Source organism: Idiotropiscis lumnitzeri, chromosome 9 (assembly GCF_059441095.1).
Source record: "Idiotropiscis lumnitzeri isolate Australia: NSW breed Sydney's pygmy pipehorse chromosome 9, RoL_Ilum_1.0, whole genome shotgun sequence".
Taxonomy (NCBI): domain Eukaryota; kingdom Metazoa; phylum Chordata; class Actinopteri; order Syngnathiformes; family Syngnathidae; genus Idiotropiscis; species Idiotropiscis lumnitzeri.
In genome coordinates, this window is record NC_142399.1 from 20,765,350 (window position 1) to 20,818,367 (window position 53,018).

Below are 53,018 nucleotides of genomic sequence, written 5' to 3' on the forward strand. Positions count from 1 at the left end.
TCTGCTGGCTTGCTCACTCTTCCACACCAGCTTTTAGAGTCTCTGCTTCGGCAACAGCAGAAGCTGCTTCTTTCTCCAGTGCCAGCTTCTCCATTTTTGCCTCTAGTTGCGGCTTTTCCATTTTAAGGACGATTTCGTCTTCAGCTAAAGCAAGGCATGCTTTGGCTGCTCAGCCTTGGCACGTGCCCCGACTGCGACAATCCCAGTAGATGCTATTGATGAACATGGGCCGAGGGATTTACTTTTTAATGACTCTTCTTTGTGGTCCATTTTCTGTGTCCAACGTATAACTGATACTATCTTTTGCGATGAGGTCGTCGTTTCACTATCCTGCCTTCCTAAAGTTCCCTGAACACGAACGCAGTAAGCTCAACACCTTCCGCTCATCAAAACTCTGGACACCAGCTTGACCAGTTGACTCCAGGTTTATTGACAATTGAAAGGGTGAAACAGACAACCACAAAAATACATTGTGTAATCAGCAATATGAAACAAATGGATAACTTAATTACCAGACAATTACAGAATTTGTTAACAAATGTGAAAATAAACTGATTATAACAGTCTAAATTACTGCGTTTCAAATTAGTGTATATTTATTGTAAACAATAAACATCATTGAACTTGACACACCGTTATATTTTACACGGCAAGAATCATGACACAAAATGGCCACTAAAGGGCAACAAATGAACGGCAAGCAAGAAACCTAACTGTTAGACAGTATGACGCCAATCACACACTTAAAGTAGATCGACTCACGTCTTATAGCACACACGTTTCTCTACCAAAATAAGATAATGAAACTGCTAAACTTAAAAGAAAAGAAGACATACCGACGATGCTACAGCTGCTCAGGATGTAGCAAGTTGTTTATAATGATCCACAGAAAGGCGTAAAGAAACGAGTCAATGTTCGCACGACGGCACCTACTTCCGGGGTTTTAATCACGTGACTGACTACGTCGCTCTAAAAGGCATCAGCATACTTTTACAGAACCAAATGAGTAAAGTTTGAGATAACAACAGACTATAACCAGGAAGTCTGAATAAGAGTAGATTATCTGCCTAGCGGAGGCAGGACACAGACTGGCCGTGAGAGTAGAGGCGGGGGGGGGGGGCGTTGACTAATTAGCAGGGGGCGTGAGCAAGACAGTCTGTGTAGTCTCAACAATGTAGAGCAAAGTGTAGCGTGCTGCTGTTATGAAACAAACCAAAAGTTTCCGTGTTCTAAAAAAAATAAACATCGCATGTTGTACAATGTGACTATTGCGCATGCGCACATCGCAATCGCGATGTTCAAACCGCATATCGTGCAGGCCTAGTCAAGACAATACTTTTTACTGATGTTGCTTTTTTGGGTAAGGGTCACAAAAAGAAAGCCTTGTCTGTCCGATATTTTTTTCAATTCTTATAATGTATTATAACTCCCACTCTTTATTCCTACAAAATATTTCAACAGGCATAATTTTGACCATTGGTCATCAGATACAATGGATAACTTTTAAAAATACATTTAGACTAAACATAAAGCACATAATGAGGCAACGTGAGTCTTTTACGGCTCTAAAATTTAAACAGTAGAGAGGGGAAGTGGATACAGGCAGGCTCTTCCTTGACTGATTAAAATGATGTTGTTTGTTATACATAAGAAAAGAAATATCCCACAGTATAAATTTTTCTTTTTTTTCTCAAATGTTATCTTCCAGCATACATTATGTTGACATGATAATCCATCAAATCACTCTCTTGACACAATCTTTGGACTTCAACATGCACTGTACTTACGAAACATCACATTTGTCCCTATCATACCGTACATATTGTTTACTATACATATACCACCACCCAAGTAGAGTTAAATAATGTACATTGCACATTAGATGGACTGTAAATAAATGAAGTCTTGCTGAAAATATTAATACAATAGTTATGGGTAATATAATACTGTATTTTGTTCTAAGGGTTGATGTGTTAACCTTCTTTCACTAAATTTGTCATACATAAGGCCCTAACCCTAACCCTAACCCTAACCCTAACCCAGCACCACTCATTCTGGAATTTCCCCTTTAATTCCCTGATTACTGTATCTCTTGTCATCTTCGTTCCTTTTCGTCTCAGTCTTGGATCGTCTGCGATGCTCGCCTCGTAATCCTGTGTGAAGACATCTAGATGTGAGTTGAGGACAGGACAAAGATGGGTAGTGTTAGTCACTTAGTTTTTTTTTCGTTTACATACAATATAGAAACTATGTGCATCCAAAAAGGTGTCTTGTTTTGCTTTTAGAGTTTTAAAGTGTTTGTTTTTACTTAAAGACATATACCCGAGACATCACTTAAGGGTCTGCAAAATAATCAACAATAAATGATGCATAATTTTAAAAAGCACATACATGTGCAGACTATTAGACCATTAAATCAAACATGTATTTCTGCATCCCTACCTTATTCTATGAATGCAACAAAACTTGACAGTACATGAGCCCGATTTATTAAACTCTGAAATAATAAGCAGTAGATAGTGTTCCCTCTGACAGATTGCGCACGCTGATAGTGGGTGTGTTGCAGACGATCTTCTCAAACTTAAATGCACATACAAAAAATGCTGAAGCAGATACCGGGTGCGCTCAGTAATCTGCCCAACAGCCGAGAAGTTCCTTTTATGCTTTGTGAGAGGAGCAAAGTCGAATTCAGCACATGCAATGTGATTATCAAACCTGAGAGGAATTGGCAAATTTAGCATCTTTAAATAGTGCTTCTGTCAGGCTGGTGCCAATATTATTGCAACCTAACTTGTATTTACAAGCAGTTTTGAAGCTTCTGAGTGATCTAAGGGCTGACCTGCAGCCAGTCACAAGGAGCAGGCAAGCCAATTGAGAAAAGGACTTTGAACTCTGCATTTCCCAATCTCCAAACATCTGTGTCATTTCAGCACACTGTGACAATTGGTGCTCATGTCTTCCAGAATAGGTTCTCCGATGTGCTGTCACAAGTTTTAATAGTGTTACACACGATGGGCCCATACCTGTATACTTAATACTGCAAGGTACACATACAGAACTTGTTGTCCACTACGGGTCGCCATCCTCAATTGACACTGCATTACTTTTCAGTTTCCTTTCGTGTTGATAAATGTATCATGTGTTTATTCCTCAGTCAGTATGTTAATATAGATGCCGTTTGTGGATACAGAAGTGCAAGATCATACTGCTGTGTTGAATCTGTCACGTGAGGAGCGGGATTTGGACCCAGAAGACCCAGGAGACGAAAGTGGCGACGTAAAAGTCTTTATATACCAAAATTACAAGAAAAAAACAAGCAGAGCTGTATTCAGAAGACTTGAAATAAAGCTGACATCCTCACTCAAACGTACTGACAATGTGTCACTGAGTAACTCGATCTTAAATACACTAAAGCAGGTGTGGGCAAACTACGGCCCGGGGGCCACATTCGGCCCGTTAAACGTTTTAATCCGGAGTGCCGAATCAATAAAGGATTTTATATAAATTTCTCTTTAGGATTATTGTATATCCATTTCTATAATTTCTGGTTAACCATCATCAAGGGATTGATTGTGTTTGACCTTCCACTGTCCATTATGTAGCATGATGATGCTTCTACAGACCTTTCAACTCTGACACAGGTGAGTTAAATTGACAGCAATTTGCACTACCTCATTATTGTAGCCAAGGGATGTGCAATTTGTTGGAGTGTCCCAAGAAAATCATGGAGTTTCTTTTTCTGTCTTCAGGCTCCCTTCGTCCCACATCAGGCCTGTAAAAATCCAAGCAATCATACATTAATTTCTCAATTCAAACAGAAATGATCATCCATAACCTAACCAAGCGTAGTCCGCGACAAAATTAAATGAGTTTGATACTCCAGCTATATGGCATCAGTATGCAATATGCTAACAACTATTTTCAAAAATATGTCAAGCAACTTTAATTGTCACTAAGGAACAGACAACAGGAGCGGAATCATTTTCACTTTATACATCCATGAAAAGAAAGGTGCTCGGTCGAAGGCGACTTTCAGAAAGCCATCAAATGTGCGTAGAGAAACTGCACAAAAACAATGTACTGCACAAAAATAATTTACTGAATTGATAAAAGAGGCGTTGTGTTACTGGGTTTAAGCCGTTTTAATTACTGGCAAAGTATAATGCCATCAGCTGACTTTTTCACCTGCAACAGCCTTTGGAGCTTTGGGAAAGTGATGGGAATAACTACATTGATCATAATGGTGTCATGATGAGTTGATGATATGTCTGAAAGGGGCAAAGTGACCGGCGTAAATCCTGCATTGCGTAACTGTACGGAGGTGGATATCCCGATGCGCAAGCAGGTGTATTAGAAAGATGGCAGCCCCATTGTTGTAAGGGGCTGCTTTTCCACCCGTGGCTGGAAAAGCAGTGTGGAAGGGACCCTTTAACCGCGGACACAGGAGATGCAGTGCTTAACAGAATGTTTATTAGCACAATGGTACTTACAATACAAACGGGCGCGGAGCCGACAAAGTCCAACATAAAGCGCTGGAGGGAAAGTCCACTCCAGGAGGAAAACATTAACGATAACGAAAAACGCTTGCAACGCAAGGGAAAAGAACAAGAACGGAAATCGCTTGCCGCAGAAGAGCAAGGGGAGTCAATTGGGAACGCGCAAAGGAATCCGACAAGTACAGGGCACGAGACGTAGTCAGTTGGCGTAACAAAGGTCATAACACGAGAATCAAGGAAACAAGGAATCAACACAGACGTGGCACGTAGCGAGAGCAATGAGGAAGGAATAATCCGACGCTGACCCCTCAGCGTCGGAGGCTTAAATACACTGAATAATCATGGCTAACGTGACACAGCTGTGTGGCCGGTGGGCGTGTCTCTCCGGCCGTGAAAACATGGCATGACGAAAATGCCGGGAGGCACGCCCACGGGCCAGCTGAGAACATAAACAAACAAAACACAAAGACACGTGGCATGACAAAACACGGATCATGACAATTGTGAGACTCATCACAGCCGACTTAAATAATGGACAATCAAAGCGGCATCTGTCCTTTACTTTAAAAACAGAACGCTAGTAGTCAGTCATAAGCACTGAACACTAATCGCTAGTATCACCACTAAGGTAAGACAAATGGTATTTCAAGCATTGTGATTTACAGCCAGGCTCAGAATCAATTAATTATCAATTCTTGGTGTTTGTGTGCTCAGTAGCAGTCAGTGTGTTTTAAATAACATTCAATTCTTTTTGTCGACTTCAACTAAAATTATTACTGACTGAGTGGTCATTACTTATCTTACCATTCACAGCCATGGATGGTCCGGTTCCGGTGTCGTGCCAAAGTACTTACCCCCTGCCAAAATCTGTATCCCCTGTCGCGGGAGCGCGCACGCATTGACTGAAGGCGGCGCGATGTTACTACGTTTGTTTTCATTGAAAGGCACGAAGAATGTATGATTTTGTGTTTTTGATTTGCTGTAATTGAAACTAGGGTTTCCATAAAAGTGGTAGTCTTCGTCGGTGTGGTTTTCAGCACACCATTCGCTACAATTTAACACGTAAAGTAAGCGTTTGACTGCGCCGAAATCGGGGGGGAAATTCCCTGCATTTGCATTAGTTAGACCAAAGAAATTTTGCAATCAATGAAGCTACCATAAGGGAATTTCAGTGATCAAAACACGATGGAAAGGGAAGAGGATGAGTGATTCCAGCGAGATCAAATTAAGTGGCAAAATACAGATAGGTGGTATCCTGTTCGAGAACACGTAATTGTATTCCAATTGACTGATTTGTTTATTTTTTTTTATAACCACTGATAGCCGCGTCAAGAGTAGCAAAAGAATAAAAAAATAAATAAAGTCACTCGCGTTCTGCGTCGGACTCGAGGTGCATTCACTGACCACTTACGCAGTAGGAAAGTTACCAGGGGGGACTGATTCTGGCAGCACCTGCCAGAATAGGTACCCCCCTCTAATCACAAAAGTATTAACCCCAACCATCGAGTGGCTTATTCTGTGTACTTATTGGATCATTTTGAGTATGTGTGGCAAGTTTGAGCAGGATTCCTTCTTCCTAGGCAACGTTACCAGGGGGGACTGATTCTGGCAGCCCCTGCGTTTGCAGCTTAGCAAGCAAAGCTTCCGATGTCTGCGCTCTTTCAGCATCAGTTAGGTTTTTATATTTCTCTGCATGTTTCGTCTGGTAATGCCGACTCAAATTGTAGTCCTTCAACACGGCGATCTGCTCCCCGCAAACTAAACACACAGCTTTACCTCTAACTTCAGTAAATAAATACTTCGCTGTCCAATTTTTGTTGAAAATTCTACATTCGGCATCTACCTTTCTTTTTTTAGCCTGAGCGGACATTTTTGAGGGCGAACGTCGACTCGTTGTGATTCAATCGCGCGCATGTCTTGATATACGCATTACGTCATTATGTGCGACGCACATTGTGCGGGAATAAAAAAAAACAATTTCAGAATAAAAGCAGTGCAGCTTTAGCCCATGAATGAGGTGAAATTAAAAAGTATGTTTATTTTGAAATTTCCAATTAACCTTACACTCGCGGTCAGAGTCAACCAAAGGTATGTGGCTCGGGCCATACAATGCCCAGGTCTGTCATACGGGCCAGTCAGTGCCACCCGGCGGGCCGGATGTGGCCCGCGGGCCGTGCAATGCCCAGGTCTGGGTTAGACGGCCGGCGTGCGCCGAAGAAGAGCGTGGGCGAAGAGGAGAGTGGACGAAGAAGAGCATGTTCCCCCGGGCACGATTGGGGGGCGACGTTTCGCGCGGTTCGGACCGTACCAGAGCTCCGGCCGGCGTGCATGGCAGTTAAGCCGAAGAGGAGCACCTTCACCGGGCACGGGCGGGGCAACATTTCGCTCCATGATGTGACCTGACATAGTGTCAGTGACTGTGTTCTGTTTATGCTATGAAACTTATGGAGGCAGCACCACAGGCACTGGTTTTAAGGGAATACACAAATTTCCCACACTCATAATTTACTCATGTGATTACTCAATTAATAGGCTCTCCTGGATTTAAAATTGCTAATCTGGATTGCTGTAATATCATTTTCCCAATTTAACATGCAGCTTTGTTCATTATTAAAACTACAATTAACATTTTCAATAACTGCCAAGTCGGGCAAGTAATTTGGCCAACTCGGGCAAGGCAAATTTTAGTGGCACTTGCCCGATGGGCAAGCAGTTTTTAAAGTTAACTTCGAACCCTGGGAGGGCTGGCTGTGTTTGTTAATGATAGATGGTGTAACCTTGGGCACATAACTGTTAAGGATCAACTTTGCAGTCGGGACATTGAGCTGATAGCTGTTAGCATGCGTCCGTTCTATTTACCGCGAGAGTTCAGTCATGTGATCGCGGTGGCGGTGTACGTGCCACCCTCTGCTTACAGTGAGACAGCCTGTGATGTACTGACTGCAGCTGTGAGCAGGCTACAAACACAGCACCCAAATGCCCTGCTCCTTATCTCTGGTGACTTCAATCATGCTTCTCCTTCCTCCTCTCTGCCTTCATTCACACAATATGTAACCTGCCACACCAGAAACAATAAAATATTGGACCTTTTCTATGCCAACACCAAGGAGGCGTACACATCACTGCCCCTCCCCCCGCTGGGCAAAGCAGACCACAACTTGGTTGCTCTCCTGCCTGTGTACAAACCTCTGGTCCGCAGGCAGCCAGCTGTGACACGCACAGTTCAGCGATGGTCTGGAGAAGCCGAGGAGGCCTTAAAGGACTGTTTCAACACAACTGTGTGGGAGGTATTCAGTGAAGCTCACGGTGAGGACATGGAGTGACAAAATGGCGGCGCCCTGTTCGGCGGCGGCTACATCGGCTCGCTACAGTTTTGGACATCTTGGTCAAAATGCTCAGTCTTCGACTCAGTTTTTGATGGCGGACACAGTCAACTCAAACCGCAGATTAGCATATGATCGCAGGTTTTTGCAGGATATGCGATCATCCAGAAATCAAGTGCCCATTGCTACGACCACTCTGGAGTGTTTACATAGCCTCGGAGTGCTACGCCGACAAGACCCAGCGGCCTACGGAGCAGCGGAGCAGAGAGGCAAGCGTAGGCGATGTGACCGGAGGAGGAAGCGGGGTTGTTGGGCTGGCCTAACAGCTAGGCTAAAGGCTAAACCCTTCAAAACGCCTCTCCCATCCATTTTTCTCTCCAACGTTCGCTCTCTGGACAATAAACTGGACCATCTACAACTGGAGCTAACATCGAACCGCGAGATGACGAACTGCTGCGCTATAATTCTGACGGAGACATGGTTAAACTCATCAATCCCGGCTGACGCTGTTAGCATTGGGGGGCTAACTGCATTCCGTGCTGACAGGAGCGGCGAACTCACCGGTAAGAACAGAGGAGGCGGACTATGCATTTATACCAATAACAACTGGTGTAAAAATGCTAGGATAATCTCGAATCACTGCTCACGGGACATTGAGCTTTTGACTGTGATCTGCAGACCCTTCTACCTCCCCAGGGAGGTTACCGCTACTATCGTTACTGCTGTGTACGTGCCCCCCAGCGCTAATACAAAGGAGGCAATGGACGTTCTCTACCGAACTGTGAGTGAACTGCAGCATGCTTACACTGGAGGCATTTTCATTGTTGCTGGAGACTTTAACCAGGCCAACATGAAAACAGTTCTCCCGCATTTCTACCAGCATGTGGACTTTGCTACAAGAGGAAGGAACACATTGGACTTGGCCTACACAAATATCAAAGGAGCATACAGAGCAGCCCCCCGCCCCCACCTTGGCTCATCAGACCACCTTTCTGTTATGCTAATTCCTGCATACAAGCCCCTGCTGACCAGAGAAAAACCTACAGTGAAGCAGGTGAGGGTGTGGACTGAGGGGGCAATGGAGGCACTACAGGACTGCTTTGAATGCACAGACTGGGACATGTTTAAATCGGCTGCCACCTACAACAACAAAATAAACATAGATGAGTATGCCATGTCTGTGTCAGCCTACATCAGTAAATGCGCAGAGGACGTCAGCAACACCAAAACCATCTGCAGCCGTGCCAATCAGAAGCCCTGGATGACTGCTGAGATACGCAAATTGCTAAAGGCACGGAACCTTGCCTTTAAATCTGGTGATGAGGAGGCACTGAGATCAGCGAGGGCCAACCTGAACCGTGCTATCAGACTAGCAAAGCGATCTCACAGTAAAAAAATCCAGGACTTTTTCCTCAGCACAACCAACACCAGGGATATGTGGAAAGGCATTCAGGCCATCACCAGCTACAAGCCAACCACCCCCCCAGTGGGGGACACTGGCATGGACTTCCTGAATGACCTCAACAACTTCTTTGGGAGGTTTGAGGCACAAAATGGCACCCCTGCAGTGAAAGCGGTTCCACATCAGGACGAAAGAGCACTCCTCCTGGACTCAACTGACGTGAGGAAGACCCTGAAAAGGGTCAACACACGGAAGGCTCCAGGCCCTGACAACATTCCAGGGCGGGTCCTTAGGGAGTGCGCCGATCAGCTGGCTTGTGTCCTAACAGACATTTTCAACACCTCGCTAGACCAAGCCACGGTACCATCATGCTTCAAGATTGCCACCATCATCCCAGTTCCAAAGAAACCCCAGATCTCATCATTGAACGACTACCGGCCCGTTGCACTGACTCCTGCCATAATGAAGTGCTTTGAGAGGCTGGTTAAGGAGCACATCACCTCCAGTCTCCCCTCCTCACTTGACCCCTTTCAGTTTGCCTACCGGACAAACCGCTCCACCGGGGATGCCATCTCCTCTGCTCTTCACCTGAGCCTGACACACCGAGAGGAGAAGAACACCCATGTGCGGATGCTGTTCCTGGACTTCAGCTCAGCATTCAACACCATCATCCCACAACACCTGGTAGACAAACTGAGACTTCTGGGCTTCAACACCCCCCTGCGGAACTGGCTGCTGGACTTCCTCACTGACAGACCCCAGTCAGTGCGGCTTGGTCAGAACACCTCCAATGTCATCACCCTCAGCACGGGCTCCCCCCAAGGTTGTGTCCTGAGCCCCCTGCTGTTCACCCTGATGACACACGACTGCGTCCCTAGGTCAGCCACAAACCACATTGTGAAGTTTGCGGACGACACAACAGTGGTGGGCCTCATCAGGGACGACAACGACCTGGCCTACAGAGAGGAGGTGGAGCAGTTGGTGGGCTGGTGCAGAGTCAACAGCCTGGTCCTGAATGTTGACAAAACTAAAGAGATCATTGTCGACTTCAGGAAAAACCAGCCCAACCATGCCCCACTTCTCATCAACAACAAGGCTGTGGAGGTGGTCAGCAGCACCAAGTTCCTAGGGGTGCACATCACAGACAAACTCACCTGGTCTGTGAACACTGCATCACTGGTGAAGAGGGCACAGCAGCGCCTGTACTTCCTGCGGAGGATGAGGAGAGCCCACCTGCCCCCACCCACCCTCATCACATTCTACAGAAGCACCATAGAGAGCATCCTGACTAATTGTATCTCTGTGTGGTGTGGAGGCTGCAGTGCCTCCGACTGGAGTAGTGTGAGGAGGGTGGTGAGGACAGCAGAGAAAATCATCGGGACTTCTCTCCCCTCCATTCAGGACATTGGCCAGAAGCGCTGCCTATCCCGAGCCAAAAACATCATTAGGGACCCCTCTCACCCCCATCATGGACTGTTCACTCTGCTAGCCTCTGGGAAGAGGTACTGCAGTGTGCGGTGCAGGACCACCAGGTTCTGCAACAGCTTTGTCCCCCTAGCCATTAGACTGTTAAACGGTCAATCACACACATAGCAAGCCTACCCAGCTGTTACCCCCCCACTTGCGTGTTTCTCTCTACAAACTTTCTATTTTTTTGCACTGTTGTACATAAAATCCCTTTTCTATATTCCAACTCAATACTACATATTTATATCTGTATATTTATGGAACCTGTGCGGGTCAGATGTATCGACATTTCGTTCTGTATACATGTGTACAAGAATGACAATAAAGTATATCTGAATCTGAATCTGAATCTGAATTAATGGTCTAACAGACACAATTACAGACTATATTAACTTCTGCATGGAGAACACCATTCCCACCAGGACTGTAAGATGTTTCTCCAACAACAAACCCTGGATCACACCGGACATTAAAGCTCTCCTGAAGGAGAAAAAGAGGGTTTAGGTGTCATGCAACAAGGACGAGCTGAAGAGAGTGCAGCGTCAGCTGAGAAGGAGGATCCGAGAGGGGAAAAAGTGCTACAGGATGCGGATGGAGGAACAACTGCAGAGGAACAATGCCAGGGATGTCTGGAGGGGCCTGAAGACCATCTCAGGCCACGGACAACCAGGTAAGACCCAGAAGGGGGGGGGCTTCAGTGAGCAAATGAGTTGAACCTATTTTTCAATAGGTTTGACCAAATGCCTGACCCCGCTCAGGCTCCCCTGCTGCAGCCCCCTCCAACCCCTCCTGCCACTGGGAACGAGACCCTCACTCCCCCTCTCTCTCCCCTCTCTCTCTCCACAGGCTCCAGTTCCCAGCCTCATCAGACAACCACCACTTCCTCCTGCCCAGCCTTGTTCCTCACAACATCTCAGGTGAAGAACCAGCTGAGGAAGATGAAGGCGAGGAAGGCAGCTGGCCCAGATGGGATTAACTCCCAGCTCCTCAAATCCTGCGCAGACCAGCTATGTGGAATCGTCCAGCACATGTTCAACCTGAGCCTGAAGCTGGGCAGAGTCCCCCAGCTGTGGAAAACATCCTGCCTGGTTCCGGTTCCAAAGACACCCCATCCGAAGGAGCTCAACAACTTCAGACCAGTGGCGCTGACATCTCATCTGATGAAGACCCTAGAGAGACTGGTCCTCGTCCATCTGCGCCCCCTGATCAGCTCCTCAATGGACCCACTCCAGTTCGCATACCAGCCTGGCATCAGTGTGGATGATGCCATCATCTACCTGCTCCACACTTCACTCTCCCACCTGGAGAAGGCGGGGGGAACGGTGAGGGTCATGTTCTTTGATTTCTCAAGTGCTTTCAACACCATCCAGCCCGCCTTATTGGGAGACAAGCTGGAGCAGGCGGGAGTGGCCCACCACCTCATCACATGGATCCACGACTACCTCACAAACCGGCCACAGTACGTGAGGACACAGGACTGTGTGTCTGACGTGCTCTTCTGCAGCACGGGAGCGCCGCAGGGAACTGTTCTGGCTCCCTTCCTGTTCACCCTCTACACCTCGGACTACAAATACAATTCCACAACCTGTCACCTGCAGAAGTTCTCTGATGACTCTGTGATTGTCGGCCTCATCACGGACGGTGACGATCGGGAGTACAGAGGGGTTACGCAGGGGTTCGTGGACTGGTGTCAGCAGAACCGCCTCCAAATCAACGCTGGGAAATCCAAAGAGCTGGTGGTGGATTTTCGCAAGCGTCGGCACTCTCCACCTGCACCAGTGAATATCCAGGGAACAGACGTTGAGAGGGTCTTAACTTACAAGTACCTGGGTGTTCATCTGAACAATAAACTGGACTGGAGCGACAACACAGACGCTATTTATAGGAAGGGTCAGAGCAGACTCTTCCTACTCAGGAGGCTGAGGTCCTTTGGCGTTCGGGGAACACTCCTCAGGAACTTCTATGACTCGGTGGTTTCATCAGTCATCTTCTATGGAGTGGTCTCCTGGGCAGGAGGCATCTCGGGCCGGGACAAAAAGAGACTGGACAAACTAGTGAGGAGGGCCAGCTCTGTCCTGGGCTGCTCCCTGGACTCTGTGGACTTAGTGGGGGGCAGGAGGATGACGGCAAAACTGTCATCAATGCTGGACAACCCAGCCCACCCACTCAATGACACTCTGAGAACACTCCACAGCTCCTTCAGTGATAGACTGTTACACCCTCGCTGTACCAAAGAGAGATTTCGCCGCGCCTTCCTGCCGACTGCTGTTAGACTTTTTAACAAGAACATTGGGTCAGGCCTACAAACGGGAGGGCATTAGTGCAATTGTGCAGTCCTAGGATGCAATATACACTACTACTGTACTTTCAGCCAATGGTGTACTTAAATATTGACCAATGATGTATTTGTTTACCATTACAGTATTCTTATTACAGTACTTCTATCACTGCAGTATTTCTACCATTGCAGGACGTTCACTATTACAGTACTTTTATCATTGCAGTACTTTTATCGTTGCAGTATTTCCTATCATTGCGGTACTTTTACTATTACAGTACTTTTACCATTGCAGTATATTTTATCGTTGCATTACTTTTTACCATTACAGTAGTTTTATCATTGCAGTATTTTCTATCATTGCAGTACTTTTCTATCATTTCATTACTCTTACCATTACAGTACTTTTATCATTGCAATATTTTTATCATTGCAGTATTTTCAATCATTCAGTAGTTTTTATCATTACGGCGTTTCCCCCTCTGTATAATGGACAGGCATTAGGAGTGTTTCCTTACACTACATACGTTTATACTGTGTATATTTGCATGCTTTTTATGAATGTCTGCTGCTAATGTTATACGTTAACGGCTACATTACGCCGCCGACTCTGTGTGATCTATATCTTTGCTGCTGTAACACCTCAAATTTCCCCATTGTGGGACTAATAAAGGACATCTTATCTTATCTTATGTCTTCATGAAATAAAATGCACTTGTACCAATCTTTCACACACTCTCATAATGCAAGCAGGAACAAGCCGAATATATAAAAAAGCAACATTTCGCCTTGTGAAGAATTAAGATACTCTCGTTTCATTGTGCTTTTCAGATATAATTTCAATGAATGACCTGTGCACTATGATAAAAATGACTACATAGAAATAGTTGCACCCACTACAATTTTATTTTCGTTTGTCTGAAGGTCATTTTCTACTGATAACACGAGGGTTTAGTGGGGTTTCTCTCAGAGTGCAATATTAGTTTCTCCAGCAGAGGGTGCAAGAAACCTTGCTTGTCAGAGTTGAGGTTGCTGTGGGCTGATATTTGTGCCACTAGAAACTGAATCTGAATATTGTTGATTTGAATGTGAATTGCTTAACTTGAATATTTGAATTGAAAACCTAATCAATGAATTGAAAAACAAAATTTTAATTACATAAATTGCATATTTGTTGAATTTGCAAATTCTTTCTAGTCTGAAAGACGAGTAATGGATTTTTCTCTATGACCTGATGTATTTTCTGTACTGTGCTGATGAAAGTGGTGCCATTGAGCACCCAGTCTTTAAATCAGTAAAGTGATGTTGTGTGATAAGAATGACAGAAGCACACATGGCCACCCCTCAACGAGGTGTTGTCACCCTGCCCACCAATGTTCTGTTCTGTCTAATTTTCCATGCATTTGAGCCTTCCTTGGACTATGGTGAGCAATACCAAACATTCACCAGGTAGCAAAGCCAGCAGCACACCAGTCCAAAAGAGATTATAATGAAATTTTAAGAAAAGAACATTACTTAAAATAGGTGTGTTTGGCAGAGTTATGCCTCAATTGTGCAGAGATATTCTCAATCAAGCATCGGGGTTCTTTTCCTCTGTCAGTTATTTGGGGATTGGCAAGCTCACGAGTGGACAGCACGAATGCTGAAAAAGGTTGCATCTCCAATTGACAACAAAACAAAACATCACAACTATTTGTGTTCGTTTTCAACCTGTTTGAGCAATTTCACCCATGTTTATTCATTTATTATTTTTTTAATATCCAGGGCAAAAAGTGTTATACGTGTAAAGGTTAGCGTATTGTGCACTTGTCACCATGGTAATAAACAAGCCACAACTTGACGGCCGTCATATAATTAACAGAGGCCAAGCCACAAATTCACCAAGTGGGTGTCTTCGAACATGGTCTGTGTGACCATGATTCCATGACACTCTCATGCATTTCAGCCTGAAATGCTCCCACAGTTTCAGCGTTTTATTTTTTGACGCATTTATCTTTCCCGCTCCATCAACCACATGTGCCAAATCAAATTTTCAACTTCTTGGTATGCGGTGAATATGAAAAATCAAAATGCCATGACAGCTCAGGCTTGATTTTTTAATTTTTTTATTTTCTTTAATGGGCTGTGTACATTGGCTGTGCGCTCAGGGGTTGCTGGCCACCCTACTGATAGATTTGGACTACACCCCTGGTAGCATTATTATATGGATGTACACTATAAAACACCTTGCCCACCAAACCATGCTGATGACTCTTTGGGGATCCTTTATGGACCAAAACGAAAGTGACATCATTTTGTATTTCGTCGCTGTCCAGTGGAAATTTCGTATGTCCAAATATGGTCAAATAATTTTTTTTCAGCAATCTGTACTAAAAATCCATCCCCCTTCATCTATCATTTTTACACAATTTTAGCAAATGTTAAGCGGTAAAAATAGCTTGAAAACAAATACACCTAACATACATGAATATGTAATACTAAATATGTATTTGTGGATTCTATATTTTCTCATAGTAGTTTTAGTATAGCAGTGTGTGAGTGTGTGCGTATTATATTAGGGCAGTGTTCTCCAACCTTATTTCCGCCTCGGACTGGGTCAAAGTCCGAGTGATATTCCGTGGACCGGCAACCATCCGTTATATCCATGCGATTGTAATAATATCTCTGCAACCTGATAATTAAGTGGGCCGCAGACCGGTGGTTGCGAGACAATTTATTAGGGTGCCTGTTCCTCAGTAGAGCTTTATGCCTCGCAACGTTCATGCTTGGTGTTAACCACCATCATCATCATCATCATCCATATCGCTTATCCTGTACAGGGTCTCGGGGTGATGGAGCCTATTCCAGCTGACTGTGGGCGAAAGACGCATTTCACCCTGAAATGGTCGCAAGACAGTTGCAGGGCACATACCGACGCCATCACTGAGCGGGAACCAATCCCACCCTGCCCGCACACAATCAGGCGAGTGTACCACTACACTATCAGTCACGAACAGTACAAGGGTGTGGATCACCTGTAGAGTTGTGGACAGGACATCTTCAGTGAGCTGGAGGTTAATCCCAGTTTGTTCTTGTTTCTGATATCAGTTTTCTTCACCAGGTCCTTGACTCTTCCCCATGTGTCGTAATCTCCCTAATGCATAGGAGCAAGACATTACAAAAGCAAAATTATAATCTAAAACAGCATCAAATTTGAGGGCCAATTTTCCAGAGCCTGTAACTAGTTTAGATTATTTTTATTACAATGTATACGGAGAGCTTGATTTAAAAAATGCAATCCACAATTATTTTCTTTTTATTGCCTTATTTAGTCTCATCTTTCAATTAATAACAAAATCATTATCATCACCATCATTTTATTATTATTGTTATTATGATCATCATTATTATCATTCACACACATATTACATACTCTTCTGAACCACATGTGTTAACTTAAACAGTCAAAATGAAGGGCATGAACTTCATTTCAAAGAAGTAGAACTCATTGCCTCAAAATAAGCATGCAGTATATGATTAAACATGAAAGAAAAATATTAAAATAAATATCACCCTGTGACACTGGTACAGAATAATGTCTGAATTCCAATTCTTCCCTTAAAACATGTTTTTAAACGTGCTTTTTTAAACACACATTTAATTTTCAACACAAAAATAATGTACAGTACTCTTTCCATTTAAAACCTTTCAATTCTGTAGGAAACCACGCATTGTAGTTAAACAAGCACAGACATTTCCATCTCTCCACAATCCCTCCAAATTATAAAAACAAATCTGACATTGCTGCTGGAGCCTTCAACATACACACAACTCACCAGCCGATGAGAGATGGAAAGCCCTTCAGTGCCTTCACGAAGGAAGACATCTCTCTCGTTATAACTCATTCGGTGGAGACTTCTTTTCCACACAGGGATTGGTGTCAAACTGTCACAACTCATGTCTGCAAGCAGAGCAAAATTACAATGGTTTCTGTTTTGATCACTTCACACACAAGAAGTTTGAAATAACCAATTTTATCGAACTATAAATGCGAACGCAATTGCTTTCATGAAGCTTAAATCACCATCATGAACAATGGACCCCTGCATACTTTCATCTATTTACTGAAATTTTCAATATTTACGAAAAAAAAAAAATTATAATACAAATTTTTTATGGGAAAACATTTATTAGTGCTATTGTATATAGCCCGGCGGCACGGTGGACGACTGGTTAGCACGATGGCCTCACAGTGAGAGACAGCATCGGTCGTGGGTTCAATCCCGGCTCCGGCCATCCTGTGTGGAGTTTGCATGTTCTCCCCGTGCTTGCGTGGGTTTCCTCCGGGTACTCCGGTTTCCTCCCACATTCCAAAAACATGCACGGCAGGTTCATTGGACACACTAAATTGCCCCTAGGTATGAGTGTGAGCGTCGATGGTTGTTCGTCTTTGTGTGCCCTGCGATTGGCTGGCAACCAGTTCAGGGTGACCTCCGCCTACTGCCCGAAGATAGCTGGGATAGGCTCCAGTGCCCCCCGCAACCCTAGTGAGGAGAAGCGGTACAGAAGATGGATGGATGGATGTATATAGCCCTGCTTATTCAACAATCTTTTCGAGGAAGATGGGCTTCAATGCAACTGAAATGGAATTTATTATTCACAGATTTTTGCTATTCATACACCAACATGATCTCACACTTGTTGTATTTTAATAATTCATAGTAGTACAATACACACAATTTGTTTATATTTTGTTATCATCTATTGACCACAATCACAAAGGTGTATAGAACATACATTATCTCAATACAAAAATATTCAAACATTTTCGAGAGGTCTCAGAGATTATTTTTAATGTAAAAGTAAATATGTTTCCTCACCAATAGTTCTTCTCATTTCCTTGTTTATTTTTTTTCATCAAGAATCTACAAATTGGATAAACTTCACTTGACAAAAGCCAAACCAAATGAGCACCCAACATTTGTGCTCATCCAGTGCCCTATATTTTTTTCTATTCCTTGTCACTAAAATATAGTACTTTTATTGCACGTACAGGTAGCAATGCATTTCCAAAATGACCTCTTAAACAACATTTGAGTGACTCTGTATTAGTATTTTCTCCTCATTATCATTTTAAGATCCAAAATAAACTTCAGGGAGCTAAAAGCAGTGATCAATGAGTAGTTTGACAACTTTTGCATTTGCATATTCCCCATCCAGCAGGTTCATTTAAAACCATCTCTTAAAAATTCAAGTATACAGTCTCTATTAAGAATGATTTACAAATAAAACCTCCCGGCTTAATGACATTGATCGTCCAGGAAAATTAAGTAGCTTGGTTTCACTACTTGACGATTACACATTTAGATGTACATTGTAATGTGGGCTTTTCAGTGTCATTCACTCCTTTTACTAAGCAGGAACAACACATTCCTGTTTATCGAACTTTGAGCTAAATTATGAATTTCCTGCCTTTCAGAGGAAGAAGCGAAGCATTCCATTGGTCACTATATGTTCCTATCATGAGTAGGATGCCAGGAATTCTGCCTCGTGTCATTGCCTTAGTTCTAATTTCCCTGAAGGACCACCAAGATGTCAGACTTCATCCACTAAGGCAGTGAAAACACTGCAGTGAAATTTTGGGAGATGACTACATTACCACATGACTGATATCAACTGGATCTCTGCATCTGATGACAAGGTAAATATGGAAATTGAAAAGCATGAGGGGTTACTATCGGGTCAGGATTTTAAAATGAAGTCTTGTAACGTTAGATTTAGAAAGATGTCAACGTGGAAATTAAAACAACATGGTCATATTTGAAAGGTTATCGGGTGGCAGACATTTATTAAGTGGTGACTTTCCTTTATGAACAGGCTGTTCTAGTGAAGTTTTAGAATTCTCCTATCCACTCAGCTGAAACTCGATTTTTTTTGTCTGTAAGCTTATGCATGTAAGGTTTCATGTTTGTCAGGATCGCCGGTCGGCGAGGAGGGGGGTGGACCCAAAATGCGAGGAAGCAGGGATAAGGGTAACTTAAAGGGAATTTATTTACAAAACCAAACCAAAAGGCAAACAAGGTACTAGGACAAACAAACGTGGCAGGGTGCAAAATAACAAAGTCGAACTAAACGTGACTAAACAGAACAAAAACCGAGGAACGAAGACAGTGACAAAAACTAGGGACAAGAGCGGGAGTAAGAGCGGGAGCAAGAGCGGGAGCAAGAGCGGGAGCAAGAGCGGGAGCAAGAGCGGGAGCAAGAGCGGGAGCGAAGCGAAGCGAGAGCGAGAACATGAGCGTGAACGAGATCAGGGAGCGGTCGTGACAGTCCTGGTATGGCGTAGCAACAGGGAGCCAAGCGGGGTAATGACCCGACACTGGGTTGAAGGTCTGGGAAACTTAAATAGTCAAGTAATCAGGGGAGCAGATGGGGATCAGGTGTGTGATGATTAACGGGGAGCAGGTGTGTGGCTGGCGCGGACGAGTGCTGAGGAGAAACGCCCCGAAAACAAAGCAAAACAATAACATAAAAGCATGGAACGTAAACATAATCACAACACCCCTGCCATGCCCGACGCGGATCATTACAATGTTAGGACTGGTTTCCAAAAATCTGTAAAAGAAAAAAAGAACATGCAGTCTAATTTTGCAGCAGAAAGTATTTTATATGGGGTATTTTAGTTCTGCTGTCATTTTTACATGCAAACCTATCATATAAGTGCCAATGTTAAAGTCAATGAAGCGTTCCTTTAAGAGTTAACATAGTGATCATATTAAAGCATTCTGACCCGTGTTATGGTGTTGGTGCCTCGAGTAAAGGTACATAAAAATACACAGTGGATTTGTCTTTGCTATTGTAGCATTTTATTAATCAGCCAAATATTGACATTGAATCATCAAAGAAAGCTAGCCAATTTCCAAAATCTGTGAATTTTTAAAAATATCACACATAAATGGGAATGACTAATACAGCATGTCACATGGCTGTAACATGGCTGATCTGATGAACAGGGTGGAGAATATAAATGGGGGATCGAAAAAGTTCCCGTAAACCGGTAAACAGAGATCTTCATTCTGAATTATTTCAATCAGAATGCCAAAAAAAGTCTACCTGAAAACACGGCTTTAGTCACAGTGAAGATGACGATTGAGCTTACAACCTTTGGGTTGCGAAATGATAAATGTCAGGTATTTTTTTTTTGTAATTTGTGTACCACTTGTTGTCATTGACTGTAAAACGCACAATATATGAATTGTTGAAACTATATGCCCTTTACAAAACAACTCTGTTACTCAGCACCATCAAATTTGAAATGTCCTTTTTGAGCGCTCAAAATGGAAATGTGCTTAACTGACATTAAAAAGATGTAAATGAAATCTTATCACTTACTTCTCTGGGATAATATGAGTGGGTGTCGGGAGACCTCTGGGATAGTGGACAGATCAGAAAGTGTTCCACTGCATGACAAAACATCGCTTATATCATCAAAGGCAAGAGTGGCTGCACCACAGCTGCAATGGTGTTGGACGAAGTCCTGTGACAATATATGAGGGAAAAAAGCGTGTTATTCCAGACGACTGGTTTACAGCCTCACAGAGCAGAGATGCAGGGTTTGATTCCGGCACCAGCCATCCTGTGTGGAGTTTGCATGTTCTCCTCAAGTCTGCATGGGTTTTCTCCAGGAACTTCGGTTTCCTCTCACATTCCAAAAACATGCATGGTAGGTTAATTGAACACTCCAAATTGTCCCAGGGTGTGATTGTGAGTGCAAATGGTTATTTGTCTCTATGTGCCCTGGGATTGCCCTGCGACCAGTTTACGATGTACCCCGCCTACTGCTTGAGACAGCTGGGCTAGGCTACAGCACCCTCGCAACCCTTGTGAGAAGAAGCGGCTATATATATATATATATATATATATATATATATTTATATATATATATATTTATATATATATATATATATTTATATATATTTATATATATATATATCCATACACAGCATGGACTTTATTTGTACTTTATATAAGACCTAACGAGTGTTTTCACAGAGGAGGTGAACGAGGATATGCTGGCCGTGCTAATTGCTAAAGGAAAATGCAGCGTCAGGAAAGACCCAAAAAAACTTTAAAAAGAAGTTTGACTAGACTAGGCGGAGAAGCAACAGCAATGATCCGAAATGTATTGCAATCAATAAGTAACTAGGCATAAAATAAGACAAGGGGAAAGAATAAGAATAATATATTTGACGGCAAGTAGTACAGAAGTTCTTGCCTTACTTGGACCATGTATATAGCACATTGCTATGACATATCCGACAATAGTCAGGGAATGGTCAGAAATTAGTTCTCTGAAAATCTTGGTTTCCCGTAAGTTAGTGCATCAAAGGCATAGCAGTATAGCTGACCCATTTAGACAGAATTTGTATCAATGGATGTTCCCACAGTTGATGCAAAATTTAATGCATGTTCACAGTTTAAGCATTGTACTTCTGTTTCATTATGACACTAAAAAGCTTCATTGTCTGCTTTATTTTAAATATCTCTGCTTGCTTAAGAGTTGAGTTTCATGCTGAGTACTATGGCAACAAGGTTTAGATGGGCCTCCTGAAGATCAACAGCTGTATTGCATAACCACGAGATTTTTGAGTTCTTCATTATCAGAGGTGGGAGGGTGTTCCTATGGGGAGGGTGAGTCGGTGGCGACATGCTTCTGCCATTTCTCATTTTATAGTTGTTATTGTTAAACCTTTGAGTATTTCATCCAACCAAACACATTTCTAAATGTGAACAATGTAGTTTTAAACCTCAGTCAGGTTCTACATATAATCATTGCGAAAACAATCATATCAGAGATATAATGCAAAAGTGAAAACATTTAAAAGTAATGCACCATTTACTCCAGCGCATTATTGTAGCTTCACCCAGCAACTTCCTTTGTTGCTCGTCCACATTGATAAATGAATGACACTTTTGAACAATGTTCTGTTCAGAAATTCATAACATTATACAAAAGTGCCGTTCAGTTGAGTCAGCGGGCCGCGCTCAGCCACCCGACAAGCAAGGCTCACTCAGCATGTTGAAACATTGGCAAATAAAATGTTAGTGTTGTTTAAGTTTGTCTTAAAACAGCATGCTTTAACTAGAATCCTGTATTGCTTTTTATCCAACGCTCCACGTAGATGTTAATGTGCAATGTGAAAGTTAAGACATGATTGCTGAGGACACTGCTTCTTCTTCATGGTTTCAAAAGAAGAGGGAAGGGAGACTACGAAGAAGAAAAAGAAGGCAACAAAGAGGCAACAGCGGCAAAGAGTTTAGTGTGTGTTAATCAACCAGAATTGTAACTTTGGCTAAAATGCAACATGGGATTCTAGTTTAGGGTAAGACAATATTAGGATAAAAATTCATCGTCCCCTGACAGGCTTATAGATCACGTTCCTCTCACACACTGCAACTTAGTATTTAGTCTTCATTTTGCATTATTAAAGTTAAATTTGTCATGTAACAAATATTTAGAAGGTTGAGAACCATGTCTGGGGGGTCGCAACGGCATAATAGAGGCATAAATCCCCCCAAATACAATTTAAAATGAAATATAATGGAAAAAAAAGAAAAGTCAATCTCTACTTTGCAGTTTTTCACCTTTCGCGGAGGTGTTCCTCATTAACCGTGATAAATGAGGGATTCCTGTATATATATTAGAGATGAACCGGTTTTAGAAAATTGTTCAAAACGATCAGTTCAACCATTTCATTTGGGTCTGAGTTATTCCATTTGGTCATTTTGGGCAACTATGTTTATTTCCTCATGAGTTCTAATTTGCATTCTAAGTTTAAAAAGTCATAATCAGGCACTGTGATTGAAATGATGTTATTGCTATTGCACTCGTGTTTGATATTTTTGCTATGGCTTTTGAGTTTAAATTTCAGTCAGCATTAAAGATGCAGAAGGGTTTATTACAATAAAATCCATAAATATTGAAGAACCTCTTTAGTCTTTGCCATTCTGCCCTCCTTCTGCAAGCGACAGATCTGCTTCTGAAGACGAAGGTTGTTCTCCTGCAGCTGGCCAATTCTCTCGATCAGCTGGCAGATGTGTGCCAAGTACCCAAGTCCTGACCCCAAAGGGTTGGCTCTTGATTCCTGCGTCTGGATGAGCATAGTATAATGTGAAAGATTAAAAAAAAGGACCAGAATTAACACAAAACTAACAAAAGCATTTTTAGTGGAAATGTAATCAGGTCTTGTGCAATTCTGCAAAGACAATTTCAGAGCAATTTTGAGTATATGGGGTCTCATGCAGGGCTTGTTTTTGGGATGGGCAATGTGGATGACCTCCAAGGGAGCAATCTATGTGAGGGCGCACAATCGCCCTACAAAACAACAACAACAACAGACCACCACTCATTTCCATGTTGAGATAGTGGAAAACACAGCGCCCTAATTATTGCGTCAATTTGCTGCTGAGAGTGATACAGGTTGTGTGAGTCTGAAGAGACAAGGAGGAGGGGGGACGGAATCAACTTACGACTGCAGAGGTTCGCATGGGGGAAAGGGGCGAGGGCCCACAACACACACTGCTTTCAAATAAATTGCATTTAATAATTACCATGGGCAGTAGGTTGATAAAAGGGAATGCGAAAGGTCATGACGGTCATGATATAATAAAGGGTTAAATGAAGATCATCATTCAAAATAAAAGACTTCAAACCATTTTCCGTGATACGTCATTTAAGAATGAAAACAACATGAGACGTGTGGCTTTTAAGATTTCTTTTTTTTGCGTGGAGTTGTTAGTTTTTTTTTTATATCAACATACCTGTGTGCGCAATTGTATGAATCAGTGTAGAAAGAAGTTACGTTTTTTTCTCGATTCAAAGAAGAAACGGCCCATTTCAGAAACACAGGAGGAGCCTGTGGCTGCAAGCTGTTGAATGTACAGACTGGATCGAGGACGTAATCAAGATTTCCCACATTTAGAGTACTTATTTCATATCTGGTAAGTTGTCCATTTGCAGAGAAGGGGACGTTACCCCATTTTGCGGGTCCATCCTCCGTCCATGGGCACCAATGTCTCTCCATTTTTATTCATAAAATATTTGTCCGAGACCCCATCCATTCTCATCTTTTTAAAGGGCTTCCATCCTTGCATTTCGGACTAATAACCACAGGTCTCCAAGTTATTAAATGGAGTTTTCATGGAACAATTTGCTTTGCATCCTTGCTGCTTACTTTGTCTCGCGGTCAGGTTAACCAATCAAATGGCTATTTTTATAACCTGAATTTTTTTTTTACTACTTTTGAAGGAGGAGGTTTATTTCCAGGAATAAAAACATAGTTGAACTGGGTCAATAACTGTATTTTGCATGTCCAACGGTCGAGTACGAGACATACATAGAAGTCTGAATCAAGTCAGAGACAAAAAAAAAACCCACATTGAGCCCGAACTCGGACTTGATGATTACAGACATGCTCCTGACCACTATTTATGAAAGAGTATTTTTGTGCTCAAGACTTGAAAAACACTGTAATGTTTTTGTTAGAAGTAGATAGTCAATCAAGCCAAGAATTATACGTTCAAAGCAGAAGGTGTGGTACAACAAAAATAGAAATACAATTAGAGAACGGGCAATTCCAAAATCATTGAAAAACATCGACAGTGATCCTTTCCCAAAAAGTATCTGATAATCATTTTCAGGTAAAATCCGCAGGCTAGAGAGTGCAGCTGTGAGCAGGCTACAAACACAGCACCCAAATGCCTTGTTCCTTATCTCTGGTGACTTCAATCATGTTTCTCCATCCTCCTCTCTGCCTTCATTCACACAATATGTAACCTACCACACAAGAGACAGTTAAATGTTGGACCTTTTCTATGCCAACACCAAGGAGGCGTACACATTACTGCCCCTCCTCCCGCTGGGCAAAGCTGACCACAATTTGGTTGCTCCCTTGCCTGTGTACAAACCTCTGATCCGCAGGGAGCCAGCTGTGACATGCACAGGTCAGAGATGGTCTGGAGAAGCCGAGGAGGAATGATGTAAAAAAAAAAATCAATGTCTATTTAATATTTTAAATTTGCACTCAATTTTGTTTCAACATGATTTGTTTGTAGTCACACAGAGCAAACTGGCAATACAGACTGCTCGCCAGAAATGACAGGGTTACACGTCGTGTAACACACAGGAATCCAATCACACAAAGATTCACACAGTCACTGAATGGGAACTGATTGTACACATTTTGTATGGAAGTCAGACAAATGAACAACTACGCAGTCGGTGATTCATAAGCATACAATATTGCAAAAATATGAACTCATTGTATTACAGCGCAGGAAATTAAGGTTGCAAATTGTTTTGTGCTCAGAAACGGAGATGAACTGGTCCTTGTAAAGAAACTTAATTGATGAATTTACCGTTAACTTTTGGAAAGTTTACATTGTTCAGTTTCCATCTCATACTTGTATTTTCATTCCGGGACTTGTAAATTTCCACATTTGCTGATATGATCACTGAAGAACTCCCTATTTTAGCATTTTTTTTTGCTCAGACCAAAGCCCGGTATATTAAGTAGGCTTTGGCGCCATTGTTGTCCCAAGGAACAATGGTGAAGTGAGTTGAAGATCTTCCGGTAGTGCTTTGCCGCCATCTATGTGGGGGTTCGGGTTTGGGGGGCCTGGCAAGTTCTCCCTTTTCCTCTAGGTTCCGGCAGTCTCCCGCCAGGCACGCCTCCGACCGGAGAGGGCGTCGGCTCCTGCGCACCTGCAGCTCATCATCAGCAATCACCGCGGGGGTTTAAAGCTCAGCGCTGCCAGGAGCCAGACGCCGGATTATTCCGTGACCTACCTCGGTACCCGGTCCACGTCGACGTTCGCCTCGTGCACGTCTGCTCCTTGTGCTATGCAACCCGAGTTAACCTTTGTCTGTCCTCGCTCTCCCTCCAGCCGCCCAGCGCCTGCCCGAGCCCGATCCTCCGCCGCCAGCCGCCGAGCCCCGGAGCGCCGATCGCACCTTGTTCGCCCGTACGCCGCCTGCCTGCCCTTCTCCGCTTTCGTCGGCTCGCCGCCGCCCTCACCTCCACGCCGCTCTCCTCGCCCGCGCTCCTCCCGCCTCAGCGCCGGTCCCCACCCAGCCCGTCGCCTCCGCTGCACCTCCGCTGGCGTGCACCTCTCCACCGCTGCGAGCGCTCCGGCACTGGCTCGCCGCTCTTCCACCTGCCCTCCTCTCCTGGCCTCCGAACCCGCTCCTCTTCCCCCGATCCTTTCAATAAATCCTCCTCAACCATCCACGCTTGCTCTTGGGTCCAGTCTTCCTTCCTCACGGTTCTCTGAACCATTACAGAATTATCCGGCCCACCCAATGGACCCAGCGAGCCCAGATCCCCTCCAGGAGGCCCTCTCCCACCAAGGCCGACAGCTGGGACGGCACGAGAGGATGATGCAGGAGTTTATGGACTCCGTCCAGGCTCTCCACCACCAACTCGCGCTCCTCTCGCAACAGGTGAGCTCTCTCCCCTCTGCTCCCGGCCTACCGGAGGGCACCTCCCCGGTCCCTTCTCCCCCCCCTCCGCCCGCCGTGTTCCCTCCGAGCGGCAGGGAACCCCATGTTCCCACGCCGGAGCCCTTTTCCGGTGATCTGGGCTCTTGTAGCCACTTCATTTTGAGTACCTCGTTGGTGTTCGATCTCCAACCCCAAAGTTACCCGACCGATCGAGCTCGAATCGCCTACATGGTGAACCTGCTCCGCGGCCGCGCCGCGAAATGGGCTACCGCCTTGTGGGAGGCATCGGCGCCGGCGATGGCCTCCTACCCCGATTTCTGTCAAGAGCTGCGGCAGGTGTTCGACCATCCCGTCAAGGGACGCGAGGCCACCCGCCGATTGCTCGCACTCCGGCAGGGTTCCCGGTCCGCCGCCGACTTCTCTGTGGAATTCCGCATCCTCGCCCACGAGTGCGGGTGGAATGAGCCCGCGCTCCGGGGAGTGTTCCTCGATGGTCTGACGGACCAGCTCAAGGACGAGCTGACCGTCCGTGACGAGACCACCTCCCTCGAAGACCTCATCGCCCTGGCCATAAGGGTGGACAACCGGCTGCGGGAGCGGCAGTCTGATCGGACGCGAAGGTCGCCCCGACCAACGGCACGCCCCGCCACGCCTTCCGGTCTCGCCTCCCGTCGGTCAGGAGGAGCCCATGCAGCTGGGGAGGACCCGCCTGGATCCCCAGGAACGCCAGAGGCGCCTCTCGAGCCAGCTATGCCTCTATTGTGGCAACCCCGGTCACTACATCGCCGATTGCCACGTGAAGCCAAAAGAGGGGGCGCCGCTGATCAGGAGTCCCGCGGCGAGCCATAACGTGTCAGCTACGGGCTCCTCTTCACGCATGTCCATCCCAGCCCGCCTCCTATGGCAAACCCAGTCCCTTTCGATCACCGTCCTGGTGGACTCCGGAGCGGACGGAAACTTCCTAGACCTGGCTCTGGCTCGCCGGCTGGGGGTTCCCCTGGAGCCTCTCCCTTCCCCTCGGCGCGTGGTGGCCCTTGATGGGCGCCTCATCTCCCAGGTCTTCCAGCAGACGGGACCCCTAACCCTTATTGTCTCCGGTAACCACCGGGAGACTATCCAGCTCCTCCTCATTCACTCGCCACAAGTCCCCCTGGTCCTGGGCTTCCCGTGGCTGCAGTTACACAACCCCACGATAGATTGGAGGAGATGCTCCATCACCGGGTGGAGCGAGCTTTGCCACTCACAGTGCCTTCTATCCGCCGACCCGGCTCCCCGATCGGCCCCTCGCTCCCCGGTTCCACCCGACCTGGCATCCGTGCCCTCGGACTACCATGACCTGGCCCAGGTCTTCTGTAAGGACCTCGCCCGCACCCTTCCTCCCCATCGGCCCTATGACTGCGCCATAGACCTCCTTCCCGGGGCCCCGCTTCCCAGCTCCCGGCTGTACAACATCTCCCGTCCGGAGAAGGAGGCCCTCGAGACCTACATCCGCGACTCCCTGGCGGCCGGTCTTATTCGGCCCTCCTCCTCGCCCCTGGGAGCGGGGTTCTTTTTCGTTAAAAAAAAAGACTCCTCCCTTCGCCCCTGTATTGACTTCAAGGCCCTAAACGGCATCACTGTCAAGAACAAGACCTCGCTGCCCCTCATAGACCCCTCGTTCGAGCCCCTCTGCGACGCCCAGGTCTGCTCCAAACTAGATCTACGAAACGCTTACCATCTGGTTCGCATCCGGGAGGGGGACGAATGGAAGACGGCCTTCAACACCCCCCTCGGACATTTTGAATATCTTGTTATGCCCTTCGGCCTCACCAATGCTCCCGCCGTCTTCCAAGCCCTCATGACTGACATTCTCCGGGACCTGCTCAACCGTTTCGTCTTCATTTACCTGGATGACATCCTCATCTTCTCCGGATCCCTCGAGGACCATCGCCGCCACGTCCGTTCAGTACTCCAGCGCCTCCTGGAGAATCGCCTATTCGTCAAGCCTGAAAAGTGTGAGTTCCACGTACCATCGATCCACTTTTTGGGCTACGTCATCGCCCGGGGTCAACTCCAGCCGGACCCCGCCAAGATCCAGGCGGTGGTGGAGTGGCCCACTCCCACCACTCGCAAGGAACTCCAACGCTTCCTGGGGTTCGCCAATTTCTACCGACGCTTCATCCGTAATTACAGCAAGGTTGCCAGCCCCCTCACGGCACTCACCTCCACCCTTACCCCCTTTCAGTGGACTCCAGCAGCGGCACAAGCTTTTGGGCACCTCAAGGAAGCCTTCACCAGCGCCCCGGTCCTCAGACACCCCGATCCCGCACTCCAGTTCATTGTGGAGGTGGATGCCTCCGACACGGGGGCGGTAGCTGTTCTCTCCCAGCGGGATCCCGACACCCAAAAAACTCATCCGTGCGCCTTCTTCTCCCGACGCCTGTCCCCCGCGGAGAAGAATTATGACGTCGGAAATCGGGAACTGCTGGCAGTCGTCTGGGCCCTCCAGGAGTGGCGACACTGGCTGGAGGGTACCGCCGTCCCCTTCCTCGTCTGGACCGACCATAAAAATCTGGCCTACCTGCAGTCGGCCAAGCGGATGAACCCCCGTCAAGCCCGTTGGCACCTCTTCTTAAGCCGATTCAATTTCACCCTTTCCTTCCGTCCCGGGTCGAACAACGGCAAGGCGGACGCCCTATCCCGGATGTTCGCTCCACCTGCCAGTCCGGAGATCACACAGACCATTCTCCCTTCCTCCTGTCTCCTGGGGACGGCCTCCTGGGAGATCGAGCGCACGGTTCGCGAGGCGCAGAAGACCCAACCCGATCCCCGACCTGACCCCTCGGATCTCATTTTCGTCCCCGATGCCGTACGCTCCCAGGTACTCCAGTGGGGGCACTCTTCCTCGCTCACCTGCCACCCAGGCGTCACGCGTACCCTTCGCTTTCTCCAAGCGCACTTCTGGTGGCCCAGTATGGCAAAAGACACACGAGAATTCGTGCTAGCTTGCTCGGTCTGCGCCCGCGGTAAGGCCTCACACTCGGCCCCGGCAGGTCTTCTCCACCCCCTGCCTATCCCGAGCCGCCCCTGGTCCCACATCGCTGTGGACTTCGTCACGGGCCTTCCTCCATCCAACGGACACACAGTCATCCTCACTATCATCGACCGCTTCTCCAAGAGCGTTCACTTCGTTCCCCTTCCCAAGCTACCCACCGCCTTGGAGACGGCCACGCTCCTGACCCAACACGTCTTCCGGCTCCACGGCCTCACGCAAGACATCGTCTCCGACCGGGGTCCCCAGTTTTCATCCCAGGTATGGAAGGAATTCTGTAAGGCGGTGGGCGCCACAGCCAGCCTCTCCTCCGGTTACCACCCTCAGACCAACGGGCAGACCGAGCGGGCCAATCAAGATCTGGAGGCAGCGCTGCGGTGCGTGGTAGCCCGGAACCCCGAGACGTGGAGCGAGGCTCTCTCGTGGATCGAGTATGCCCACAATTCCCTCTCCTGCGCCTCGACAGGTATGTCCCCGTTCATGGCATGTCTTGGCTACCAGCCCCCCCTTTTTGCTGAGCAGGAGCGCGCAGTGGCGGTTCCCTCGGTGGAGGAACACATCCATCGGGCCAAGGGAGTCTGGGCGGAGGTTAAGGCTTCCCTCACCCGCTCGGCGCAACGCAACAAGCGGCTGGCGGACCGTCGTCGAACCCCGGCTCCAGACTACCAGCCCGGTCAATAAGTCTGGCTCTCGACCCGCGACCTTCCCCTCCAGACCGAGTCACGTAAGCTGTCCCCGCGATACATTGGTCCCTTCCCCATCACCAAGATCATTAACCCCTGTTCCGTCAGGCTCAAGCTCCCCGACTCCCTCAAGATCCACCCCACCTTTCACGTTTCTCTCCTCAAGCCTGTGTCTTCCAGCGTCCTAAGCCCTCCGACCATCTCCCCTCCACCCCCCCTGATGATCGACGACCACCCAGCCTTCACTGTCTCCAAGGTGTTGGACGTTAGACGTCGGGGGAGGGGTTTTCAGTTCCTCGTTGACTGGGAGGGTTACGGTCCGGAGGAACGTTCATGGATCCCCCGCAAGCTCTTCATAGACGACTCCCCGATCAGGGAGTTTTACGCCTTACACCCAGACAAACCAGGAAGGACGCCAGGAGGCGTCCGTTGAGGGGGGGGTACTGTGGGGGTTCGGGTTTGGGGGGCCTGGCCAGTTCTCCCTTTTCCTCTAGGTTCCGGCAGTCTCCCGCCAGGCACGCCTCCGACCGGAGAGGGCGTCGGCTCCTGCGCACCTGCAGCTCATCATCAGCAATCACCGCGGGGGTTTAAAGCTCAGCGCTGCCAGGAGCCAGACGCCGGATTATTCCGTGACCTACCTCAGTACCCGGTCCACGTCGACGTTCGCCTCGTGCACGTCTGCTCCTTGTGCTATGCAACCCGAGTTAACCTTTGTCTGTCCTCGCTCTCCCTCCAGCCGCCCAGCGCCTGCCCGAGCCCGATCCTCCGCCGCCAGCCGCCGAGCCCCGGAGCGCCGATCGCACCTCGTTCGCCCGTACGCCGCCTGCCTGCCCTTCTCCGCTTCCGTCGGCTCGCCGCCGCCCTCACCTCCACGCCGCTCTCCTCGCCCGCGCTCCTCCCGCCTCAGCGCCGGTCCCCACCCAGCCCGTCGCCTCCGCTGCACCTCCGCTGGCGTGCACCTCTCCACCGCTGCGAGCGCTCCGGCACTGGCTCGCCGCTCTTCCACCTGCCCTCCTCTCCTGGCCTCCGAACCCGCTCCTCTTCCCCCGATCCTTTCAATAAATCCTCCTCAACCATCCACGCTTGCTCTTGGGTCCAGTCTTCCTTCCTCACGGTTCTCTGAACCATTACAATCTTTTTGCTTTCATAGCCAATTCAAAACCTATTCATTGTGTAACAGTTTGGAAAGCCTAGGGACCAACACAGCCCAATTTCTCCTTATCATTACTTAGATAAAAGTGAACAATACAGCTTATTTTGTCCAAGTCTTCATCTTCAGTCAACAAGGCACATTGATTTAAGATGGATACTTTTGCCATAAAGGTTCTATGGTGAATTCTCAATCTTTCTGGCTTGGACTAGAGAATGACATTCGTGAAGAAGGAACTGCATTATTAGTGTACAGCTGTGATGACAAATAATGACCAGAGTGGTGGTTGCCAGGCCACCGTATTGCCTGTCAACAATTACAGTCTAGAGCAGGCATCACCAAATGGCGGACCGCGGTCCGGATCCGGACCAACAGATGGTTCGGACCGGACCCATGACCAATCTATGATGATTTTTTTCAGGGCGCATTCGCAAACGTTGGCGCTGCAATTCTAGTTAATACGGAAACGGCGTCACTGATTTGAGCCAATCAAATCTTTTGTTTACGATCCACTGCCAATTGCGCAACAGACCGGAAGAGAGTGCTGCTGACAGTATGCCTTGCTAAAAAGTTAGCAAGGTTGATGCATGTTGTTTTCAAAGAATGGACAGAGAAATTTAGTTTCGTTCTGGCTGCAGCCGATTCTAAACCAGTGTGCATCATATGCCCCGAAACCGTCGCAAAATTTCGAAGCGCACTACGAAACAAAGCACCGCCCTTTTGTGCAAAGTTATCCGCTGAAGTTTGAGGTGAGCGCACGCAAAAACATCAAACTTCGAGTGCAGTATAACAGATGTTTACATTTTCCTTTACAGCCCAGCGGCATGCCAACGAATGTTCACTTAAAGTGAATAAAATACCTATTATTATCCTAGCATGTATACATAGATGGTTTTACAGCGTGGCCAGCTGCCATCCTTACCAAATGCCTTGACCCACATTGAGTGCGACATTGAGTAGTGTACGTGTTGCGTTTGCAGCTTCGACATCCATATTTATTTCTTTGGTTACCGCAACATAACACTTCGATAGTTTCAGGATGTTTTCATCTCTTTTATTCCTTCGTCACTCGACACTTGCGCCTTCATTCAACCAACTTCCATAAAAGGGCATTACCACCAACGTAAAGTGCCACGTAAAACATGAGAAATTTACGACAGTTCCAAAATATACTTAACATTGCAATAAATGTGACATGACATTCAACAAATACACATATAACAATATTGACATTTTGGCCATTATTAAACATATCACTCCATAAAATAAACAATATAATGAGAGGATATAACTCAACAGTACACGTAGCTCGCACCTTTTTACATTCCAAAGAATAAAACGGCACGTTGTAGTTATGTCACCAACAGTCAAATAACTGGAACCAATCCTCATCCAAATAAATGTGTACCTCTACTTACACCACTTCAATCCCTGCAAATATCTCGACGGGTGCTTTTATGCCGTGGGTCCTCACCGTGATCATCAAAGGAGTAGTGTGCTGCGTCATCTCAACATAATCTTTGTAGCTCTGCTCACTTCCACAGTTTCCCATTCTCATAAAAATCAACCAGAGAGTTAATCCTTTTGATATGTTGAACTTGTCATGGATAGGGATGTCCACTTGAATTTTGGAGCCAATTGATCACCGTTTTTGGAGGTTATGGACAATTTAAGTACAATGATTTCCAAAGGAGAGTTTGCAATCGGTCCCTTTAGTGACTCTACAAGAAACATGGGGAGAGCGGAGGAGGGCGTGGCCTTATTCCTCATCAAAAGCAGACAATTTTAATTTTTTTTTCAAATTGTATTATATATCATTGGTGGGTGGTCAAGGCCTACAAGGCCTTCTCTGATGGCCTATCATAATCAAGAAATCATGATCATATTCTTCACATAGATGTCATATTACATCCTAGTGTTGGCTTTTTCGTAAGTGTTTTTATCTAATCAGAATTCAGCTAGCTCCTGTTGCCAGGCAGAATTCACAATACCTGGCGCACGCACTATTTGCCCGAGGCCTTCAGATACAATCGTGCGGGCATCTGTTCTGTCGAAGCCAATGAGCTTTCAGAGTTGATAGACAGTTGCGATAGTCAATCAGATCTCGAGTCGGTTACAGTGAGCCTTCTCGCTGGCCTTACGCTGAAGGTGATGAACGCGTTTTGTGATTGGATACTCAGTCGTGTGGAGGGAGTGCTATGCGTAATCAACACAGCCGGAAGTTGTAACTGGCGACCGTTCAAAGATGTAAACTATATTTTAGTTTTTTTTTAAACCACAATGAAAAGTGTGGATTTAATTGCAGATACACCTGCGAGGCCATTTTCAAGACGGACCTTTCAAGAGATGCTTGGTCGTCCAACACTCACTAAATACTGTGTAAGTGTGTTCATTTGTCCAGCCGTGGTGTCATAAATGACACTATTATGAGGGACTAAGTAGGACTTCACTGAAGGCCTTCGTGTGAAATGCACGGCCCGCCACTGTTATATATATTTATATATTTCCGAATTTAAATTAATCTTGAGTTAACGCTTTAATTTATATATATATATATATATATATATATATATATATATATTTATATATATATATATATATATATATATATATATATATATATATATATATATATATATATATATATATATATATATATATATATATATATATATATATATATATATTCTTGGATCTTCATATCCTTTAAGGAAAAAGTCAAAAGAATTTTAACTTGACCATCCCTGGCAGACCGCAGACAGTCAGGTAAGATAAAGTGTATTTATGGTTGCTCTAGTATATTTTTTGTAAGATCAAATGCTCTGTCCAGTATGACAAATTATGAACGTAGTCGTAGGAGCAGAAGTATTTAGCAAAAATTTGCAGAGGTATCTTGCAAAAATCAAGGCATTATGCCTGGCCAAATATATATAAATGTATAAAAATGTTTGCACCATCATTTATAAATATGTCAGGAATGCTGGTACAACTGCAAGTTTAATTGAGGTTAAATAAATTATTCTTAATTGTCTTTGTCATTAATTAATACATACCTTAAATACTTCAGGCTGTGGGATGATGATGGTTATATTATAACAGCTGCTTGCAGAAGCGATATGTTGCTATTTACATATACTCAACTGATTTTAACGACTATCAGTAACGAGACAACTAGCAAAATAATCCTTTGTGGCAGTCTCAATTGTTATTGCACAGCCTACACAAACTGAGTTAGTGCTCATTATGAAGGTATCTCATGTGACATTCTTAAAACTTGTCAGTGGATATAAAAATTAAAACCTCGAAGCAATTTAAATAATTTGTGTTTGGAGAAATGATACAGAGAAAGGGTTGAATCGAAATCTATTGGCTAATGTTTTCACTGAAAAAGTAGAGAATAGCTTGTAGGTAGTTAACTGCAGAGAAATATGCAGTCTGCTGGTATAGATGAATAGGTGCTGCATGACAAGAAGGCTCATAACAGTGGGGCATTCTTACAGGAGCTCTCACAGGGTACTGCCATTGAGACAGCTGCCATGACTTCATAAGGACTTTGGTCTGCATAATGTGCCAAACAATTGACTGGTGACCAATGCAGTGTCTAAATCCTGCCCTGGCCCACCGGTCCGCGGCTCCATATATACATATACATATACATATATATACATATACATATACATATACATATACATATATATATATATATATATATATATATATATATATATATATATATATATATATATATGATTATCGCAAAATCAATATTTCTTTTTTGATAGATTATGCAACCCTAACAGATAAAGAGAGAAAGAGGGAGTGACAGAGAGAGAGAGATTTTTCAGGTCGGATGCATTATTGCTATGCTTATGCTAAGCTGATCTCTATCAATCAGGTCGTACAGAAAGTTTACAAAGCGTTACTTTAATTTTTTTGTGTGGTTGCCCTCTATGTTTGGATGCCCACTGAGCAGTGTTCCAGATGCAAATACATGGAAATAAAAGCTGAATTGAGGATCAATCCTTTAATTATCTAAGCCGCTTCTCCTCTCAAGAGGAGAGCCTGGAGCCTGTCCCAGCTATCTTCAGGCAGTAGGCATGGTTCATCAAGAGTTGGTTGCCAGCCAATTGCAGGGCACACAAAGAGGAACAACCAGCCGCACTCTGTGGTTTGAAAATGTATCTTCTCATTCCATTTTGAAAATAGATTAATTTGTTTCACTGTTCCCATACTTTTGCAAGGAAAATTTACTTCTGGCACGCAACCCACACATTTAGCAAATGTTGCCCTTTGGCAGACACAAACAATTACCGGTAGTTTGTCAGTTTTAGAAGGGTTTAGCTCATGATTGACTGTCTGTGTTTATACTTATGGATGGATGGATGTGTTTTGTTTTGTTGTGATCTGCTGGTTTCACTGCTATCATTCCAACCTACAAATGAATGATGAAAAACTGTACACTGTAAGACAGTCAACTCACCTCACTGAGTATGCAACATTTGTCCATGTACTTGACAAAGTTGTCACAGGCGCTACTCCCCTTTAAAGACTCAAAGTCATTGTCTGCGGTGTTATTAAAAGTTTCTGATAATGACTGGTTCCCAGCCTTGAAGTTCTTTGTCTTCTTGAGCTTTTCAATCGTCTCCTCATCACCCTCCGGGTTTTCTGGCGGGGTACTAAACTGATCCATTTCCAGATCCTCACAAACGTGCAATTCACTTCTTGTGGCTGAAGATCTGATCTCAACGTCTGGCTGTGAAATGTCAGAGTTTTGTTTATGTCTTGTTTTCTCATTAGAATGTGTTGATGGGCCCGAGTTTAAATTCGATAAGTCACAGGATGACTCACGACTGTGGACAGCAAAGTTTTGGTCCGAGCCTGTCGGAGTAGATGGAGAGTTACCACTTGACAACTCCACTCCAGAGTCCTCTGACTCAAACTTGTACAACCTTGTCAGCTGAGAACCGGAGAAAATGCCTGACAGGTAGTCTGCACCGGTGTATGTTTGACCATGCTCTGGCTTGTCATCAGGGTGCAAATCCACCAAAGAGTCTTTGGAGTGATATGAGACCTTCTGTTCAGAAGCTTCGGATTGGGTGGAAGGGAAGATATCCACCTCGGAAAGCCCATTATTGAAGTTGCCGAATAGCTTCATTTTTGTCAGCACAACTGCACTGTCCAGTACTGTGTCTCTGACTACTTTGCCTGCAAAGAAGAAAAAAAAAACAACTGTTTATTGGAATTTCAAGAACATGAGCATTTTCTTTTGATCATGACATAATCTGGTTCTCCATTCAGTTATGAATACAAACTGGGACAAAGAGGAAATTAAGTAAAATTCAAAGCTAGAGGCTGAGGGGAGGACAAAGATCAAAGTCACAGCCGTCTTGACCAACTTTTCCCACCCTCTCCAAGACAAATTGTTGCATTACACCCAGAAGCATAACTGAGTGTTTGAGGCACTCCTTTGTGTTCATCACCATCAGACATTACAGCATTGTGGGAGACAAAGTGTCACTGCACACCCAACCTTCCCCCTCACCACTCACCACTAACCTCAACCAAACAACATCTTTCATGCAGAGACTCAATGCAGTTTTTAATCTGCTGTTACATGTGGTGGATAGTGGTGTTTTTTGCTGCTGATATTTTATTCCAAATTATAGTCTAGTTTTTTTTTAATAAAGAATATCTACTGTATACTTTCACCATAGAATTTATATATATTGCAGGTGATGTGAATGCACCTTTGTGTCATTGTTGTATCCATGCTGCTATTTTTCCACAATTTTTCATGAAGTTAACTTGGTGGGGCCACAGTTTAATACGGCATCATGTCAATTTAACAAGTAAGATATTACAATGGCTAATACACTCTCTCCAAACAGCTGGAAAGGCAATTCTGCTTATGACAAAATACTGTGTGAGTGTGAAAAGAATGTTGATATATACTTTCTTGTGTCAGGTAGCCACGCAACTCTGTTTACTTTATAAATGTATAACTCTGACTGTAATGTTGGTGCTTCGCCAGCCATGAATCTCACCGCACGCCAATGAATTCAACAACAAGGCAAATTGTGAGACTTCCTACAGGGTGAATTTGAGTTCCTGCCAAGGCAAATATGAGATTAAAAGTTCTTTGAAGTGGTAAATCTGAAGCTTTTATCCACTCTGAAGGGAACTTTGGAGGAGGGAGACTTGAGGAGAAATGGACCACATAAGCCCCCTTTACACAGCCTTTTAAAGAATGACTGTTGTGTTATTACTTAGTCGAAAATGTAGGCTTGCTAGACAAAGTGGTGGTGGGACATGGGGGTGGGGGTGGTGGATATTTGCAGTGGAAGCACAGGCCCCACATACACAATACTAGATGGGAATGTTATGTTTGTTATGTATGTGAATGAATGTATGCTTCAATTTTGTTCTGTAAATCCTATACTGCAAAAAAGTGCCCATTTCCACTAAGTAATGGACTTCTGTTTAATTTAGTATTGTGTATGATCATTTTTTTTTGCCATTGTCAAGATGAAAATAAACATGGTACTTGGACTCTTTTGTCAACACATTTTGTTAACACATTACATAAATTTGTCTTTCTGATTTCAACATCATCACATTGACTGTGAGACCGAAGCCATGCTGCTACGAGCCATCCATCCATTTTCTATCCCCCTTGTCGTCTTTAGGGTTGCAGGTGTATAACAGCCTAATTGCACTATTCATATACGTAGTTGATGCAATTAAAAGAAATTGAGCCAGAATAGAGTTTAACATGCTAAACAGTGAGTGCTAAGTTAAACTAAATCGTGTCATATGGTGGAAATGAGCACGATGGGGAGGATTATTATTATTGTTTAACGGAGCTGAATAAACATCTGTGTAAAAGTGATAACTGGCATGGAAGGCAGCAGGACATGAGACCAGTTACACAATATGGTAATAGTTGCTGCTGTTTTGTGGCGTATTAAAAGTGGAGAAATATACATTGATTAGGTGAGTATAAGTCAATCCTACCACTAACAACAAAGTGTCTCTGTCTGACGCCTTTGTTCATAATACGCTTAGTGGCTATTGATCTGCATCTGAACAAATCTGCAAAAATATCACAATGTTGAAATCCGAGCATCAGCAGAATTCCCCCTGAAGCAGATTGTTTTGATTTCCAACTTAATCTCTCAGAAATACAGCCACATATCTACATTTCCTCCAAATATGCCACTGTTCTGATAACCTTATTGTTGAATTGCTGTCACTCTGCCAAAACACTGATAGTGTAGTGTTTTTACCATATCAGTTTCCAAAGGCTTGCTTCCTATTTTCAGCTGTTTTTTCACCCCTGTTGACCTCAAACATGAATAAATACACTTTTTTAGGACTTGTGTATTTTTTATCTAGAACTGAGGACCTGAGTTTAGCAATTAATCATTAGAAATTTAAAACACAAATTTATGTGTACTAGTTAGACTATACAGTAGATTGTTTTAGAGTGTTTTGAAGACAAAACACCAAAACTTAAACTGGAAAAATGAAAAATTAAATGCATCCCAAGGTCTTGTTTGAAGCAGTTGAAAAATGTGCAGATTTTGCTAACTTTTTATTATTGTACTAAAGACCAAAATACAAACAATGGACTCTGAAATGCTTTTAACATTATAAAAGTAATCATTTGTGAAAATTAACTCGTAAAAATCAGGCGGTGGTTTTCAGTTGTGGTCCAATTAAATTCTTTTGTAAAAAAAAAAAAAAAAACACCAAAGGCCTTGACTAAAATGATGGTACCTTTATTTTGTTCCAAAACATTTTGAGGCAACTCTCAATGAGACTTTTGCACTTGTTGACAAGTGTTTTGTCCCATTCCTTGTGAGCACAGCTGTGTCATGTTAGAAGGGGGCCTTCTCAGGCTGTATGTCTCAGCTCCTTCAACAACTTTTCCCATTTGTAACAACTGGCAACCCAAGACTGACAATTCACTCGTTTTACCAGCAGTCTGCAATAATGAATTCCTTACTTAATGGTTTGTAAGCTGATTTATGCAAATATGGCTTACAACATAGAAGGGAAATTAAAAACTGTTGTCTCCCCTGGCACTGTATTTTATTTTATTTTTTGTAATGCTGATTTTAGAGAGGGTGGATAGGTTTAAATCTCAATATATATAGTATCTCACTAAATTGATCAACGCAGTGATCAGGAAAGACCAAGTCTGATGCTAGCTATCTCCTTCCTAAAACCGAACCTCAAATGACCGAGAGCAAGGCAGTGCCCATGAAACTCAACACTCAGCCCGGAGGCAAAATACTGCAGTTCACTTCTTAGTCCAACAACAATGTTAGGTGGTATTCTGTGAAAAATTCAGCATTTCTTTTAAGAAAGGTGTGTTGGAATGAGAGGAGAACATTTTCCCAGGCAAGTGGTGAAAATAAGATGGCTTTCTTTGTTCTTTTCTCACTGGGGCCTGTCCTTTTGAAAATGAAATACTCCCACCCCTGGAACAAGGTTGGAATGCCAAACGTAACATGAGGTTGAAATTGGGCCAAATTTCAGCACTCATATGCTTTGATCCTGGTTTCTGTGCATATACTGTGCACTCCATGTAGCTTACGACACTGTATTCTGACGTCATATATTATTTAACTCTGTAATTTATTTTCTGTGTAATCATGAACAGGAACTCCTGATATTGTCCATCCATTATCTAAGTCGCTTATCCTCACGAGGGTCGCGGGGGTGCTGAAGCCTATCTTAGCTACAGGCGCGCCGTGACAGTCGACATCAAGTGACAAAATGGCTGCCTCCCCCCCAGGATGTACCAAAATGGATGGATTTCACAGCTGAACTCATATTCCACAAACACGATATTAACCAGCATGCCGTGTTTCTACTGCAAAGAACATATTCTTGTAAAGAAAATGTTTGGGTTGACTTCCCCTTTAAGTCTATCAGGTCAGTAGCATGGCGGGGGGGGGGTTACTCTGGTTCAACCTGTAAGTATTTAGTGAAGCTATAGTCTCCAGTGGCTTACTGGTAATTAAACAAACACCTGGTTTACTTAAATTATACGCCTTAAACGACCACTGCCATCCAGACAGGTGTTGCTCTGATCTAGTCGTCGCTCCCACACAACACATACAGGCTTGGCACGCGGACCTGTAATTGTCTCCAATGAGTGACTTGGTCTATTGCCTGTCTGTGAGCTTGCCTTAGACTGACAACGTATAATTACAAATAGGTCATCCTCCCAAACATGACTAATCCTATGCTGTTTATTGTCGAAAAAAGTTCTCACCATTTCCTGTCAAATAAATAGCACATTCCTCACACCATTGGTATTGTGATTCACTTGAGTGTCCTCCAAAGTTCTCAGGACTATACAGGTGTTACATGGAATGCCTTGCCTGAAGCTGGAGCACTCTAACAACAAAGCATTTCTGCTGTCTGAGAGGATGAAGGCAAAAATTGGTCAACAGGTGTTGAAGTCAATAAAAACAGCGCTATTTATTGCTTTTACATGCACGAGAACAACATTAAGTACACTTTCAAATACAATGAGTTGAAAGCACTGTTTTGGCCTGTTTTCATGTCAAGACTGCAATGCATGTTTCTAATAACTATAAGCTAGGTAACCAAAACAATCATCAAGTCAAATGGATGGAAGGATCAGGAATTTTACCAATATTATTTCCTAAATAATATTATTTAGGTAATAATATTGGTAAAATTCCTGAACCTTCCATTCAGTGCGCCTCAAAATTATTCATCGTCATGCCAAAGTTTATGTCTAAGTGCCATTTTATTTGTTGAATCAAAAGCTGAAAGGCATTGTGACATGTTAATTTGAAATATATGTATTTCTTTTTGGGGCAACCCGACAGTTAACTGGTTCGCACAAGAGCTTCACGGTGGAGAGGTCTGGGTTCCAATCTAGGCTTTGTTCTCCCTGTTTGGAGTTTGCATGTTTTCCCCCTGTCTGCATGCAGGGTTTTCTCCGGGTACTCCGGTTTCCTCCCACATTCCAAAAACATGCAGGTTAGGTTTTGCATCAATTCCAAGATATTATTTAGGTAAATATCTGTTATAAGCATCGCAAAAAATAGTAGTTGAAAAATGTGATTAATCGCAATTAATCATGGAATTTTTTGTGATTAATTAGTGAGAAAAAAATTAATCACTTGACAGCACTACTTTAAATACAATAAATTATAAGGATTCATTAGAATGGTGCGAATGATTGTCTCCTCAAAAATGTCTGACCACATTGCAAACTTCAAGCATTTTCAAAATAGTCAAACACAACTAACTACAATCAGACTCACACACTTGTGTTATTTTCATCCAGAAGACACCCAATTATAAATAATCTTACATGTTATATCACAAGGGGGAAGTTTTTCATCTGAGTGACGTGCAAGACTCCCTATAGGTGGAAAGGTGGGCTCAGTTGGCCCCTCACATTCTGAGTGGATAGGTCAAAAACAGACAAATATTTTTGTATCCCCAATGTGCAATTGGGTCATAGCCCCATGGTTAATATTCTGGGTGGTGAACAGGAAAAAGTTGTATTAGGGTTGGAAAAACACTGTCATTTGCAGATGAAAGGACTTTGTTGATTTTGTGGAATTTGGATGAAAAGATCCAATAAAACCTGTTTTTGTCAAGCATAGACAAAGTTTAAAGTCACATTGCGCAGGTGCTCTCATACTGCATGATTAATCTTGTGTTTAGGTTTCTCATTGTGTATGCACAAGTTTTATTCATACATTTTTCATTCCACCAGCACAACAGAAAAATTCACCAAACTATGATTTGAAATAAAATTAGTGAAGGTGAATGACAATTTAACTACTCATGACTAAAAAATATGTAAATTAGTGTTTAAATTTACCAAATGTTTATTTGTAGATAGATTAAGATGATCTAATGCATGAAAAGGGGATTCCCACATCTGCGGCCCCATCTCAAGTTTTCTCATTTTTCCCCCGATGTTTTTCCGGCAGTTTTTTTCTTGCTCTTCTGTGGTGTCAGGGAATGCTATTGATATTCGTCAACTGCGGGCATGTGAAGCCTTTTGAGACTTTTATGTGATTAAGGTCTATATAGATAGATTTGACTTTACTTGTATTTTTCAAAACTCATATCTGATTTGGTTGCACTTTTGTTTCCACTCGCAGGATCTCATTGCATTTTAATGCTCTGCACGTAACACATGTACTGTAGATTATTAAAGGGAGAAATGTTTTTTTTACATGATAACTTTCTATCAAACCTATAGACAGTAAGAAGGGCTTTTCTGAGAGGAAAAAATAGCAAAACATTCTGCACAAATAAACAATCTTTTACACTTTATTTGCTTTAGTGGGCCTTTCTGACTTAATTAGTGTAAACTGCCCTCTTTTCTAACCCTTACGTTCTCAGGTTTTCAAAGCACTTATTGAAAGTAATTGCGTTCAAACAAGAGTGCTGGCTGTGACAAATGCTCTGTTGCCAAGAGAATTACGTTCATTGCTAAAAGTATAGCTATATTTTTACTAGTTTGTTTTAAGCAATTATCAGCTGAATACTACTATCACCTACTGTATATTTCTACCAGTTCTGCCCAAGTTCTCACTTGTTTCTCAAGTGCCATCTCTGTTTTCCACCATTTTCTTGACTGTCGTGTCATCAAACTCAAGGATGAGACCCAGACTCCCAGTCTTTATCAAAATGCCTCCCCAGTCCCTACTCAACTGTGGCTTATCAAAATCATTTGGATAAGAAAAGAATGTTTAGGAGTCGTGGAACTTCCTTCAATGCAGGGATTGGTCCCACTGAATGTTTACAGTTTTATTGTCAATCCCTCAAAACATCACAAGGTTAAATGTTTGCGGGGAAAGAAAAAAATATATAGCTATATCATCTTTCATACATGGAGAAATTCACAGAAAATCCAAATGTTTTTCCTAATTTTAATGGGTACAGTTACAGCAAGTTCACAACACAAAAGACAAATTAATCATTATTATTATTATTATTATTATTTAAGTGCAGATGTTCATTTAATTGGCTATTTAACTCAATATCAGTAATACTCAGCATTCACATACAAGTTCTGAGGAGGTGGAAAATTCTTGTAGAGATAGGGAGTTAGTCTTTTCCAGCTCATAGGCCTCTTCCATTCCTGTCTTCGTCAGCTTTAAAATGATAACATAGGCTCACCAGAAATCTCCAACTAAGAGCTGCACCCTGCTGCACTGCTATATCGCCTACGCTATACTTGAAAACTAGGACTAAAACGCTGAGTGATATTGTGAACAATGGAAAGAAGAATCATTGCAAAAAGCGTGATCTTTGCGCAACAAAATGGAAGGATTCTTGCATGGCAGGTGTGGACGCTCATACAGTAAATGAACTGAAAGCGATATCCAAGTGAGGCTTGTACATGGAATGTGCCGCAACCTGACACTAGGATTAGAAAGAAAAAAATTGAACTATTTCGCAAATCATACAATACTGTTCCATCCCTCTGGACACTTTCAAAGTGTAGTGACTTTTATATTGAGAATATGAATCATGACAAGTGCTATGTAATGTTGTTCAGAGTTTGGTGTATGTCAAAACGGGCAGCTGTTTGCACTTACAAACAATGATCTTTTAATCAGATAAAGTGATGACACATCAGATGTCCAATATAGTGCAATGTTTCTCCCTCCATATATTATAGTAAGTAAACTATTTAGCAGACTCCCCGGAACACTTTTAAGTAAAATTTTGAACAGTTACTTGGATTTTTTTTCACATAGCTATTCAAAATATTAAGTCTGACCCCAATGTTTTAATGAAAGGTGATGGGTTGACAGAAAAACTAAGGAGTGGCAGAAGCAGTTATTCTGCCAATATTATTGTTCACTCGTCAAAATGACTGAGACTAATCCTATGCGGATGTGAAAGAATTGATTCTGATCGTCTATAAATTAATTCAATCAGCAGATTTTAGGTCAACGCACAATGTCCAACATAAACACATTGAGACAAGAATAATCATGTCAACACAACTGGCAAAGATTGACTGTACCTTTCCTCCAAGGAGCCAGGATGGAGAATGACTTCTGCCAACTGATAATCAGGCCACTCTTTTTCTTCTTTACGCTCATGTTGTTACTGTTAATGGAATATATAGAAACTTCACTTTATCACTTAATTTTGAAGCAAAAAAAATAACTAACAATAAAGTTCCTCAAGGATTCCTTGTGTTGTCGAGATTTCTTCTTCCTCAAAATGGAAGAAAAAGTTGTTGACTATGCTTGACTGCATTTCCCGTGTCCTTGTGTAGGGTCAGGATGCCCATGTCAGAGTGTGTGTGGATGTTTTCAGGTCCTCCAGCTGATGGAAATAAATGGGGGCAGGCTCCAACAGGAGAAGTTGAATTCATGAGAGAAAAAGGAAGAGGACTGGCGCACTGCCGAAGGGAGTGAGATAGTGGGGAAAGAGGAATGCGGCAAAGAGCAAGTGACAAGAGGTGGAGGAGGAGTCACAATGGAGGCTTTTAGGCCCAAAAGACATACATCTAAAGTGAAGCAGGAAATTAATTCTGGCTGCATCAACTCTTACCTTGTAGTTATGGAAAATAGTTTCCACTCAAGTTAGTGAGTGAAAATAATGAAGCACCCAAAGCCATGTAACACGTGGTCAGAATTGTGATTGTAACAATTAGCAGCTTTCGTTTTTCCGACCACAAACAAACAAAAAAACATTTTATAAACAGATGAAACATATGCTGTAATTTCAGAGAGCATTTTTTGAAATAGTTTCAAGAATTGTGCCATTTTAAAATAGGACAGTATGTTTCATTCACGGTCACGAATGACTTACATGACATCTGAGACAGAACTCAAAGAACATGTCAACATGGGAGAACAAAGTTGTTATTGTATTTTCTTTCATTTCTTTTAGAAATCTTTAATTCTTCAGTGTCTCGTTTCTTGCTGCAAACTAAAAACATTTGTGTTTGCCATCAAAAGATGCATTGAAGACATTGTTTCAGCTTTTACTTCCAGGCATTTCTATCTGGATGTGACACACAAATCAGTGTAGGCCTTACACAGCCTTAGCGGTGTGGTTGAATGGCTTCCCACTTGGCCGCTTTTGGCTCAGGTCATTCTGTCAAGGTTCGGTGTGGTGAAGTCGCGCAAAGATGCGCGGATCCAAGTGCAGTGAAGCGGGCAAGGCAAGAGTGCAGGCAAAACTTAAACGGTTGTTAGCAAAAACCAAGCAAACAAGGCTGCTGGACAATAATGGTAAATGCTCTTTCATTTGCAGAGCTGGGCAGTCCTTCCTGGGGACGGAACTATCCGGCCTGCCGGACGCCCATTTTTTTTTTCCGGGGGGGGTGACGAATTTTAAAAAAGTGTTTGAATAACAAAGGCACGAGGTTGATTTTAGTCCGGCCCACAAATCGGCCCTGGTGCGTGTGATGAACCTACTCGCAAAACGGGCAAACGACAAAAATGGCCTCAGAACATGTCAAAGTCGCCACTATCAACTGTTTGTGTATGAAGAGATGTGAGACAGCAGTATGCGTTCAAGCCTGTATTTCCTTATTCTGACATCACGTAACACGAGCCTCCCGCCTGCTACTGGGGCATACCATTACATCATTACAAGAGGGGGGGCAATATAACAATCCCTACAACACCAACAGCGCGTACTTACTTGCATTGGGCACGTTCGCGAAGAAGAAGAAAGAGACGAATAATAAGGAGATGAATAAGACCATTATAAGGTAAGAGGATTTGAATAGTAAATTAGCCAGCTAATGTTGTTTAAAGAAACAGTTTTTCTAAAACCAGACAGGCAAAATATTTCCAAATGTAAATCCATTACGTGAAAGAAGCAAACTGTTTTGTGCTACTTCTTATCATGTCCGAAACGTGATCCTTTTTGGTAATTTTCTTTCTAAGTAATTTCTATCATTTATGGTTGTCAGATTTCAACATCTCCTTTGGTTGCTGTATTTGGATTCTTTTCTGACCCAAAGGGATCTGCACCCCCAGCTTATTTGCCTTTTGCGCTTTATTAGCCAGAAACTTTTATTTTAATGGAAGGCCGCCACTCCCCGCCACTCCCCGCCACTATGCAGAATGTTAAACTGGAAACGATTAGATGTACCCTCAACGGGTTCGATCAACAATTTCTATCAAACCTCACCTGGGACTCTTTAATATGTGAGCTATTTACGTGGTCTTGAGCGGTAAATCTGAATTTTCATCGTTCCGAAATATCTTTACATTAGGTATGATGTGCACTTGTTTTTATTTTGGTCTGTCTTTACATTTATAGCATACATGGTTAATTTAATTGTGAAGTTGATCAAACTTTGTCAGGTCTGCTTGTATCCGTTATTTGCAATATAGTGAATATGATTTTGTTTAACAAGAGAGCTAAAAATTACAAATAAAAACATTTAGATTTTTGACTCAGCTTTAGACTTGGCATTGTTTTTCTGTTTGATGTTATTTCCTGAGGTGGTACGGTGGATGACTGGTTAGCACGATGGCCTCACAGTGCAGAGGTCATGGTTTTGATTCCTGCTCCGGCCTTCCTGTGTGAAGTTTGCATGTTCTCCCCATACCTGCGTGGGTTTCCTCCGGGTACTCCGGTCTCCTCCCACATTCCAAAAACATGCTTTGCAGGTTGATTGGGCACTCTAAATTGCCCCTAGATATGAGTTTGAGCGTGAATGGTTGTTTGTCTATGTTCACCAACCAGTTCAGGGTGTATCCGGCCTACTGCCCGAAGATAGCGGGGATAGGGTCCAGCACCCCCCCACGACCGTGAGGAGAAGCGGTACAGATGATGGCAGGATGGATGGATGGTATTTACTGTTTTTAATTTGTCTTTTTCATGGGGGCTGATTTGCACTCCATGTACAGCATGCATACAAAATATGCAGCAATGGTTGTTTTTTTAAGGACTCTAGAAATAAAGCTGAGTTGAGTTGAGTATTTCAGTGTTGTCATCACTGTGGTTGTACTTAGAGTGTTAATTATTTTTTTCATGGTGCTTGTTGTAAAAAGTTTTTTTGGTCAAACTCAGAATAAAATATGAATAATTTACAACAAAACATGTGAACAAACTGAAATAATAATCACACCACATACAAATCGTTAGTAGTCTGCACTAAAAATTATACTAAAGGTAGAATAGTGCTTGTTGGGATGCTCTGCAAATATTTGGCAGAAAGAAGGTAGAATATCAAGTTGTATGCCGGATGATTAGTGTCCTACAAAATGCTTAATTCCATCTTTTCGCAGTGAGGTCATGTCATGACATTGACATTGTTGTACTGTGACCACTACTAGATATTTGTTGAGTTCAATTGCTCGTTAAATGGTTAAAACAAAGAAAATTGCACATTGAATATGGAAGAATGTTATATTTTGTTATGTTGCAACAACATAAACTTTGGCAGTGCATGGTGTATATATCAAATAACTATGGAAAACAGAACTCTTATCTATCAACGTAAACAGTATTATATCACCCAAGGCTTCCTGAAGTAATTCCATTATGTAGCGTGTTATGCTAAGCAGCACACACCAAAATAAAAAAAATTTAAAAAAAAAGATCAAAATGTGCATTTTATGTTTCTGAACCGGCCTTCAATTGTTCCCATAGCTCATCCTGTTTATAGAATTTGTGACTGACTGTTTCTCTTGGCAAGCCAATAAAAGAACGAAAAGGCAGGCAGAGGTTGTCGCTTAAGAATAGCCCTCTGTTCACGAATTCCTCTTGAGTTTAGAAAATAACCTCACAAGTGAGTTGGATCCGGAACAAGCCCAAATAAACAGTATATGTCATATGATGGAGAACATTCTGAATTAAATTACTAGAGATGTAAGACACAATTATTTAGTTTTGTTCTTATCTCTAAACAGTGGCAGGCGGTGAGTTTTGTTTTTCGGTGAGTGATCTGATCCACCTCTTAATTAATAACATGATCACATTAAAAAAAAAAATGTAAACAAAAAATGCTGTATAACTAACTATATGTGGAATTAAAGAAGAGACATAGGCACTTCGCGTATTTGAGGATGAATATTATTACGAGAGCCACAAACTTCAGCCTTTTATTTTCCAATACTGTACATCACCTCTAAACCACTACACAAAATGATAACAGTTTATAATAGATGTTCATTTACATTCTAACTTGAAATGAAATATATTGCATTGCTATTGACTAGAAAAAAAGTTATATTTTGTTTGAAAACAAGATAGAAGAAATAAGACAACATGAACGCTATAACACTATATAGGGACATACAACTTATTGTCAGATCAACTTCTAAAAATATAAACTTCCAGTGTTGAGTTTGCATGTTCTCCCCGTGCCTGCGTGGGTTTCCTCTGGGTACTCTGGTTTCCTCCCACATTCCAAAAACATGCATGGCAGGTTGATTGGACACTCTAGATTGCCCCTAGATAAGCGTGTGAGCGTGAATGGTTGTTCGTCCCTGTGTGCCCTGCGATTGGCTGGAAACCAGTTCAGGGTGTCCCCTGCCTACTGCCCGATGACAGCTAGGATAGGCTCCAGCGACCCCCGCGACCCTCGTGAGGAGAAGCAGTACAGATAATGGATGGACAGATGGACGGGGGGAAATACTGGTGATATGCAATGACTGAAGTACTTTAAAAAGAAGAGGACGGACGGTGCCGCTGTACGATTATTTTGTGAAAAAGGACGTCGGGACAGTCACAGAAGGGTGCCCAGGTCGTGGACGGAGGACACAGGATGGAACGACAAAATGGGATAAAGTGCTCTACTCTGCTAAAAAAAATATGGAGGTAAGTAAGTAGTTTCTGTAACTGCCCCACCCAAGATGCATTCCATGTGCCCCCCCGTGCGGCTGAGGTCTGGGGACAGGTCTGAAAATACCAGACTATCTAGATGACCACTCAGAGGACAGAAAAATGCCAACGTCACTCTGAGCCTTTGTGTAGGCATAGAGAGTTTAGTCTAAATTCTGATTGGTTCAAATAAGACAGCCCTTGGGATTCTTAAGGCCTTGGGCAAATACATTTACAGTGCATGGCAACACGTAGAAGCTGAGATTTAACTGGACCAAACAAAATGAGCCACAACCAATTGGAAACTGTGCAGCTCAACAATGAGAGATGCTGTGGAATTATGACAAAATGGCTGTTGGAAATAAAATCAAATCGAAATTGTAGTGTAGATCCATGCTTCTGATAAGGTTTGGGCCAGCAGAGAAGGCTTTGAAAGCCCTGATTGCACACTACCACCTCCAAACAAGATGAACATTAAGATTTTTACTTACAAAACATTTTGTCAACATTGTTTTGTCTTTATTTATTCATTATTTTTTTGTATTTGATTATTTTCATTTTCTTTTTCTCTGTTTGGAAAATGAAAACCCAATAAAAAGCTGACTAGTTAGCTCGTCTGCCTCACAGTTCAGAGGTATAGGGTTTGATTCCTGTGCCGGCCTTCTTGTGTGGAGTTTGCATGTTCTCTCCGTGCCTGTGTAGATTTTCTCCGCGTACACACATTTCCTCCCACATTCCAAAAACATGCATAGTAGGTTGATTGAACACACTAAATTATCCCTTGGTGTGATTGTGACCGTGGATGGTTGTTTGTCTTTGTGTGCCCTGCAATTGGCTAGCAACCAGTTGTCAGCTGTGATAGGCTCCAGCACGCTCACGACCCTCGTGAGGATAAGCAGCTTGGATAATGGATTGATAATAATAATAATAATAATAATACATTCAATTTGCAAGCGCCTTTCAAGACCCTCAAGGACACCATACATCAATAAAAGCAATTAAGATCAAACTGCGTAAAATAAGAACATTTAGAAAATATAATAATAATGTGATAGGGATGTTGGCAATACCATTAGAAAATATTGCAATATTAAACATGTACTTAGAGAAATTATACTTTTATAATCTAATGAGATAATTCTTTTTTTATGCATCAATATAATCAAGCTCATTGTGTTCTTAGCAAATTAATTGTAATTCCCCTAGCTCATGTCTAATTATTGAACTATTGGATGGCGATGCATAAATTTAGAACAAAGCATGTCTGTGCGATATGCAGGTGCACCCCGCCTACTGCCCCGAAGGCAGTTGGGATAGCCTTCAGCACCACCACCCCATCAAATAACAGATGGATGATTGGATGATGGTTCCAATCTGGGCATGTTGGTTATGTAAACAAGAAATTCTAACATTAATTGCATGGAGTTATTTACAAGGCGAAATTCTGCAGAAATAAATGAACAACACAAAGGTGTTTAATAAATCATAGTACAGAGAGGTTATAGCCATGGTTGGGCACTTTACCCTTTTTTTTTTTCGGTCCGTCCCTTCACCTCAAACTTCTGCGGATAACTTTGCAAAAAAGGGCGGTGCTTTGTTTCGTAGTGGCGCTTCGCAATGTTGCGACGGTTTCGGAGCATATGATGCACACTGGTTTTGAATCGGCTGCAGCCAGAACGAAACTATATTTCTCCGTCCATTCATTTAAAACAACACGCAGCGACTTTGCTAACTTTTTAGCAAGGCATACTGTCAGCAGCACTCTCTTTCGGTCTGCTGCGCAATTGGCAGTGGACTGTAAACAAAAGATTTGATTGGCTCAAATCAGTGACGCCTTTTCCGTATTTACTAGAATTGTAGCGTAAACGTTTGCGAATGCGCCCCGAAAAAAATTCATCATAGATTGGTCATGGGTCCGGTCCGAACCATCTGTTGGTCCGGACCGCGGTCCGCCATTTGGTGATGCCTGCTCAATGGCATGTGGAAAATGTGCTTTATCGTATTTGTTGTGTCCATCAAGTTTGTTTGCAATGTGCAGACTGAACATGTTTGCTGTGAACGTGAGTGTAGGTCCTGAAAATACTATGTGTGTGCGTTACAAGTTTGAGGTCTACGTATGAAAATTCTACAGAGTTCAACTCATTTGAGCTATGTAACATCAATCCAGCATAAAAGAATAATATAATTATCAGTAAACACGATCACTACAATCCCAGACATTACTATGCACAATAATTCTTGTTTCATTTGATCAATGATTTGTGTTTCATCAACGCTTACACCTGAAGTTACCCTTTCTCTGAATGGCTTTCGACTGATGCAGCTCCCAGCAGGTGCAGTTACATCTCCCGCTGTTTCGAGTAAAACAGCATCTTTGGGGAACCAGAACAGGCTCACGCCACCCTCCCGTCGTTTCAAACAAAAGCCAGCAATGTTACATTGCAGCATAATTAAAGTGAAACAAAAAATTTCATCAGAACAAAAACCACAATGAGCACACTTCACGGTCAGCAAATCAGCTATGTGGCTTGATTACATCATATGCGCCACCTTCACAAATTTTCCAATGCGCTGGCCTAGCCGGAAGTGATTCAAACTATGACGCTAAATCCATTGAATACAGGATTAATGTGTATCAATTCCAGAACCCATCAATTGTGACATGGATATTTCATCGTTTAATACAACATATAGAAATTTGTACAGAACATGTCTCTTACATGTTAAGTGTTTCAATCAAATCAATGAGTGGATGGACCAGAATATTCTCCAAGACAGAAATTATTGTTTTTGGCCCCAAAAATGAAAGGTCCAAAATCAGCAATCGCCGTAAATGTATGGCATTGAAAGCTACAAGCCAGAACTCTTGGTGTAATAATTGCCCTATTAGTAAATCTCTCTCAACCAGACACACTGAGTAAAACAAGTCCATGTTTTTATTTTCAGTAGGGTGGATTACTGTAATTTTTAATTCTGTCCCTAATCTACACTGTGAACCTGGCTTTGCCGATCGTAACTGCCTTGAGACAGACAGCTACCTCAGGGTCGTATGACCTAATGTGCGTCAAAGGTGATCAGCTCTAGACTAGTCTTGAAAGTATAAATAACAGAATCCTGCTGATAAGATCATATTGAGGTTTGAGGTGATTGTGAAACTTGTCATTGTGAGACCTTTCTTGAAGCCGCTAGGTCGCCAAACCTCGGAAGATTCTCACTAAAATCTTTGGTGAAAAAAAAAAAAATCTAATTGAATAATGAAAGTCAGAACCCGGCACTTGACCCTTTTTTGCCGGTCCGGCCCCTTGGTTACGGTTCTGGGCTTCTTCATAACGATTGTCATGCCCCAGCCCTATTTCCATGACTAATTTAGTATTCAAATCAGCTTACCTTATTATGGGCTTATTATTAGGGTCTTACTTGTCTCCTTCTCTCTTCTTCTCCATAAACGTGCCCAATGCAAGTAAGTACGCACATTTGTTATAAGGTTTGCGGCATTAATAATTAATTTTTTTTTTTTTCTTAGATAGGCATTAACATTTTCTCACATTTATCTTATAATCACTCAAAGTTCAAACCTTAGTAGATTTTATTTATATATATATATATATATTCAGTTTTCTACAATAAATGAGTGTTAAAAAATGAAAAATTGAAGTGAAAAAGACAAAAACAATATGATAGGGAAACAAGATCAAAGCAGAACTGAACTAAAGAGTGTCTTTCTTTTTCTGACGGAGAGGAGACTGTACATTCCACTGCGTCGGTTTCGGAGGTCTGTAACAGAAAAGCTTAACTTCAGCAATGTCTAAGATTGAATATCACCTTAAAGTCCAACGTAAAGCCTTGATGCTCATCATTTACGGAACAAACCAACAGATCACTAGA

The 53,018-nt window shown here is 43.4% G+C and overlaps 2 protein-coding genes across 5 annotated transcripts in view; both read right to left on the reverse strand.

Moving 5' to 3' along the window:
- Nucleotides 1-406: 406 nt before the first annotated feature.
- On the reverse strand, nt 407-44,734 carry LOC148331200 (uncharacterized). 3 transcript variants are annotated; one of them, XM_088304907.1, is made up of 8 exons: nt 44,359-44,734; nt 35,791-36,515; nt 22,935-23,096; nt 20,338-20,482; nt 16,782-16,906; nt 15,981-16,099; nt 3,672-3,772; nt 407-2,153 (listed from the first exon to the last, which is right to left on the reverse strand). In XM_088304907.1, the coding sequence occupies exons 1-7, from the start codon at nt 44,435-44,437 to the stop codon at nt 3,676-3,678; spliced, it is 1,452 nt and encodes a 483-aa protein (XP_088161033.1). In that variant the 5' UTR covers nt 44,438-44,734; the 3' UTR covers nt 407-2,153; nt 3,672-3,675. The 3 variants fall into 3 exon arrangements, with proteins under 3 accessions (XP_088161033.1, XP_088161032.1, XP_088161034.1); XM_088304906.1 differs by having other exon boundaries at nt 407-2,167; XM_088304908.1 differs by lacking the exon at nt 22,935-23,096 and having other exon boundaries at nt 407-2,167.
- Nucleotides 44,735-52,701: 7,967 nt separating this feature from the next.
- The window catches only part of ncapd3 (non-SMC condensin II complex, subunit D3), a 34,260-nt gene continuing 33,943 nt past the window's right edge, over nt 52,702-53,018 (reverse strand). For both annotated transcript variants that reach the window (XM_088305442.1, XM_088305441.1), the window contains exon 35: nt 52,702-52,907. In XM_088305442.1, coding sequence (XP_088161568.1) covers nt 52,841-52,907 — 67 coding nt within the window. In that variant the 3' untranslated portion in view covers nt 52,702-52,840. The remainder of the gene's footprint in view (nt 52,908-53,018) is intronic.

Bases quoted from the DNA above. Each gene is read 5' to 3' on its own strand.
- LOC148331200 (XM_088304907.1), bottom strand. From the start codon at position 44,437: ATGAGCGTAAAGAAGAAAAAGAGTGGCCTGATTATCAGTTGGCAGAAG. The intron at 36,516-44,358 runs GTACAGTCAATC...TCTTCTTTGCAG, and splicing joins CCTGGCTCCTTGGAGGAAAG to GCAAAGTAGTCAGAGACACA. The intron at 16,907-20,337 runs GTAAGTGATAAG...CTCTGCTTGCAG, and splicing joins ACTCATATTATCCCAGAGAA to ACATGAGTTGTGACAGTTTG.